The sequence below is a fragment of the Oryctolagus cuniculus genome, chromosome 16 (genome assembly GCF_051225735.1).
Source record: "Oryctolagus cuniculus isolate XC-2025 breed Fujian yellow rabbit chromosome 16, ASM5122573v1, whole genome shotgun sequence".
Classification (NCBI taxonomy): Eukaryota; Metazoa; Chordata; class Mammalia; order Lagomorpha; family Leporidae; genus Oryctolagus; species Oryctolagus cuniculus.
The window spans coordinates 22,471,346-22,536,553 of record NC_142882.1 but is presented as its reverse complement, the minus strand read 5'-3'; the positions used below and the strand labels follow the sequence as shown (position 1 = coordinate 22,536,553).

Genomic DNA, 65,208 nt, shown 5'->3' with positions numbered 1-65,208 from the left:
GACCTATTGCACTTAGCAACATGCCCCCTCCTCTGTGAGGCACGCCCAGCTTTTTCAGGGCTGAATAGTATTCCTTTGTGTTGGGGGCCTTGTGCGGCTGGAAACTTGAGCGGCTTCCAGCTTCGGGCGGTTGCGAGCGGCGGGAACACAGATCGCTCTTTGAAACGCGGCTTTCAGCTCTTGCCCGAGGCGCCCAGAAGTGGCATTGCTGGGCGCCATAGTCATCTCCATCTTTGTTTTCCAGAGGTTCTCTCGGGCTCTTTTCCCCTGGTGCCTGCCCCATTAAATCACCCTCCTCCCGCCGCCTCTCTCTCTCCCTCTCTCTCCTCCCCTCCCTCTCTCACATTCTCACCATTTGTCATTTTGTGTTTTCTCGATAGTCGCCGTGGCGATGGATGTGTGGTTTTGAAACATTGCGTTCACTTTGGGGTCTGAGACGCAGAGGAAACCAGGCCAAGATAGGCCGAGGGACCCCCCCCCAGCATCCGCTGGTTCTCCCCTCCCTCCCCAAATGCCCACAACGGCCAGGGCTGGGCCAGGCTGAAGCCTGGAGCCAGGAGCTCCATCCGGGTCTCCCACGCAGGTGCAGGGGCCTAGGGACCTGCGCTGGCACCTGCTGCCTCCCAGGGTGTGCACATGCGCAGGGGGCTAGCCCAAGAAGGGGAGCTGGGATAGGGGCGCGGGTGTCCCAGGAAGCCAAACGTCCCCCTTGCCTGCCCCCGCACCGGGCCGTGTCACTCTTTGAGGAAGCTCCCGGCTGTTTCCCACAGGGAGACCGCGGTCCCTTGGGGAGGTGGCTTTATTCCTCCAACGCCCCTTGGCCTCCCCGTGCATGGAGAGGGCAGGTTCTGGCTTCTGGAACCTTCTCTCCCCCAGAGTCCAGGTCCCGCCCCCTGCCCCAGAAGCCCTTGCAGAATGGGGAAGAGGCTCAGGGCTGCAGAAAGGGGACAGCAATGCCACCCAGTGTCACACGTTTCCCAGCTGGGGCCTGCAAGGCTTCCGGTGGCGGCTGCCAGCCCCTGCCCCGCCCCCACCCCCTCAACCAGGCTGCCAGCCCCTGCCCCGCCCCCACCCCCTCGCTCGGGCCTCCCCCCCACTTCCTCCAAACCGGGGCGCTTTGCAACTATTGCAAATATTTTCTCATAGGCCTTGTTCTGTTTTCTTTTGTTAAGAGTTGAGAGCGAGTGAGCGAGAGGGAGGGGTCTCCCCTCTCTGGTTCAGTCCCCAGATGCCTGGGCTAAACCGGATCAAACTTGGGAGCCAGGAGCTCGCTCGGGGTCTCCCACTTGGGCGGCAGCGACCTCACTGCTGCCCCCCACCCCAGACTGCACATGAAAAGCGAAGCTGGAGCCGGGATTCGAACCCAGGCCCTCCCATCAGTACTAGGCGGGTGATACTAACCTGAGAGTCATCAGAAAGGTGTGTTGTTGAGAAGGAAGATGGGAACGAATGAATGAATGAATGAATGAGACAGAAGCAGCACCCATGAGCCTCCATGAGCCAGAACTAGGGCTTGACCTTTGCCCCTTCTACCCCACCCCCACCCCTACCCGGGATTTCTGGCTCCTTATTTCTCGGCTCTTTTTTTTCTACTGAAGTTTGTGGCAGGAAGCTAATCTCCTGTCATGTTTTTGATCTGAGCTTTTCCTGTGACGTTGGGGACTCCACCCCCCCACCGGGGGTGGGGGCGGGCGCGGAGGAGGCTCAAGATTCGGCTGGGAAATGTGTTCTCGGAGTCCTTTTTCCCGGCTGTGTAATATTCCCAAGCAGGATGGCCTGGCCGTGTTGGGGTGATGCCTTGGAGAATCTCTGATGTGGCCTCCGAGTCTTCCCAATCCCTGGAGTGGGGAGTGAAGCTGGGGGTAGGGGGAGTTCCTTCTGGGGGGGTCCTTCCTCCCTGGGGGTGGTCACGCGTCCCTGTCTCACCACTCCGCCCCACGCCTGCCCACTCCTCCCGGGCTGGGTTATATAGGATCTATTTATATAGTGACAGCCCCGCCCCCGCTGGGGGCAGCCCGGTGAGCGGGGAAGGGGAAGCTGACGTTGCTAGGTGCTGAGGTTTGTTTGGGGCAGGGGTGGAGTCAGTGGCCTGCGGCTTCCTGGATGGTTTCATTTCCTAGAAGAAGCTGAGGACCCGGATCAACCCCCTTGGAGGGGCTCCGGGCAGAGGGGGACCCCCGAAGCAGAAGCTGGGGCCCTGGTCCTCATCCCTGGGTCTGCCTGGGGCCCCCACCCCGAGCCTCCTGTTCCCTGGGCCCTGCTGCCTCGCTCTCTCTCCTCCTGAACCCCTACTCTGCCCTGGAGACCCCCACCGCAGTCCCAGCCCCAGGAGGCTGTGGGACGCGGCCCCTACCCCCACCCTGCCAAGGCTCCAAATAGCCGTACTGCTATATTTAGCAGCTTGCGCAACCCCCTCGGAAAGCTCTAAATACAAGGACGCAGAGTGGCCCCAGGCTAGGTGGCCGCCTGGAGGAGCCCAGGTGTCCAGCCCGGAGGAGGAAACCCAGGGCTGGTGGTGGGGTGGGCAGGCGGGCGCGGTGGGTGTGGGGGCGGCCGGGACTGGCCGCGGCTTCCCGCCCTCTTCCCTCGCTCTCTCTGGGGCTTCCTGGCGTGGGGACAGCTGTCTGCGCTCACAATAGCTGCCTCGCCCTCCTGGAGCCAGAAGCTGGGCTCATCGGCGTGGGGGCTGGCCAGCCCCTTCCTCTGCCATTGTCTCCCAGCCGGGGGGCATCCTGTCAGCCCCCCCTCTGCCCGGGGACCCCATCTGACCCCCCAACCCCTGCCTCTGCCCCCCGGGTTTGTGCGGGCTGCTGGTGCCAGAATCCCATGGTAGGCAGGATACTGGGGGCCCCTGGTCTCTCCCCCAAGTCCCACAGAGAGGGAGCCCCCACCCCAGCTCTGAGCGATCATCTGACAGCAGCCAAAGCCCCTGCCGTGGGCCCACGCCTTCTCCTTGCTCTTGGGGCGTGCAGGAAAGTTCTGCCCATTTCACAGACGGACAGACTGAGACGCTGCCAGAGCCCACCTGGCCCAGCAAGGGGAGGATCTTCCCTGGGCCTCTGACAGAGAAGGGGGCCAGCGGGGAGGGCGGCTCTGTGGCCCCCGAGTCGGTCGTCTCGCCAGGCCGTGCCTCAGTGTACCCACCCATCACACAGAAGTCCCACAGCAGAGCCACTGATTGGTGGGGTAAGAGGAGGGTGCGGGCGCCGTGGTGCGGCAGGCGCAGCTGCCTATCGGAGCCCAGGTTCAAGTCCCTGGCTGCTCTCCCTCCTAAGGCATCCTGGGAAGGCAGCAGGTGCTCTCATTATTGTGGGTTTAGGATAAGCCTGGATCTCCGCCAGGGCCATGGCTCAACCCCCCACCCCCAACAGACACAGGGTTGGGGGACGTGGTCCAGATGGCGGCAGGGGTTACATTTTGGGGGTGAGGACACAGGTGCAGGGATGTCAGAGCCACAGCCTGCAGGGGAGGGAGGGGACCGGGAGGTTACCTGGGGATCTGAGTGTTTCAGGCAGAGGCAGCCTCCGTGCAAAGGCCCTGGGGTCTGTCTTGTGTCTGGTCACTTTGACAAGGAGACCTGGAGCTCTGAGCGGGGGTGGGGAGGGCTGTGGGGCGGACTCGGGGGATTTTGCTCTGAAGAGTGGGAGCCATGGAGGGTTCTTGAGCTGCGTGCACAGTGGCACAGGGAGTGGGGGAGTGGAAGTGGGGGCACCAGGGCAGGTTTGTGGTGATCGACAGGGCGGGAGTTAATGAGGTCTGGGTCTGGAGGGAGAGCTGGCCAGGAGATAGAGGGGAGGTGGGTGGGGGAGGAGAGGGGAGGAGGGGGGACGGCCTACCTCCTGCTCTCCCCAAGCCCACAGAAGTTTCTGGAAGCCTCCTACCCTACAGCACCCTGTTCCCTCCCCGCCTCTTTCCTCACTGAGCTCGGTACCCCAAGTGTTTCAGTCCCCACCCAACAGGAAGGCCCAGATGGCTGAGTCTGCTCCGAGGGCCGGGGACGGGGTCGGGGGAGGAGGCAGGAGAGCTAATGATGGCAGAACGCGCCTGCCTGGGGTCTGGGGTCCGCCCCCTGCGGGGTGGCCACAGAGCCCTGGGCTCTCTAGCTCCACTGTTGGCCTGGCCTGACTCCTTCTCCCCCCAGCCTCTCCCCTGCAGGCGCTGGGGGCTCCACAGTGGGGAGGGGGCTTCTCAGCCACCCCCCCTCACCCCCAGCCAATGCTCTGGGATTTCAGACACGGGTATCCTTTGCCCACCCTTGTCACCTTGAACTACATTTGCAAACTATTGCTTCTGCACCATGGATAAAGACTTAATATCCAATTCCTCCTTGCAAAACCCCAGGCTCCTGACCCCAGAGAGCAGGGAAACTGAAGACTAACTGTGGCCGGCGCCGCGGCTCCATAGGCTAATCCTCCACCTAGCGGTGCTGGCACACTGGGTTCTAGTCCCCGTCGGGGCGCTGGATTCTGTCCCGGTTGCCCCTCTTCCAGGCCAGCGCTCTGCTGTGGCCCGGGAGTGCAGTGGAGGATGGCCCAAGTGCTTGGGCCCTGCACCCCATGGGAGGCCAGGAGAAGCACCTGGCTCCTGCCTTCGGATCCGCGCGGTGCACCGGCCGCAGTGTGCCGGCCGCAGAGGCCATTGGAGGGTGAACCAACGGCAACGGAAGACCTTTCTCTCTGTCTCTCTCTCTCTCACTATCCGCTCTGCCTGTCAAAAAAAAAAAAAAAAAAAAAGACTGTGCATAGAGGGAGCACAGAGACAGGTCTGAGGGGTGGGGTGGGGGGCGCAGGGCGTGGAGCCTGCGTCCCACCTCTCAAATATACACGCTGAAAAGCAAGCTGTTGAATGCAGCTGGCTAAAGTCACCCACTCTGCCTCCATAGATACCAGCAGGGGCCGGTGCTGTGGCGCAGTGGGTAAAGCCACCACCTGCAGTGCCAGCACCCCATATGGGGCGCTGGTTTGAGTCCAGGCTGCTCCACTTCTGATCCAGCTCTCTGCTATGGCCTGGGATAGCAGTAGAAGATGGCCCATATCGTTGGGAGACTTGGAGGAAGCTCCTGGCTCCGGATCAGGGCAGCTCAAGCTGTTGCAGCCGTATGGGGAGTGAACCAGCGAATAGATCTCTCTTTGTCTCTCCCCTCTCTAAGGAACTCTGCAATAAATAAATGCTAAAAAGATACAATAGTATCCAAGAGAGACTTTGGGACTTCAGGCCCCTGGTGGCTTCAGTTTTCTGCATCGGAAAGCCTAGAGGGCGGGCACTGGCTGGGAACCCACCGAGTTTTATTTCTCCTGGGGTCACCACCATTCCCTACCATCTATGGGCCAGCAGTTACATTGTAGCAACTACTCCAGGGCCGACTCCAAAGGATCAGGCAAGCACTGTGCCTGTTCCTAGAAGGGACTTGAGGCCTTGTGGGTTTCTGGTGCCCTTGGCAGGGAAGGAGAGGGTCCTGGAACCTTAGAGGATGGGGAGTCGGGGCGGGAGGGCCAGTGCACTGCCTTACAAAAAAGAAAAAAGCCCAGAGCTTTGAAAACCTGATTAGATGGCTGGAGAGACAAGGCAGTCACAGGACCGCTCTGAGAAAACACTGCTCCCTCGTGATCTGATTCTCCCCTGGGTGACACAGTGCTCAGGAGCCCCTTAAAAAAAAAAAAAACAAAAACAAAAAAAAAAAACAAAAAACACTGGTCCCAGCACGAGGGGGTGGGGGTAGGGGTGGGGTGTAGGAGCATGGTCTCCGGCCCAAAGAAGCCAGGACTGTGGCTGCCCCAGGTCTGGGCTCCTTCGTTGCCCCCCCCGCCCCGGCTCCCTGTTTCCACGTTGCTACTCTGGGCCTCAGTGGTTGCATCCGGCCAATGGGTGTGTGCAAGGTCACCCAGTGCTCTCAGGTGTCCTGGCTCAGGGGCCAGAGCTCTGAGCCCTGTTCAGCCTCAGGCCCAACCCCTGCCCCTCGTCTCAGAGGATGAGAACCCAGCATACTGTGGCCCGCCCTCTTCCACTGCCCCACACTGCTGACTTCCCCGCCCCCGCCTCCTCTGCCCCCGTGGTGTGTGCGGGAGCCAGAGAAGGCACCAGAGGCTCCCATGGTGGCCCAGCTGGCAGAAGCCTGGGAGGCAGGTGGCGGGGGGAGGGGTGCGGGGGGGAGCTATGGGCACGCGCATGTGTGTGTGTGTGTGTGTGTGTGTGTGTAGCACTCCTGGTCTGTTTTTATTGCATTTTCCTGTTGCCTCTTCCAGCTGCTCAGCCAGTTCCGGGGAGGGCCCTGGGCCAGCGGCTGTCCCATCCCCGCCCCTCTCATAAAAGCCAAGCCAGGCCTCGGGACACCCAGTACTGCTGCCCAGCCCCGGGGCAGACACAGGGACCAGCCAGCCCTGTGCCACCTCCAGCCTCTCCCCCATCCTGCCTGGGACCATGGGCGTCCCCCGCCGCGGCGCCTTCCTCGGTGAGTTCTGTGGGCTCCCACCCACTGCAGCCCAGCCCAGCCCGCAGGGAAGGGTGAGGGAGCCCCGGCGCCCTCTCTGGTGGCCGCGGACGGCTGGGAGGTGCCACTGGGGCCCGGCTGAGGAAGCCACATGGCCGACAGAGGCTGGCGCCTGGAGACACAGGGGACCCGTGTCCCGCACCCCCGCCACAGCCAGGCAGTGAAATTGGGGGTCCTCTAGGAACCTGCCTCCTGCCCAGAGCTGGACGGGAGCAGGTGGCTTTAGATTCTCTAGAGCAGCCAATTTGGGCAAACTGAGGCAATGGGGGAGCAGAGACCCCCCAGAGCCGGGGCGGGTGCAGGCAGCTGTGGGGTGGGGGAGGGGGAGGGGCCCCAGGCGGGACGGTGCTGGGCAGCCAGGGCCCTTCCACTGTGGGGTACCCCAGATTTGTCCCCCTCCGGAGCTGTCTCAGGGCCAGGGGCAGCCCCAGAATTCCCCTCGAAGACCTCAGCGGGAGTGTGTGTGTTTGAACTTGACTTTGGTTGTGATTTTCCCCACCCCCGCCCTCCCACGGTTGGGGGGGGCCTCCCTTCCCGCCGCACCCAGGGTGCTCTAACGGTTATCTACCAGGGCGGGCAGTTTGTGGCCTGAGCAACCGGGGCAAGGGGTAACAAAGAGAGGGCAGGAATGAGACATTTAGGGTGAAAACAGGAGATCACAGGGTGTCCCCAGGGCGGCAGGTGGCAGCAGCCCCTGTGTGTGTGTGGGGGGGATAGGCGGGGGTCCGAGGCCTCCTTGGCTGCCACCCGAACCCCTTCAGCCTCACTTTTTCCCCATCCACGAAGGATCAGGAGGATCCTCCCCTTCCAAGTGGATCAACAGGTCCGTGGAAAACGCCTGTTAGATTTAAAAAAAATCATCGATATATTGCAAGGCTTTAAGCCGATTTTTTTGGCACACAAATAACCCCACGCCCCCCCCCCCCCCCAGGGTGGCCGTGTGAATGAGCCCAGAGCAAGCCCTGATTGGCAGGAAATTGTCTTTATTGTTTTCATTTCTTTCTGGGGAGGGAGGGGAACGCTGGGGGGGGGTCCTCAGCTGGAGACACAAGGCTGGGGGGGGAGGGCGGCCTCACCCCCGCCCCAGGGGCTGCTAGGGGGAGAGGGGTGTGTGTGGGGGGAGGGGATGCATGAGCACCAGATGGGCCTGGCGCTGACGAACAGCGGCGGCTTCTCTCCGGCTGCCGTTTGGTCCACGTCCAAGGCTCCAGACGGAGGCCAGGTCCATGTCCAAGGCTCCAGACGGAGGCCAGGCAGCCAGGGGGGACTTCTTGGCCCCTCGCCGTCCCAAGTTGGCGGTGGCTGAGGCCAAAGGACCTCAGAAGCCTCCACCCCACCTTCCCCCACTGGCACCCCCACCCCGGCCCCTTCTTGCCCTGGGTTCCAAGTCTCAGCTCCTCCATCCACAGCCCTTGGCTCCTCCTGGGGCCATCTTGTTTGGGTTTTGCTTTTTTTTTTTTTTAACTTGAAAGGGGGGCGTGGTTGTTCGGGGGCGGGGAGGGCGTCTGGGAGCTGGGACTGAGCCAGCTTGGCCCCCAGGAGAGGGTCCTTGTGTGATTCTGTCTTCTGCCCCACCCCGGGGCAAGAGGAACTGGGTCCCGGCTCCCGGGGTGTGGGGGGAGGCAGGGAAGTAGCCGAGAGAGAGGAGGAAGAGCCAAACTGGGGTCCCCCCACCCCGAGGGGCAGCGGGCTGGGGAAGCTGGGCTGGGGACAGTGGTGGGGGAGTCAGGGGGTCCAGGACCTCTCCCCACAGGCTGGCGCATGACTGGCCTGGTTAGGGAACCCTAGTCCACTCCCCACCCCCACCCACCCCCCGGGGACCCCTCCCAGCCACAAGCTGGGAACCCCAGTATTTCGCTGGGAGCCCCCTCCGGAGTGGACGACGCAGTGGTGGTGCGTCACTGCTTCCTCAGGGCCCAGGAAGTGAGTGACTCACGCCCGCCCTCCCTGTGCCCACTGGATCTCGCTAGATTTGGGGGGTCCCCCCTGGAAACTCCCAAATGGGCAGGGTCGCAGGAGGAGGAGGCCACCCAGCTGGAGGCCACGGCGTCTTCCAGTGCCTGGGTGGGGAGTCCTGGGGCCCCGGGGCCCAAGGCGCTGGTGCTGGGGTAGGCGTGGAGGCTGTGCACCTGCGTCCCTGGGTGAGGGGGGGAGCGTGGACCTGAGGGCATGCGTGCCCAAGCCCTTGGGTTTGCACTCAAATGACAGTGGCAGTGACGTCGGGTGGCGTTGTCGAGGCTGAGTTTCCACCGCACAGCAGGGAAGCTGAGGCTGAGTGGTCCAGGGCCCCGCCTACACGGCGGTCTGAGCTCCTGGGGGGCGGATCTGTGTTCTGAGCAGCTGCCCCACCCGCACCCCCAAGTCTCCGAAACATGACGGCGCCCCCCCCCCCGCCGCTAGCTTCCTGCTTGTTCTCTGGGCCACACAAGGGGTCCTGGCCCCCTGCTGAAGATCCCCTCCCCCTGTCTCCCTGCAGTGCTGGGGGTCCTGCTGACTCTGTCGGGAGCTGCAGCCCAGAAATCCAAGCGTGAGTGCGTTGGGAGCGGCCAGAGGCTGGGGCAGGGGCTCGGGAACCACCCCCCCCCCCGCCCTGCGCGCGCCCCTCTCAGCCCTCCCCCCCCATCCCGGGCGGGCCGGGGGCGGGGCGCGGAGGAAGCCCCTTCCCCAGGCTCAGCCCTGAGTGTCCGCCCCGCAGCCTGCGCCCCGTGGTGCCCTGCAAGGTCTACGTGCGTCAACGGCACGGCTTGTCGCTGCGAAGCGGGGTTCACGTCCACGTCAGGGGAGATCTTCACGGAGCGCACGGACATGTGCGAGGGTACGTGGGGTCACACACAGCTGGAGGCCTTGCCCTGGGGCCCCAGAGACCTGGCTCAGTGTGTGTGTGTGTGTGTGTGTGTGTGCGTGTGTGTGCAGAGGCTCTTTCCAGAAGGAACCTAATTACACTCGGGGTGTGTGTGGGGGGGGCACTGACACCGCTGGGAGGTGACCTCGGCACTGTCACCGTCGCAGACATCAACGAGTGTGCCCCGCCCCGGTCCCTGTCCTGCGGGAAATTCGCCGATTGTCAGAACGTGGACGGCAGCTACTACTGCACCTGCAGCCCGGGATACGGGCTCCTCTCTGGGGAGAAGGTGTTCAAGGATGAGAGCCAGAACACGTGTCAAGGTAAGCCCCCATCTCCATGCCCGTGAGGTTTGGGGGGTAGAGAGGTGGGGGGGTCCCTGAGCCCTTCCTGATGTACCCAAGGGCGCAGGGCCATGGCCCCCTGGAGCCTCCTAGCCGAGGCTCAGCCGTGAGGCAGTAGTCAGCACTGCCTGGCAGCTGCGGCGGGGTTAAGATAGGATCAGAAATGTGGATTTGCGTAAAGAAGACAGCGAGGGAGAGGAGAGGAAGGGAAGAAGAAGAAGAAGAAAGAGTCTCTGTTTGAAAGAATAATCGTGGAAGTGGCTCTGTCTCTCGTTCCCGGCCAGCCTGCGTCTCTCTGTGCCTCAGTTTACTGATATGCAAAATGGAGGCGCGACAGCATTACTGACTTTATAGAACCTTGGAGAGGCAAATGAGCTCAGTAGAGGCATTCCCCGGGGGTCAGAGGTCAGCTGGGAGTGGGCAGGCGGGAGCCGTGACTCACCCAGGGGGAGGGCAGGGGACTGGGATCCAAGGCTCCAGGCCCAGCCCTGCCTGCAGGACAGGAAGGAACAGAGCAGACACGCGTGTACTGGGACCACGCGCCTGTGCACCGCCGCGGTGCCGGCCGCGGCTTGGCCAGAGGGCGCTCTTCGTGGGCGCTGGAACAAGGGCCCCGCCCTCTCCAGGAAGACACAGCCGCCTTTGGAGAACCCAGAGTGGACCCTCAACCTGGTGCAGTGAGCAACCTGCTCAGCTGTCCACGGTGATCCTGGATCCTTCTCGGAGTGCCTCAGCTGGAGGACGCCCCCCGGGGCGGTGACTGTTGACTACAGAAGAGCTGTGTCAGAAGCAGGCCTGGAGCCGAGAGGGTTCCCCCACAGACCTCAAGGAGACAGGGCTCTCAGCCTGCTGATCTGCTGCCCCCCGGGCACCGCTCCCCTCCCCTCTCACAAGAGAAAATTCCAGAAGCCCTGAAGATCGCCGGCCTGTGGGCATCTTTATTTGTCGGAAGGAGAGGGGGTATTCAGACATCTCACAATCTCTTGTCCTCCTGGGAGCCCGAGCTGCCCGCACACACGCCTGCCCCACACCGGAGAGCCACACCTGGGAGCCATCTCCCACCTCCTCCTCCTCCTTGGCCAAGAAGGACCTGGAGACCCCCACCTGTGACCCCAGAGGATCCAAAGGAAGACTCGCGCAGAGTTTCTGCCTGAACAGGACAGAAGCTGGAAGCTTTGCTTCCAGAGGCTGGGGTGACAGAGACACCTCTGGCCACGGAGCCCTCGCCCATGGCTGGATTCCTGCTGCTGCTGCCCCATCCACAGGGGATGCCTCTGTGGCAATCAGAGAGACACCTTTGCAGGCCCGGGACTGCCTGGCACCCACTGTCCAGGGACTGTGAACCTGCTGCCCGGGGTGGGAAGGAGGGAGGAACTGGCCCAGGGCCAGGTCCTGGGCCACCGCCGTGGAGCTGAGCTCTCAGCCTGGACAGGAGGGGCTGTCCCACCTGCTAGGGTCACCAGGAGTGTGAAAACCTGGCCGCCGGGGTGGGGATCTGGCCACAGGCCTCGCCCTGCTGGTCCCTGCCCTGGCTGGGAGCCCAAGGGCAAGACCTGGCATCGCTTCCTCCAGGCAGGAGCCTGGATTCTACCCAGGGCTTCCATGCCGGGAATCCAGGCCAGCCCCAGCCCTGGAGGAGGGCAAGATGGGAGGGGGACTCCAAGACCAGGGTGTGGGGGGGTAGGCGGGCATCGTGGGTCACGTGCGTACGATGCCCACCACACAGACCACGCCCACCTCTGCCTGGGACGTCACTTCCCAGGGTGGCCCGACCACAGGACAGCACAGCCACGGGGACCCTCCGGGCCTGGAGTGCCCCCGACCTTGCCCCTTCCCCCTCTGTGGCCTGCAGGTGGGAGGCAGTACTTCCGGGTCTGAGAAGGGGACCTCGTAACTTAGTTTCCCTCCCATACACTGGGCCCATGATCCCTGCTGTGCCCATCTTTTTCAAAAAAAGATTTTTTTTTTTTTGGACAGGCAGAGTGGACAGTGAGAGAGAGAGACAGAGAGAAAGGGCTTCCTTTGCCGTTGGTTCACCCTCCAATGGCCGCCATGGCCGGCGCGCTCGGCCAGCGCACCGCGCTGATCCAATGGCAGGAGCCAGGTACTTATCCTGGTCTCCCATGGGGTGCAGGGCCCAAGCACTTGGGCCATCCTCCACTGCACTCCCGGGCCACAGCAGAGAGCTGGCCTGGAAGAGGGGCAACCAGGACAGAATCTGGCACCTGGACCGGGACTAGAACCTGGTGTGCCGGCGCTGCTAGGTGGAGGATTAGCCTAGTGAGCCGTGGCGCCGGCCAAAAACAGATTTTTTTAAAAGATTTATGTATTTGTCTAAAAGGCAGAGTGATGGAGCCAGGGGAGAGAGAGAGAGAGGTTTTCCACCTGCTGGTTCACTCTGCAGATGGCCACGACACCCAGGGCTGGGCCAGGCAGGAGCCAGGAGCTCCATCCGGGTCTCCCACGCGGGTGCAGGGGCCCAAGCACTTGGGCCATCTTCTGCTGCTTTCCCAGGCCACAGCAGAGAGCTGGATGGGAAGTGGAGCAGCTGGAACTCTAACTGGCGCCCATACGGGATGCCAGCGATGCAGAAGAGGGCGGAGCCTGACCCTTTGGCTTTGTCCTCAGACGTGAACGAATGCACCTCGGGACAAAATCCCTGCCACAGCTCCACCCACTGCATGAACAAAGCCGGCGGCTACCAGTGCCTCTGCCGCCCCGGCTGGAGGCCGATTCCCGGAGCCCCCAATGGCCCAAACAGCACCGTCTGCGAAGGTTTCGCCTCAGGCGCGGGCAGGACTCGGGGTCCCTGAGTGCAGGGGGCGCCCTGCCGGGCCGGGCACCAAGGCCACTGAGTCTGGACGTGAAAAGACCTGGGTGGGGGTGGGGTGACAGGGTCGGAGCCGGGGGAACCAGCGGAGGCTGCCCTGTAACTCATCGCCCACCCAGGCCACAGCCACGGGCACTGCACGCCGCCACTAGGTGGCAGCACCTGCAGCCACAGGGGTTCTGATGAAGCAGGGCGGGGGCGCTGGGCAGGCGGCGGGGGCTGGGGCCCGGCCTGAGCCCTCCTTTCTGTCCCCAGACGTGGACGAGTGCAGCTCCGGGCAGCATCAGTGTCACAACTCCACCGTGTGCGTCAACACCCAGGGGTCATATAAGTGCCGCTGCCGCCAAGGCTGGAAACCGATTGCCGGATCCCTCAACGGCCCCATCAACACCACCTGCGAAGGTACCTGAGCCTAGAACCCCACCCGCGCCCCAAACACGCACACACACACACACAGATGCACACACACACACAGCCGGACGCATGCCTGATGCCCCCTGTCCTGCCCCCTGCAGAGATTCACCTGCCCACCTGGACTCCACCCCACGGCGTCCACAGTCAGGTGAGTGTCCCCAGCCGGCACCACCAAGCAGGAAGTCCCCTGGCACTGGGGTCCCCACCCCCCACCATGGCGCAGGCTGACCCCTGCTCTCTCTGCCTCCAGAGTCTCTCCGGATTCCTTGACAAAGTCCAGGCTCTGAGCAGAGACTTCAAGCCAGCCTTGGCCAATGTCACCATCCAGGTAAGGGCCAGAGCTGGGGGAGCCAGGGCATGGCTCCGAGACGCAAGCACGTTCCCCTGCGGACTGGGTGGGTGCTGGGGGCCGTGGGGAAGGTGCCTCTTGGGACGCCTGCAGCCCACGTCGTATGCTTGGGTTCGGAACCAGCTGCACAGTCTCTGACAGCTTCCTGCTGATGGGGACCTGGGAGGCAGCAGGTGATGGCCCAAGTCCTTGGGGGATGGGGGTCCTTGCCACCCCAAGGGAGACCCAGATGGAGTTTCTCAGTTGGCTCCTGGCTTCAGCCTGGCTGAATGGGGGAATCTCTCTCTGTCTCTCTCTGTAGCACAATGTCAGCCCTTGGATTTCTCTCCTAATTCCATTTTCCATGCATTTTTTGGGGGGAAGGGGGCGGGGAGGTGCCCTTGCACATATGCACACACACACAGGGCTTCCTGGCGACTTTATGGCCGTCATGAGCCCCTGGCGCCCCCTGCTGCCTCCAAGGGTGGAGTAACCCCTGTGGGTCCAAGAAGCCCACAGCTGATCCGTCTCCCCGCCCCCACCCCCAGCGCCTCATCCAGTCCGTGGATGACCTGCTCAAGGCGCCAGGGGACTTGGAGAGACTGGCTCTGAGTGACCAGCACCTCGTGGCCACCCAGCTGCTCTCTGACCTGGAACAGTCCATGAGGACCCTGGCCCGGACCTTACCCACAGGTCCCTTCACCTACCGCTCTCCTTCGGGCACAGGTGAGGTGCCCCCCACCCTGCACCTGCCCGCGCCCCGCCTTCTCCCTCCCCACTCACTCCTTGCCTTTGCCCTCAGAACTGAGCTTGATGGTGCAGGAGAAGGGGACGGGCAACGTCACCATGGGCCAGAGCCACGCGCGGATGCTTCTGGACTGGGCGGTGGCGAGTGAAGACGGGGACTTGGGTAATGCTCGGCCCGGGCAGCGGGGGCAGGAGGAGCTGGGGCAGGGAACGGGACGGGGGTGCGTGCTGTGGTGCAGCGGCTAAGGCGCGCCCTTGGGGAGTGAGTGAGGACGCAGTGTGTCCACCCCGCAGGCCACCCCGTGGCGGGCATTCTGTCCAGTCCCAACATGCAGCAGCTGCTGGCCAACGCCTCCCTGGAGCTGACGCCCGAGAAGCAAGCCGACCTGGAAGACACGTACGAGGGCCCCGTGCGTGGCGCCCGGCTCAGGCTCCTTTCTGCCGTCAGCTCCGTCTTCCTGAGCAACACGAGAACGCACGAGCTCGGCTCGCCTGTCACGTTTGCCTTCTCCCACCCGGTGAGTCCTCGCGCCGGGTGGGGCTGGGCCCTACTGGCCGCCACCCATTCACTCACTCCAAACGCTCCCGGGGGGTGGGGGAGCATGCCATGGAGCATCTATTGTAGGTTTCAGATTTTTAGCTTATTTTTTTTTTTTTTGCACCAAAATAAGCTTTGGCCCATCACCTTTCCCAAGTCCTGACTTAACCTGTCCTGCTGTCACTCCTGGCGCCCCATAAATGCGGCAGCCCCGCTGACCACCCGCATCTGCCCACAGTCGGAGACGCCCCGCGGGCCCCGGCAGGAGGTGGTCTGCGCCTTTTGGAAGAGCGAAAGCAGGGGGACCGGGCGGTGGGCCACTGAGGGCTGCCGGAAGCTGGGCAGCCAGAACGGCAGCACCACCTGCCAGTGCACCCACCTGAGCAGCTTCGCCGTGCTCATGGCGCACTACGACGTGCAGGTGAGCGTCGCCGGGGGCGGGGCCGTATGATGGACAGCCCCCTCCCCCCCCCCCGCAGCGGCACCGGGGGCGTAGCCTGTGATGGACACCGCTCCGTGCTCCCACTCCTAGGACCCGCAGCTGACCTTCATCACCAAGGTGGGGCTGGCGCTGTCGCTGGTCTGCCTGCTGCTTTGCATCCTCACCTTCCTGCTGGTGCGGCCCATCCAGGGCTCGCGCACCACCGTGCACCTGCACCTCTGCGTCTGCCTCTTCGTGGGCTCCGCCGTCTTCCTGGCCGGCATCGAGAACGAAGGCGGCCAGGTGAGGCCCCGCCCCCGGCCTCGTGAGCTCCGGGACTGTCCGCTGCGCGGCTGGGTGGAAGCCCCGCCCCCCAGGCCGTGCAGCATGAGGGTAGGTGGAAGCCCCGCCCCGTCCCCACTCACCGCCCAGCGAGCGCCGGGGCTGTATAGTGTGAAGGTGTGTGGAAGCCCCGCCCCGTCTCCGCAGCCCGTGAGCGCCCGGACTGTGCAGTAGGAGGTTGGTTGGAAGCCCCGCCCCGTCCCCACCCACCGCCCGGCGAGGGCCGGGACTGTGCAGTGTGAGGGTGTGTGGAAGCCCCGCCTCGGCCCCGCCCCGCAGCCCGTCAGTGCCGGGACTGTGCTGTATGAGGTGGGTGAAGCCCCGCCCCGCGCTGACACCGCCCCGCCCCACCCCGCAGGTGGGCCTGCGCTGCCGCCTGGTGGCCGCGCTGCTGCACTACTGCTTCCTGGCCGCCTTCTGCTGGATGAGCCTGGAGGGCCTGGAGCTCTACTTTCTGGTGGTGCGCGTGTTCCAGGGCCAGGGCCTGCGCGCGCGCTGGCTCTGCCTGCTGGGCTACGGCGTGCCCCTGGCCATCGTGGGCATCTCGGCGGCCGTGCGCAGCCAGGGCTACGGCCGCGCCGCCTAGTGAGTGCGCGCCGCGGGGCGGGGCGGGGGTGCCCACCCTGGGTCCCCTATGGCCCGCGCCTGCGTCACGGATTCCCCTCCCGCTCCCCTGCCCGCAGCTGCTGGCTGGACCCGGCGGGCGGATTCCTCTGGAGCTTCCTGGGTCCCGTGACCGTCATCGTCCTGGTGAGTGCGCAGGTGCAGACCCAGGCCCGCGGCGCGAGCCCCCAGCCCTCACCCAGCCCTGACCCGGCTCTGCACGCCCCACACAGTGCAACGCCATCATCTTCGTGACCACCGTGTGGAGGCTCGCGCAGAAGTTCTCGGACATCAACCCCGACATGAAGAAGCTGCGGAAGGCCAGGTGCGGGGTGGTGCAGGGGCGGACAAGTGCACGTGCGGAGCAGGGGCGGGGGCAGGGCCGGCACGGGAGTGGGTGCGGAGGCAGGGTCAGTGGTGGGTGCAGGGGCAGGGCCGGTGTTGACGCTGGCACAACTGACGCTGGGACACGTGCACGTGTGGGAGTAGTTGCGGGAGAGAGTGTGGGAGCAGGTGCACGTACACGCACGGGTACAGGTGTGGGGCACTGGTGTGGATGCAGGTGCACGTGTGGGGGCGGGAGCAGGGGCGGGAGCGGGTGCACATGTGGGGGCGGGGGCAGTGGTGCACGTACACGCACGGGTACAGGTGTGGGGAGCTGGTGCGGATGCAGGTGCACATGTGGGGGCGGGGGCAGGGGCGGGAGCGGGTGCACGCACAGGCGCAGGTGTGCGCGCGGGCTAGGTGCTCTCAGCAGGGAGCGCTCTCAGCAGCCGGCCCATCGGGCCTGCCCGCAGGGTGCTGACCGTCACGGCCGTGGCGCAGCTCGTCGTGCTGGGCTGCACCTGGGTCTTCGGCCTCTTCCTCTTCGACCCGCGGAGCTGGCTGCTGTCCTACGTCTTCACGGTGCTCAACTGCCTGCAGGGCGCCTTCCTCTACGTGCTGCACTGCCTGCTCAACAAGAAGGTGGGTGGGGCCGGGCCAGGGGCGGGGCCGCCAGAATCCCGCCCCACTGACGCCCCGCCCCCCGCAGGTGCGTGAGGAGTACCGGAAGTGGGCTTGCCTGGTGGCAGGGAACCGGTACTCGGAGTTCGTGTCGTCCAGCACAGGCTCCAGCCACCAGCCGAGCACGCGGGTAAGGCGCGTGCCTGGGGTGGGGTGTGGCCTCAGGAGTGGGGTGGGCCCTCACGGGGTGTGGCATGTCTGGGGCAGGGGCGAGGCCTCACGAGCTCCTCCTGCGCAGGTGCTCAGGCCCTCGGAGTCTGGCATGTGAAGAAGTGGACAAGGCGCCGGCGCCAGCGCCTGCCCTCCCGGGCCCCAGAGCCCCCGCAGGGTGAGGACGGGACCGCCGTCCCGCCCACTCTCTCGATACGGTACAGAGGCCCGGCCGCCTACCTACCCTCCCTCGGCGCACACGGGAAGGGAGCTGGCATCCAGAGGAATAAACGTTTATTTTCGCCAGAGTGTCCGGCGGCGGAGGCCGCCCATCCGGCGTCCATAAGGGACCAGGCCGTGCGCGGCAGCGCCGCCCAGGCGCCAGGCTACCGGCTCTGCTTGACTGTGGGCAGGGGGCGGGGAGAGGGGGAGGCTGCAGGTGCGGCTGCAGGGCGGCCCCACGGCCCCGCCCTGCCCATGGCCCTCCGGAGCTCCGCCCCCGCCCCGCCCCCGCCCCGCACGCACTTTACGTGGAGATGGCCACGTTCACTTCGAAGCGGTCTTGGACATCGTTCAGGATCCGGGCGTCGTCCTCCTCAGACACGAAAGTAATGGCCAGGCCCTTGGTGCCGAAGCGGCGGGGCGGGCCACCTGCAGGAGAGGCGGGCGGAGCCAGAGCGTCGGGGGCGGGGCCGGGCTGGACGGCAGAGGCGGGGTCGCTCACCTGTCGGAGTCCTCGGGCATGTCGTAGTTGAAGAGGATGTTGACGCGTTCGATGTCCATGCCGCGCCCGAACAGATTGATGGCCGCCAGGACCCGCCGCTGGAAGTCCTTGAACTGCTGGTAGCGGGAGAGGCTGCGCGGGGGGCCGGGGCGGGGCCGTGAGAGATGTGCTGGGTTCTGGGGGCGGGGCCGTGAGGGGCGGGACTCGGGCGCTCTGGGAGCCAGGCGGGGCGGGAGGTGTGGGCGGGGCTCCGGGGCGGGGCAAGGCAGCGCCGGGCGTGGCCGTGATAGGCGGGCGGGGCGGCGGCCCTCCGCACTCACCGCTCCTCCTGGGCCATGCCGCGGTCGATGGCGATGGCTGGGAAGTTCTGCTCCTGCAGGAGCTGGGCCAGGGCCATGCCGCGCTGCACTGACTTGACGCAGATCTCCACCTGTGCGGGTGGGGCCCAGGGCGCGGTGGGGGCGGTCAGAGGGTCAGACCCGGGGCCGCAGCTCCCCGCAGTCCCTGCGGCCGCACCTGGTTGAACTTCCTGCACACGGGCCACACGCCCTGGCCCAGCGTGGCCCTCAACATTATGCACTGCTTCTCGTGTGGCTCGAGGGCCAGGGGCTGGGGGCCAGGGGGCTGAGGGCGGAGCTGCAGGCCAGGCGGCAGCCTAGGGCAGGGAGGCCGCCGGGGAGCGCCCCCCGCCCCCAGTCCCCGCCACTGCGCACCCAGCTGCTCCAGCATCTTGTCGCACAAAGTGTCTCACGCCGCGCAGGCTCAGGCTGCGGCCTGGCGTGCCCACCAGCACGTGCGGACGCTTCTTCTTCAGCACCTCCTCGTCCTTCTTGATGGACAGGCCCCCGAAAAACACGGACACCTTCGGGCACACAACGGCGCTGGCCTCCCCAGCCCCCCTCCCCCCCGCCCGCCGCGGTCCAGGAGCCAACCTTGACGCCGGGCATGTACTTGGAGAAGCTCTCGTACTCCTTGCTGATGTGGAAGGCCAGCTCCCACGTGTGGCACATGACCAAGACGGTCACCTGGGAGCAGGACAGCGCGGCTCAAGGCCCCGCCCCCGGCCCCAATCCCCGGGACCAGCGCAATCTGCTGCAGCGTGGCCAGCACGAACACCGCCCTCTTGCCCATGCTGGACTTGGCCTGGCACAGGACGTCCACACCCAGGATGCCCTGGGGGATGCGCTCGTGCTGGACTGCGGGTGGGAGGGCGGGCCAGTGCGCGGCGCCTGGTGGCCCTGCAGGCAGCGAGCTCGGGTGGGTGCGGGCGCGGGCAGCCTACCCTCGGACGGGTGCTCGAAGCCCCAGGGCTCGTCCAGTGGGTGTGGGCATGCCCTCCTCCAGCCACTGAGGGCTGAGGCGGGGCCTCTTTCATCGGGCAGCACCACCCCGCCCAAACTGGTGCCCGTCTTGGCGACCACACCCCAGCTCCAGACCCCGATAGCTGCCTGCCCACAAATCCCAGCGCAAAAGTATCTTCTCCCCGTCAGCTCCTATGCGGCCCCCACCGCCCAGTCTTTAAACAAGACTTTGAGAAGCCACAGGCTCAGAGCGCTGCCCCCCCCATGCCTGCAATGGCTGAGCTGAACCCGGGAGCTGCGGCCTCCATTGTCTCCCCCACGGGCAGCAGAGACCCGAGGACTGGAGCCATCGCACGATCTGAACACCAAGCCTTCCTTCGCGGAAATTTAACAAAAAACACGGGGCCTCCGATGGGGCGCAGTGGATCCCCCCCCCCCCGCCTGGAACGCCAGTATCCCACGGGGGCGCGGGTTCGAGTCCCGGCTGCTCCACGTCCGATCCAGCTCCTTGCTAACCCACCTGGGAAAGCAATGGAGGATGACCCGAGTCCCTGGGCCCCTGCACCCGCGTGGAAGACCCGGAGGGAGCTCCTGGCTTCAGCCTGGCCCAGCGTTGGCTGCTGGGGCCCTCTGAAGAGTGAACCAGCAGACGGGAGCACTCAGATTTTCAAAATAAATCTTTTTATTAGAAAAAGAACGTGACTTCCGCGGTGTCCCTCCACGCCGTGGCTTCCAGTGTGCGGCGTCCGCCCTGCAGCACGGCCCACCTGGCGGCAGCTGGTGGTCCCACGGTGGGTCTCGCCGTCCCCCCACCGCCACTCCTCACGCAGCCAGCGGGAGCCCTAGCCACAGCTGGACGCGACCGGCAGGCGCGCGGCACGGCGGCCCCCACCGCATCCCATGGATCCCCGTCTCCTCCGGGCTTTGGCCCTTGGCAGCAGCATCCAGGAGGGTCGGCAGGCTGAGAAGACCCTCCGCAGCTCCCACGGCGCTCAGAAGTCCCCAGCAACCCCCGCAACTCCCGCCCGGCCCGCCTGCAGCCGTGACACCCCAGCTCCCGGAAGCGGCCGTGCGCGCTAACTACCGGCCCGCCCCCCGGCGCATGCGCCCCAGCGCGCAACGGCCACCTGCCCCGCCCCGCGAGTGCGGCGCCGCGACCCGCGCTCTCTCCTCGTGTTCGCCGTCACCACTCCCCTAAGCGTCTCCCCTCGCCCGTTTGCCCGACGTTCCTGCACAGGGGCCCCACGCCCAGGAAGCGCCACTCACCTGGTTCCTCGTTCGTCTCCGCGCGCTCTGAAGAAAGACGCCCGACTCCGATTACCCGCCGCGCGCCGGCTCACGAGCGGCCGCACTTCCGGCCGACCGCGGCCCTCCGCTCACTGGACAGTCAGCACGTCACTCAAAAGGATGGGAAGCGGTGATTGGGTCGTGCGGGAGGAGTCTGGAAGCTATTGGTAGAGCAAAGAACAGGGCGTGCCTTACGGCTCGCTTTCATTGGTCAATGTAAAAGGCGCGCCCTAGGGAGCATAGTGAGCCGGGCCCCGGCGCGTGCGCTGTCACTTGACCTGGGTTTGGGCCAAGTTGGAAGCCGCCATTTTTGGTACTGGCAATCGAAGACTTGCCGCACCCTCTCTGAGTGTGGCTTCTTATTGAACCCGGGGCTGCGAAGTTGGCACCAGCCTGCGGCCTCGGCGTCTTCCGTGGCGGGGGATTGGGGGCCGGGAGTGACTACTGTAGAGGAATTTAGCCTGTTCTCTGGATTTCGCGTGAATGGCATCCAGTTACTACCTGAGCTTTTGTCTCCCGACACCTTTGCTCAACAAAATGTTTTTGGGTGTTGCACCATTGGAGCTCAGTCCATCGGGGGGTTTGGGCTGTGAGCTGGGGGGCGGGGGGTTTGTCCCACAGGGAGCCTGGGCCAGCGCTGAGTCTCCCTGAAACCCCTGGGTCCCACCTCCCACGAGGTTTTGAGAAAATTCTAGAAGTTGTCAGTTTCTGCCCAGCGCTTCCTCCAGGTCTCCCACTGGCTGGCAGGGAGCCAAGTCCTTGAGCCACGTGGGGAGCAGCCTTGAACCGCAGCTCCCGTGTGTTGGGGGTCCTGGGAGCCCCCAAACCATTTCCTGCTGAAGCCTCACTCAGCCCTGTGGACATCGACAGGCCATCTGCACGTGGGGCCGCTGACACGAGGGTCATTAGCAGATCGGTGGCCAGAGAGGTTCATGGTCACGCAGCTGCCCGGGGTCGAAGCAGCTCAGTTAGGCTGCATGGAGCGGGGGCGCGGGGTGGGCTGTTAGGCACAGTGGTCAGGGTAGCACCGGGATTGGAGTCCTGGCTCCACCTCCTGCCAGCGGGCACCCTGGGAGGGCAGCGGCTGCCTGTTCAAGTTCGCTGATGGACCCGGGAGGCCAAGGTTAGGCACCTTGGAACCGGGGTGGGGGGTGGGATGGAGGGAGGAGCCACAGGGTAGCAGGTGGGCGCTGAGCTTGGGGGAATCGGGTCCCCTGGGGGAGAGGAGGCCTCGGACAACCGCGGGAGCAGACTTCTGCTTAACATGAACCAGCAGGGGTGGCGCTGTGGCGTAGTGGGTAAAGCCACCGCCTTGCAGTGCTGGCCTCCCATAAGGGTGCTGGTTCAAACCCTGGCTGCTCCACTTCCATTTCAGCTCCCTGCTGTGGCCTGGGAAAGCAGTGGAAGATGATCCAAGTCCTTGGGCCCCTGCACCTGCGTGGAGACCTGGAGGAAGCTCCTGGCTCTTGGCTTCAGCCTGGTGCTGTCCCAATCGTGGCAGCTATTTGGGGAGGAAACCAGCAGATGGACAATCTCTCACTCCTTTTTTTTTCTACCCTCCCTCTCTGTCACTCTGCCTTTCAAATAAATTTTTAAAAAGACATCTTTGGAAGCAGATTTTTTAAAACCAAAAATCCCCCCAAATCAAAATTTGAACTAAAGAAAAAAAATTAGAGCTTCTTAAAGTACACCCACAACCGAAGACGAACAAATGTTAACATTTGTCGTATTGGCTTGGTTCATTTCAGAATGTTTTAAGATAGAAAAGATCTTAAACACACCCCCGCAATGGCTAAAAGGAAAAAAAGATTGACAGTACCAAAAGCGGTAGAGAGAGGCTGCGGAACTCTGGAACGCTGGGACCCTGGGACCCCGGAACGCGGTCCCTGCAGGTGGCGTGCAGGTGACCTGGACAGAGTCCAGGTCATGGCGGAGTGTGAGGAAGTTCTCCGGGGGTCTCAGCCTGGGCACTCCTGACTCTCTTATTTTTTTTATTTTTTATTTTTATTTTATTTTTTATTTTATTTTTTTTGACAGGCAGAGTGGACAGTGAGAGAGAGAGACAGAGAGAAAGGTCTTCCTTTGCCGTTGGTTCACCCTCCAATGGCCGCCGCGGCCGGCGCGCTGCGGCCGGCGCACTGCGCTGATCCGATGGCAGGAGCCAGGTGCTTCTCCTGATCTCCCACGGGGTGCAGGGCCCAAGCACCTGGGCCATCCTCCACTGCACTCCCTGGCCACAGCAGAGAGCTGGCCTGGAAGAGGGGCAACCGGGACAGAATCCGGCACCCCGACCGGGACTAGAACCCGGTGTGCCGGCGCCGCTAGGCGGAGGATTAGCCCAGTGAGCTGCGGCGCCGGCCCTGACTCTCTTATGTAATTGAAAGGCAGGTGGGGGGGGGGAGGAGAGAGAGAGAGAGAGAGAGAGAGAGAGAGAGAGAGAGAGAGAGAGAGAGAGAGGTTTTCCATCCGCTGGTTCACTCCCCAGATGGCCACAATGGCCAGAGCTGCGCCAATCTGAAGCCAGGAGCCAGGAGCTTCCTCCAGGTGTCCAACATGAGTGCAAGGGCCCAAGGACTTGGGCCATCTTTTACTGCTTCCCCAGGCCATAGCAGAGAGCTGGATCGGAAGTGGAGCAGCTGGGACTTGAACTGGCACCCCTATGGGATGCCGGCACTGCAGGCTGGGGCTTTACCCGCTTTGCCACAGCACCAGCCCCCCGCTCCCCCCCTCCCCCCGTTCACCCTTAAATGCCTTTCTCAGGCCTCTGACAGCCAGGGCTGGTTGCAACCAAGCCAGGAGCCAGAAAATCAGTCCAGGTCTCCCATAGGGTGGCAGGAACCAAATGACTTGGGTCATCACCGCTGCCTCCCAGGATCTGCACTGGTGTTGGTGGGAAGCCAGATGTGGAACCCAGGTGCTCCAGGGTGGGGTGTGGCTTTGTAACCATGAGGCTGAATGCATGCCACAGAAGGTGACATTCCGATATTGAAGTCTAAACAGGCAGCAAGGGACCAGCTGGGCGCGTGGGTGAGGGGTGGGATGGGAGAGGGCTTGCAGACTCGGTAACGGGCAGTGCAAAGGCCCTGTGGTTGGGAGTAAAGCCCAGAGGCATGACAAAGATAATCCTGTCTGCTGGGAGACAGGATACCTAGCAAGAGAAGGCAGGCGGTGGCCATGGCATCAGCCCCAGAGTGGAAGGCAGAGGGGCCGGAGAGGCCAGGGGGTGCACAGGGGCAGCCATCCGACCCTGTGGAGACTGCGCCAGAGGCGTCTTTGTCCCCAGGTGCCTCCAAAGTCCCTCCACAAACGAATCCCTAAAGCTTGGAGCGAGAACTTGGCAAGTCTCCCCGGCTGGCTCCGGGCAAGGAAGGCAGCTTGGGGACTGGCAGACGGGAGACAGGGGCCTGACCCTGCTGGGAAACCTCACTCTGCCTTGTTCTCCCCATCTGTGAAATGGGTAGAGCTGAAAGGCTTGGGGAGAGACGCCAAATCCCCCCAAGGGCAAGGGCCAGAAGACAAAAGCGGCCTGGGGCGAGGGACTTTTCAAGTTTTCCTAGTTTCAGGAAAAGGAGCTCGCAGACTTTCTCCATTCAATCCACAAACTTTCAGAGGACAGGGGAGGGGAGGAGGGGCAGGCCCCTGTCTTGACGGCTTCCAGGGACATTTGCTCTGAGTCAGGTGGTCCAGGGACAGCAGGGTCCTGCCTTGACTCGGCTGTGTTCCCGGGCTCCTTGGGGGCTGCACCTGTTCAGGTGAGCCGTGGCTGGGATGCGGGATTTGGTGGTGAAGCTGAGAAAAACGCACCGACTCCGCACCAGCCTCCTTTATAACCCCCCCCCCAACCCCTCCAGAGAGTTGGCTGGAAATGAGAGAGAGCAAACACCGCGGCCCGGTCCCTTGGGATGACGGGACCCCATGCGGGACCAAGGCACCTGCACCCAAAGCGGATCTCTGGGTGGGGGCGGGAGGGGGGAGCCCACCCCCTGCCTGCAAGCCCCCAGGGGCCCCATCCAGATCCGGCTCCTTTCTTTCCTGCAAGATCCCGACGGCGAGTGAGGGTTATCCCACGGCGGCCACGAACCCAGTTTGCACGCTCCGCTGCCCGCCCCTGGCACCCTCTGCTCGGGTACCGCTCCGCACGCAGCGACTCTGAAAAAAAAAAAAAAGAGTCCGATGCCCCATTATACAGAGGGGGAAAACTGAGGCTCGCTGCCCCAGGGGCCGCCGAGGCCGCCGGAGAATTCAAAGCCTTTTAACAGAACAATAAAGACCGTGACATTTCGAGGGAGGCCAGCTACTTAGTGTCTTCTCAGCACTTGGCACACACGGCCGCATTTAATTTACCCACACCCGAGAGGTGAGTAAATCTTCCTCCCATAACAGGAGCAGGCGCCCTGAAGGGGTTTGAGGGAGCCCCGCGGCACGGGGTGCTGGGATTTGAACCCACATCTGTCCAGGCAGCAGTGGAGATGGGGGTGGGGGCTGCACCCTTGCATGGAGAACCCCGGGTCCAGGCGGCCTGAGCTTGCAAATTACACGAGGCGCTCAAGTCTTTGCTTTTTCTTTTTTGAGGAGGGGGTCCCAGCAGGCCCCCCAAGACCTCCGCCGCTCCCCCCGGCCCTTAGGATTCCCGCGCGCTCCGCTGTGCTGCGGGGAGCGCGCGGGACTCAGGCACAAGAAGCGAGCGGTAGCGGGTGGAGGAGGCGCTCCCGGCTGGCGGTGGGGTGGGGGCCGCAGCCCCGGGGGCCGCCGGGAGCCCCGCCCCCGGCCCCGCCCCCTCCCCGGGCGCCGACCTCGGCGGTCACGTGACCGAGCCGGCCGCTGGGGCCGGAGGGCGCGGCGCGCGCGGACGCGGCGGCGGCCTGGCCAGGCGGGGCCGGAGCCGAGCAGGCCGGAGCGGGCCGCGCGCCGGGGCAGGGTCGCGCCGCTCCCGCCCCCTGCCCGCCCCGCCCGTGGCGCACGCGCGCTCCGCTCGCCGCCCCTCCCTCCGCGCGGGGACCCCTGGCGGGCGGCAGGAGGACATGGCCAGCGACGCCGTGCAGGTAGGCGCACCTGCGTCCGCAGGCGCGGGGCGAGCGGACGGCGCCGCCGGGGACCCCCGGCCGCACGCTGCCGGGCACGCCGGGAGCCGGGCGGCGAGGGCGGGGGCCTCCCGAGCGCCCGGCGCCCCCTCCCCGGGCTGGGACCGTGGAGCCAGCACGGCCCCCTTCTCTGCAGGTGAAGGTACGGACTGGGCGGCCGGGGACGGGTGGGCTGGGGTACGGTCTGGAGGCCCTCGCAGCATCCCCAAACTCAGCGCCTCCCCGGGAATCTGAGGGAGCGCGTTCGAGGTGGTCCTTGGGGCGGGGGCGTCTCTGGCTGGATGTGTGACCCCCTTCTTTTCGACTCCATCCTCCTTACTCACCCCCCACCCCCGCCTCCCCAGCGTTCGGTTTCTGGCAGGTGCCGCTCGCTCCACCTGGGACAGGTGCCTGGCCCGGTGCCCCGGGAGGGGGGTGGAGGCCGCCCGGCCCGTGCCCCTCCCCCGCGCTGCCACCTCCGCCTCGGGACGGAGCTAATTTACCGTGGTCCGGACGCCACCCAGATTGGCACCTGTTGGCGGAAGTGTCCGAGTCACCTCATTAGGTCCGGGGTGGGAGGAGACCGGGGTGGGGGGCGCGGCTGGGGACCCCCTCGCACACCGCTTGGATTGCCAGGTAGACCTTAGGTCGGACAGGGCGCGGGAGTTTGGGGGAGTGTCCAAGTGGACCATTCCGGGATGTTCCTGTGGTCCCTTAGGGAACCCCTGCCCCCCCCAAACCTCCACGGAGACACATGGTTGGCCTCAGCTGGCCACTCAGCCCTCCCTATTCTCCTTGTGCCCCTTAGGGGGGCCATATTGCTCCCAGACTCACCTGTAACCAGGGGGACCTGGGCCATCGCGGAGTTCAGTGACCCAAATCTGATCCGTGGCTGTGTCTCACCTTGCAGTCCGCCGCCCTGTGTGTGTGTCGTGTGTGTAACCAGGTTCTCTCCTCTGCACCTGCTCCCCACCCCCACCCCCTCCGTGTCTCCCCTGTGCCCAGCACCCTCAGTCCTGTTGATGGCCTGCCAGCCTTGCCAAGGAGCTGGGCGTATCTGGTGTTGCCGTGCACACAAGGTCAGACCTCGGGCGCCGGGATGGGCCGGGGTCCCTGCCTGCCCCCCAGGCCCGGGGAGGAGACCCCTGGCGCCTGCATGCGCTTTGCCGAGCACCACGTAGGACCCACACGGAGGCTGTGGTTCCGGAATGAGGCTGGACCCGTGCCCTGGTTCCCCCTTCTCCCTTCCCTCCCTGCCTCCCTCCCTCCTGGTCCATCGCTTTCTCGTGGCTGCCGGGATGGGGGGATGGGGGGGCGCTGCTGCCCTGTCCCTCTGTCCCCAGCGCCGACGTGTGCCTGTCTGTTCTGTGTCCGGCCGACGGATGTCCTGTCTAGATTCCGGAAACACCCAAGGCATTGAAATCTCCGGACAAGGGGGGCGGGGGGGGGCGCGGCATGGGGGTCTAGGTCCCTGGCTGCTTTGGGAAGAGGGGCATTCTGGGAGGTGGGCCGTCTGGGTCTGGGGTCTTCCTGCTCCGTGGTGGGAGGTTGGAGGAGCAGGGACTCTCCAACACCAGGCGGGGCCCCTGATGGCTGGGTTTGCTTGGCTGGCTCTCTGGTCACCTCTCACCCCCGGGTAAAAGTGAGTCACCCCCAGCAGGGAGGCCCCGGGAGGCCGGCAGCCCTCGCCCTGGATCTCAGCTCTCAGCTGTTGGAGGAGGAGCTGCCCCACCCCTCTGCCTGGGCGGTCCTGCTCCTGGCTGTGTCTGCTCATGCCTGCTGGGGACTGGTGGGGCTTGGCGGTGGGAGGGGTGGGCGGGGCCTGGTTGAGCCCGGGGTGGCCCTAGGTAAGCCTAGATTTAAATTCCAGTGCGTTTGTGGGGAAGCCGCCTGGCTGTGAAATCCTGGTGGGTTCATGACCTTTGAACCCCGGAGCTTCTTGGAAGGAGAGGGGTTGGAAGGGGCCCAAGCATTTAGCATGCTGATGTTTGGGGCTGGGTGGTTCTTGGTGGGTGCTGTCCCGTGCCAGATGGGACATCGGGGTGGGGGTGGGGGCATGGGTAGGAAATGCCCCCTCCACTGAGGACCACCCTGTGGAGTGAGTAGAATAAGGGCCCTGCTCAGGGTCAAGATTATTTGAAATGAGAGACAGAGATCTTCCATCTGCTGGTTCACTCCCCAAATGCCTGCAACGGCCGGGACGGGGTCAGACCAAAGCCAGGAGCCTGGAGCTCCATCCGGGTCTCCCACATGGGTGGCAGGGACTCAAGGACTTGAGCCACCACCTGCTGCCTCCCAGACACCATAGCGGGGAGCTGGCTTGGCAGCACAGAGCGACTGGGACTCCTCTATATGGGATGCAGATGCTGCACCTTATAACACCTACCCCTGGAGAATTCTTGCTTTAAATCCTGGCCCTGCCTCCTGCTGGCGGTAGGACCTTGGTGGGGGCCTAATGTCACTACTTTGGGCCTCAGTTATGCGCTCTTGTAAATGGGCTGATAATGGCACCCAGCTCATGCACTTGTGTTAGCTGCCCTTGGTGAGGTTTGCAGCAACTGCTGGTCCTCGTAGCTGAACTCGAGTGTTAATGTGTGCTCAGGGTGTGGTTTGTGGGCTGCTGGCCTGGGGACGTTCGTGTCCCAGCCCCACCCCCCCCCCCCATGCTGTTTCATGAGGTCAGGCTCAGGGAGCCGCTTCTGGGCCCACCCAGCGCCCTAAGCCTCTAAGCTGTGGTCAGCAGCCGCTGGCCGGCCAGCCAGAGAGGAAGCAGGAAGCTGGGCGGTCTCTGTGGAGGAAGAGGCGGGGTGGGGGGACTGCCTAGCAGACGCGCTGTCCTGACCCTGAAGGGGAAGTTGGGGACAGGGGGTGCGTGGGAGGGTCCGGCCACAGGGACATGTTCAGGTCACAAAGGTTGGAGGCCTTGGAGTTGTGCCATGGAGACCTGCAGGGGCGCCTGCGTGTGGGAGCATGTGGGTTGTGTGCACTTGGGCACGGGGTGTATGTGTGCGTGCGTGTGTGTGTGTGTGTGTGTGTGCACTGGGTCGGTTCTGGAATGACCCGAGCAGCACTCACCGGTGTATGCATGTCCGCAGGCAGGCAGGCAGGCCTGGGGGTGTGCACAGCCCAGGAGCCTCTGCAGATGTGGGAGTGTGCACCCCTAGGAGCCCGTGTCCAGGCACACCTCTGCAGGTGTGGGAGTGAGCACCCCTAGGAGCCCGTGTCCCAGGCACACCTCTGCAGGTGTGGGAGTGTGTGCGCACCCCTAGGAGCCTGTGTCCAGGCACACCTCTGCAGGTGTGGGAGTGAGCACCCCTAGGAGCCCTGTCCCAGGCACACCTCTGCAGGTGTGGGAGTGTGTGCACCCCTAGGAGCCCGTGTCCCAGGTACACCTCTGCAGGTGTGGGAGTGAGCACCCCTAGGAGCCCGTGTCCAGGCACACCTCTGCAGGTGTGGGAGTGTGCACCCCTAGGAGCCCGTGTCCAGGCACACCTCTGCAGGTGTGGGAGTGAGCACCCCTAGGAGCCCTGTCCCAGGCACACCTCTGCAGGTGTGGGAGTGCGCACCCCTAGGAGCCCGTGTCCCAGGCACACCTCTGCAGGTGTGGGAGTGTGCACCCCTAGGAGCCTGTGTCCAGGCACACCTCTGCAGGTGTGGGAGTGTGCACCCCTAGGAGCCCGTGTCCCAGGCACACCTCTGCAGGTGTGGGAGTGTGCACCCCTAGGAGCCCGTGTCCCAGGCACACCTCTGCAGGTGTGGGAGTGTGTCTAGGCACACCTCTGCAGGTGTGGGAGTGAGCACCCCTAGGAGCCCGTGTCCCAGGCACACCTCTGCAGGTGTGGGAGTGTGTGTGCACCCCTAGGAGCCCGTGTCCCAGGCACACCTCTGCAGGTGTGGGAGTGTGTGTGCACCCCTAGGAGCCCGTGTCCCAGGCACATCTCTGCAGGTGTGGGAGTGTGCACCCCTAGGAGCCCGTGTCCCAGGCACACCTCTGCAGGTGTGGGAGTGTGCACCCCTAGGAGCCCGTGTCCCAGGCACACCTCTGCAGGTGTGGGAGTGTGCACCCCTAGGAGCCCGTGTCCAGGCACACCTCTGCAGGTGTGGGAGTGTGCACCCCTAGGAGCCCTGTCCCAGGTACACCTCTGCAGGTGTGGGAGTGAGCACCCCTAGGAGCCCTGTCCCAGGCACACCTCTGCAGGTGTGGGAGTGCGCACCCCTAGGAGCCCGTGTCCCAGGCACACCTCTGCAGGTGTGGGAGTGTGCACCCCTAGGAGCCTGTGTCCAGGCACACCTCTGCAGGTGTGGGAGTGTGCACCCCTAGGAGCCCGTGTCCAGGCACACCTCTGCAGGTGTGGGAGTGTGCACCCCTAGGAGCCCGTGTCCCAGGTACACCTCTGCAGGTGTGGGAGTGTGCACCCCTAGGAGCCCGTGTCCCAGGTACACCTCTGCAGGTGTGGGAGTGTGCACCCCTAGGAGCCCGTGTCCAGGCACACCTCTGCAGATGTGGGAGTGTGCACCCCTAGGAGCCCGTGTCCCAGGTACACCTCTGCAGATGTGGGAGTGTGCACCCCTAGGAGCCCGTGTCCCAGGCACACCTCTGCAGGTGTGGGAGTGAGCACCCCTAGGAGCCCTGTCCCAGGCACACCTCTGCAGGTGTGGGTGTGTGTGCACCCCTAGGAGCCCGTGTCCCAGGCACACCTCTGCAGGTGTGGGAGTGTGTGTGCACCCCTAGGAGCCCGTGTCCCAGGTACACCTCTGCAGGTGTGGGAGTGTGTGCGCACCCCTAGGAGCCCGTGTCCAGGCACACCTCTGCAGGTGTGGGAGTGTGCACCCCTAGGAGCCCGTGTCCCAGGCACACCTCTGCAGGTGTGGGAGTGCGCACCCCTAGGAGCCCGTGTCCCAGGCACACCTCTGCAGGTGTGGGAGTGTGCACCCCTAGGAGCCCGTGTCCCAGGCACACCTCTGCAGGTGTGGGAGTGAGCACCCCTAGGAGCCCGTGTCCCAGGCACACCTCTGCAGGTGTGGGAGTGTGTGCGCACCCCTAGGAGCCCGTGTCCCAGGCACACCTCTGCAGGTGTGGGAGTGCGCACCCCTAGGAGCCCGTGTCCCAGGCACACCTCTGCAGATGTGGGAGTGTGCACCCCTAGGAGCCCGTGTCCCAGGCACACCTCTGCAGGTGTGGGTGTGTGTGCACCCCTAGGAGCCTGTGTCCCAGGTACACCTCCGCAGGTGTGGGAGTGTGCACATACTTGTGTATCTGCATCCCATGCCCATGCACGCACATGTGTGAATGCGTGTGCACACCCAAGTCATCCCCTGAAGCCTGTGTCCCCCATGGGTGCCTGTTAGGGTGTGCACGCTGTGTACCCCTTGCACAAACTCTCAACACATTGAGGCCCGTCCGCCCTGGGGGAACCTAGGGCAGTTGCCCACAATGCCCCCGAGCTGGCCGGGCGCGGAGGGTGCTGGGAGCTCACAGGAAAGAGGAAGTGGTGGGGCCGAGAGGCCCTGGCAGAGCTGAGGTTCAGGAAGAGGGCGGGGCCCTCAGCCCGGACCCAGGATGGCGGAGGCTGATGTCCCTTCGGAGCCAGAGGTGGAGGCTGGGGTCCCCGGAGCTGGGTGGCAGGTGGAAGGGGGGTACCCCAAGCTGCGTGGTTAGGGGGCCGCTGCCTGGGTTCCTGTGGGCCCGACCCGGATGAGAGGAGAGGCGAGGCGAGGCGAGGCGCGGAGCGGGGCCGCTGATCTGAGTTGTGTGTTCTCAGAGGAGGGAGAAGTCTGGGGCCTCCAGGGCTCCCAGCGGGGAGGCAGTAGGGGCCGTAGGACGCAGAGCTGTGCCTTTTGGTGGTCCCAGTTGGAGAGGAGAGGGGGAGGGGACACAGCCCGTCCTGGGGCCTCTCGGGTTTGGGGTGCAGACTTGTCCTTGGGATGTGGTGGGGGCCGGCGGGACCTGCCCCCAGTCATCCCGCTGAGTACTGGGCTATTTCTGCGGGGTCCCCTCATCTGAAGGGAAACAGGGCAGGAAGCAGGCCCTGCCCTTTGACCTCCCAGGTGGGAGGGGTCAGAGGTCCGTCGCCCTTGCTGACCCTGCCCCCCCCCCCCCCCCCCCCCCCCCGCAGAGCGAGCCCCGTAGCTGGTCCCTGCTGGAGCAGCTGGGCCTGGCGGGGGCGGACCTGGCGGCGCCCGGCGTGCAGCAGCAGCTGGAGCTGGAGCGCGAGCGGCTGCGGCGGGAGATCCGCAAGGAGCTGAAGCTCAAGGAGGGCGCCGAGAACCTGCGGCGGGCCACCACCGACCTGGGCCGCAGCCTGGGCCCCGTGGAGCTCCTGCTGCGGGGCTCCGCCCGCCGCCTCGACCTGCTGCACCAGCAGCTGCAGGAGCTGCACGCGCACGTGGTGCTGCCGGACCCTGCGGCCCGAGGTGACCGGCGGGGGCGGGGTCTGGGCTGGGCTGGGCTTAGGCAGAGGTAGGGGGCGTGGCAGGGGCGGGGGGGGGCGGGGCGGGTAGGGGATCTAGTCAGGGCGGGGTTGCATGGTGGGGGGCTGGGGCGGGGCCTGGGTGGGGCGGGGCGTTACAGTGGCAATCCCTGCCCACCTGTCGCCACACTGGAGCCCACCGCCACCAACCCCAGGGAGACACCCAGCCTCCACAGAGAGCCAGAGCAGATGCCACAGCCCACACAGACACACACAGCCATGCCCAGAGAGGTCCACTCCAATACCTGGACCCACAGTCAGAACAACACTGTGTGCACCTGCTCACATGGACAGAGACATCCAGACACAGCCACACCTGCACCCACAACACCCAGACAATCCACACCTGTACCTGGATAATATCCAGAGGCGCATTATTTATTCCTTTGTTTTTAAATTTTAATTACTTGGCACAGAGTGAGTGAGATAACCAGCACAGCGACAGCTCTCCCATCTGCTAATTGACTCCTTAAATGCCTGCGATAGCCAGGGCTGGCTGGGTCCCTGTCAGGAGCCAGGAGCTCCATCCGGGGTCTCCCACGTGGGCGGCAGGGACCCAAGGACTTGAGCCCCCACCTGCTGTGCGCATGCGCAGGGAGCTGGCCTTGGGACGAGGCTTCACTGGGAGACTGAATGCTTACACTCACTCTTGGTATTAAAGTTTGGGGGCCGTTGCTATGGCGTAGTGGGGGTTAAGTGGTCGCCTGTGATGCTGGCGTCCTGGCTCCTCTGCCTGGGAACCAGCTCCCTGTTAATGCTCTTGGGAAACAGCAGATGATGGCGCAGGCCCTTGGAGGGTGGATTTCCTGGGGAACCCCTCTGGGCCCTGGTGTCCCCTCCCCCGCAGCTCAGGTGGGACAACACCTCTTCGGGGGTGGGGGGGGCGGCAGGCAGATGGCGGTGCCAGCCTTGGGGACTCTCCCGCCGCCTCCTCTTGTGCAGATGCCCCTGAATCCCCGGGCGCGGGGGGCCCCGCCTGCTCGGCCACCACCAACCTGAGCCGCGTGGCGGTGCTGGAGAAGCAGCTGGCCATCGAGCTGAAAGTGAAGCAAGGGGCGGAAAACATGATCCAAACGTACAGCAACGGCAGTAGCAAGGTGGGCCGGCGCGCACTCGCCAGCTGCACGCACACGCACGCCTGCGTGAGAGCCCCCGCGTGTGCACCCGCCTGGATGCACCCGCCTGCATGCCACACCCCCAGGAGCAAGTCCCAAGCTGGGGCGGTGGGGACGGGGCGCCCTCTAGTGGTGCCTGCGGGTCGGGCTTGCAGGGGATCCTGCTGATGTGTGGCGGCAGGGCTGGGCACAGGCAGCTCCCCGGAGCAGCAGAGGCCGTGGCCCCCTCCCCTGTCACTGGGGTACGCCACGGGCTGTGCGCGGCAACACGCAGCCCCCACGGCGGGCACTGCCTCCTGCCCCCCAAGGACACCTGGAGACCCTTGCCCGGCCTGACACCCACCCGCACCGCCATAAATGTTTGTCATGTCTATTTCTTGGGGACCTCTGAACTTCTCTCTTCTAGTTCTTTCTTTTTTATTTTTTTAAGATTTCTTTATTTATTTGAAAGAGTCACACACAGACAGAAGTAGAGGCAGAGAGAGAGAGAGAGAGAGGTGAGAGAGGTCTTCCAACCGCTGGTTCACTCTCCAAATGGCTGCAATGGCCGGAGCGAAGCCAGGAGCCAGGAGCTTCCTCCCGGTCTCCCACGCAAGTGCAGGGGCCCAAGGACTTGGGCCATCTCTCACTGCTTTCCCAAGCCACAGCAGAGAGCTGGATTGGAAGTGGAGCAGCCAGGACTTGAACCGGCATCCATATGGGATGCTGATGCTGTAGACCGGGGCTTTAAACCCCTATGCCACAGCGCTGGCCTTGAATTTTTTTCTTATGGTAGTAAAATACCCATAACATAAAATCTACCATTTTTAGCCATTTTAAAATATATAATTCAGGGACCTGTACAGTGGGACAGCGGGTTAAACCCCTGCCTGCAGTGCCGGAGTCCAGTGCTGGTTCAAGTCCCGGCTGCTCTGCTTCTGATCCAGCTCCTTGCTGAGAGCAAGCAGGTGACGACCTGAGGATTTGGGTCCCAGGACCCTCGTGGGAGGCCTGGATGGAGCTTCAGGCTCCTGGCTTTGGCCTGGAGTAGCTGTGGCCATTGTGGCCATTTAGGGGGTGAACCAGTGCATGGAAGATTCTCTCTCTCTCTCTCTCTCTCTCTCTCTGTCTGTCTCTCTGTCTCTCTGCCTTTCAAATAACTAGATACATTTTACTATTATATAACCCAGTGGTGTTAGATCCATTCGCAGTATTGTAGAACCATTACCTGTGAATAGTTCTAGAACATTCTGCCCCCACCCCCGCTTGGGAGAAGCCCTGCCCCCTCATCCATCACTCCAGGCGCTCCTTTCCCAGCCCCAGGCCACCACCAGTGCCCATTCTGCACATTTCCCGTGGACACCACGTGGGGGCGTTTCGGGGCGCGGCTGTGGGGGCCCCCCCACGTGCACTGTCCCGGAGTTACTGCAAACGCAGACCCTCCCGGTGCCAGCCCTGGTTCTGAGCAAATAGGTCCTGGCTCCCAGCGAGGGTGGAAGGTCCCGTCCGCAGTCGCACAGCTCTTAAAGTGGCAGAGCCACGACCCAGATCCCTCGAAACCCCTTGGCTTCACTGCGCGTGCCCTGTGCCGCCCCTGCTGGGAACGCGCGCGGACGTGGGTGCTGTCTTGCCCTCATGGCCCTCTAGGGCGCTGCATCTTACACTAGGTACACCCTGCTCAGAGCACCCAGCCCTGCCCCCCACCCCAGCTACCCAGCTACCTCCTCTCCTGTCTCCAGGACCGGAAGCTGCTGCTGACGGCCCAGCAGGTGCTACAAGACAGCAAGACCAAGATTGACATCATTCGTATGCAGCTCCACCGAGCCCTACAGGCGGACCAGCTGGGGAGCCAGGCGGCCGCGGATGAGGCCCACGGTGAGCGCCTCGCCGGCAGCCCACTCGAGAACCTGTACCGGGAGCTCCATCCGGGTCTCCCATGCGGGTGTAGGGGCCCAAGCACTTGGGCTGTCTTGCACTGCTTTCCCAGGCCATAGCAGGGAGCTGGATGGGAAGTGGAGCAGCCGGGACTCGAACTGGCGCCCATATGGGATGCTGGCCTTGCAGGCAGCGGCTTTACCCGCTGTGCCACAGCTGATTTTCAAGCTGCTCATTTTGCATGGTCCAGCAAACGATGTTGTAAATACCTCATACGGCCACCAGGGGGCGGAAAAAGGCTCCCCAGGCCTGCAAGCTGTCATCAGCATGGCTCCTGTGTGAAGCCATGAGGGCTTTGTAGACCGCCCCACCGGGAACCGGGCTCCCGCGTGTGGACTGGGGCAGGGTCTGACAGTGCGGTCAGGGGTGTCCCTGGCTGTGGGGTGACTGCCTGGTGGTGATAGCTCAGTGTGGGCCCCTCCCCGCCCCATTTCCCTTCTGCAGGGGGTCCGGACCTGGGGGCCGCGGAGCTGCGCATCGAGGAACTGCGCCACCACTTCCGCGTGGAGCACGCGGTGGCCGAGGGCGCCAAGAACGTGCTGCGCCTGCTCAGTGCAGCCAAGACGCCCGACCGCAAGGCCGTCAGCGAGGTGAGGGGCGGGGCTGCGGCGTGGGGCAGGGCCTCGGCTGAAGAGGGCCAATGGGAACCGTGAGGCTGGGGAAACGGGCGGGGCCCAGAGGCGGAGCCTCTGCATTGATAGGCACCAGAGGGGCGGGCTTCAGTAAGGGGCGGGGCCTCAGGCAGGAAGGGAGCCCAATAGGTCAGTCCCTCATCAAGGGGTGGAGCTTCAGTGGGGGTGGGTGGGGCTTAGTCCCGAGTCGACCTCCGCACTGGAAGCGAGGAGGCTAGAGGAGGGGGGCGTAACCAAGGGGCGGGGCCCAAGTGGCTGTTTAGGCCAATAGGGAGAAGGAAGTCCAGAAGGGGGCGGGGCAAGCCTGGCTCCACCCCAGCCTCTTCCTTCCCACCACTCAGGCCCAGGAAAAGCTGACGGAGTCCAATCAGAAGCTGGGGCTGCTGCGGGAGGCCCTGGAGCGGAGGCTGGCGGAGCTGCCCGCTGACCACCCCAAGGGGCGGCTGGTGCGGGAGGAGCTTGCCGCGGCCTCGTCCGCCGCCTTCAGCGCGCTCCTGGCCGGACCTTTCCCCGCCACGCACTACAGTACCCTGTGCAAGCCCGCGCCGCTCACAGGTGCGCCCCGCAGCCCCCGCGCCCCCACCCGCCTGACTTACCCTGTTCCCAGGTGGCCCCCAACCGCGCTTCCCCTAGTCCCCCAGGCCAGCCTCTCCTCTGACTCCCCACACCCCCTTCCACCTCTGATCTCACGTCAGCCCCCGCCCCCACCCCGAGTGGGACCCTGCACTCCCCCGTCCTAACCTGTCGGAGCTCACCGGGGCCTGGGCCTTGCACCTCGTTTCTGTGGTCCATCCCAGCCTGGCCCCTGATCCCCAGCACATGTCCCATATCTTACATCCGGGCACTGCCATCCCTGGCTTAAGCCCTGCACGCCATCTGCTCGCCCTGGCACGCTGGTAACCTCTAGGTGTGCCCGCCCCAACCTGCCCCACCTGCGCCACCCCCCCCCCCCCCACTGAGCCTGCTCCTCCTACAGGAACCCTAGAGGTACGAGTGGTGGGCTGCAGGGACCTCCCAGAAACCATCCCCTGGAACTCGCCTCCCTCAACCGGAGGGCCCGGGACCCCTGACAGCCGCCCTCCCTTCCTGAGCCGCCCGGCCCGGGGCCTGTACAGCCGCAGCGGGAGCCTCAGTGGCCGGAGCAGCCTCAGATCAGAAGCTGAGAGCAGCAGTAAGTGGGTGGGGTTTTCCCTGCAGGAGGAGGTGCCGTAAGGGGTGCCTGGCTTTTGTAACTTTGAAGAAGGGACGCATTGCACCTGCTAGGATGACTACTGGCCAAAAAAAAAAAAAAAAAAAAAAAAAAAGAGGCGGGCATTTAATGCGTCAGTTATGGTGGCGCTTGGGACACCCGCATCTCACATCCCAGTGCCTGGGTTCAAGCCCCAGCTCCGCTTCCCCACTCCTGCTATCGGGCACCCAGGGAGGTGGCAGGTGAGGGCTCACGTCTGCCCCCTGCCGCCCAGGTGGGAGACTTGGCTGGAGTTCCTGGCTCCTGGCTGCAGCCTGACCCAGTCCTGCTGTTGTGGGCAGTTGGGGAGTGACCCAGCAGATGGAAGACCTCTCTTTTAGAGAGGGATTGAGAGAGAGAGAGAGAGGGAGGTCTTCCATCTACTCGTTCACTCCCCAATTGGCCACAATGGGCTGAGCTGAGCCAATCTGAAGCCAGGAGCTTCCTCCAGGTCTCCCACATGGGTGCAGGGGCCCAAGGACTTGGGCCATTTTCTACTGCTTTCCCAGGCCACAGCAGAGAGCTGGATCGGAAGTAGAACAGCCGGGACTCAAACTGGCGCCCTTATAGAATGCTGGCATCACAGAAGACCCCAAAAGAATTGAAAGCAGAGGCTCAGAGAGCCGTTTGCATACCCACGTTGCTATATTGCTAGCAGCGTGACACACGGTAGCTAAGAGGTGGAAGCCACAGCCGGCCGTGCAGGGATGAACAGATAAACTGTGCCATCCGTGGACAATGGAGCGTGGCTGAGCCTCAGAAAGGGAGGAAATCCGGTCACGTGCTGCCGCGTCCGGGGTTGCTGGAGGGGCTTAGGAGGGCGCAGGCAGCTGAGCCTGGAAGGCTGTCCCTGTGTGATCCCGCTGGCAGGAGATTCCTATCATGGCCCACTTTAGGCAGGCAGGAAGGAGAGTGGGAGTTGCCAAGGGCTCATCCTGGGCTGGGGAACAGGAAGTGAGTATCAAATGGGAACAATGTTTCAGTTTGGCGAGATTAGATACTTCCGGAGGTGGTGTCTGGTGCAGCCGGGAACATACCACACCACGGGGGAGCCCCGTCAGAGTCCCTGGGTTTGAGGAGGAAGGGCTCTGCTTCTGGTTAATGTGCCTGGGAGGCGGCTGGGGATGGCCCAAGTCCCTGGGTCCCTGCACCCACGTGGGAGACCTGGATGGAGCTCCTGGCTCCTGGCTTTGGCCCGACCCAGCCCCACCTGTTGTAGGCATTTGGGGAGTGAGCTGGTAGCTGGAGAATTTCCTTTTCAATTAAATAAATAAACATTTTCAAAAAAATTTTTAAAGATTTTATTTATTTGAGAGGCAGAGTTACAAAGAGAGAGAGGTCCTCCATCCGCTGGTTCACTCCCCATATGACTGGAGCTGAGCTGATCCGAAGCCAGGAGCCAGGAGCTTCTTCCAGGTCTCCCATGCAGGTACAGGGCCCAAGGACTTGGGCCATCTTCCCCTGCTTTCCCAGGCCACAGCAGAGAGCTGGATTGGAAGTGGAGCAGCTGGGATTCAAACCAGCACCCATATGGGATGCCCGCACTGCAGGGTGCAGCTTTACCCACTACGCCACAGCGCCGGCCCTCACTTTTATTTCATATGCACTTTAGCTTACACATAGCCTGAAAATAATTTTATATAACAGTTTATTGTTTTTTGAAAGATTTATTTGAAAGGCTGAATGCCAGATAGAGAGATGGAACGAGAAAGGGAGAGAGAGCTTCCGTCCACTGGGTCACTCCCCAGATGGCTGCAATGGGCAGGGCTGGGCCAGGCCAAAGCCAGGAGCCAAGAGCTCCGTCTGGGTCTCCCACATGCCCTCCTTGCCACCTCTCCAGTTGCACTGGCGGGGAGCCGGATTGGACCAGAAGCCCTGGAGCTGGAATTTGAGCCAGTGCTGTGACGTGGGCTCCTGGCATCCCAGGCAGCGGCTTAACCCCCCTGTACCCTATGCCAGCCCCTCTACAATATTTCAAGTAATTCTGCATAGGACACAGCATTTTCTGGTGTGGAGTTTCCCACATTGTGTCCACGCTCTGAACGTTTCAGATGTTGGTCCATTTCCGGTTTCTGTGTGCACCTGCTAACTTTCCTGCTAATACCACAAGGGCTGTTTCTACTTTGTAGCCACTGTGTAAGTCTTAGATTATACTACTGCTGTTTACCTGTGTACATTTTCCTAGGGTAAATACTTCAGAGTGAATTGTTGAGACTTCTGTATAGTTAGAAAGTGAATTTAGCCACGGGGAGGGGGGAGGTGGGGAGAGGCAGCGGTGGCAGGGCTGTGCTGCAGTGAGTGAAGCTGCTGCCTGTGGTATGGGCATCCCACACGGGCGCGGGTTCGAGTCCTAGCAGCTCTAGTTCCAATCCAGCTCCCTGGTAATGTGCCTGGAAGAGCAGCCAAACATGGCCCAAGTGCTTAGGCCCCTGCCATTCACATGGGGGAGCAATGGAGCGCCTGGCTCCTGGCTTCAGCCTGGCCCAGCCCTGGCCCTTGCAACCGTTTGAATGAGCAGGTGGAAACTCTCTCTGAAAGTCAAAGTTATGGAGTGAGAGAGGAAAGACAGAGAGGAAGGGAGGAAGAGATGGAGGGAGGGAGAGAGAGAGAGGTCTTCTATCTACTGGTTCAATTCCCAAGTGGGCCAGACTGAAGCCAGGATCGAGGAGCTCCATCCGGGTCTCCCACGTGGGTGCAGGGACCCAAGGACTTAGGCCATCTTCTGCTTTCCCAGGCCATAGCAGAGAGCTGGATAGGAAGTGGAGCAGCCGGGACTTGAACCGGTGACTGTATGGGATGCCGGTGCTGCAGGCGGTGGCTTTACCTGCTATGCCACAGGGCTGGTCTCAATAGATCTTTAAAAAAAAAAAAAAAAAAGAATTTGGATCCCTACCTCACACCATGTCACAAAAGCCAATCGCATCCTGGACCTTAGCATAGCCTGGTGGGGGTGGGGGCAGTGCTCCAAGCAGTGCCAGCCCCTCCCAATGGACTCGTTCTGCCTGCTCCCCCCACACCGTCTCAGGTGACGTCAGTGCTGTTCTCAAACTGGACAACACGGTGGTCGGTCGGACGTCCTGGAAGCCGTGCGGCCCCAGCGCCTGGGACCAGAGCTTCACGCTGGAGCTGGAGCGGGTGCGCCCCTGCTGGGGGCTGGCAGGGCCCAGAGGGAGGGCTGGGGCGGGGGGGGGGCGCGGCCTGGACCCGGGGGCACCCCCAGCTCTGTCCCTTGTCCTTTGCCCCAGGCTCGCGAGCTGGAGCTGGCTGTGTTCTGGAGGGACCAGCGGGGCCTGTGTGCCCTGAAGTTCCTGAAGTTGGAGGACTTCCTGGACAACGAGAGACACGAGGTGCAGCTGGACATGGAGCCCCAGGGCTGCCTGCTGGCCGAGGTACAGCCCAACCCCTGAAAGCGCTTCCTGCTTGCCCACGGGGGCCCCCCCCCCGGGGGGGGGTGACCTGTGATTCTGATGCAAAGTATATTTAAATTAAAAAAAATAGAAACAGTTTCATTGAGACAGAAGAGAAGAACAAACCCTGGGCAGGCGGCAAGGTGTGGTTGAGGTTGTGACCCTTGACGCTGGGGCTTGGGTCATTCTTTGCAGTGGGGCCATGCTGTGCACCGTGGGGGTGTTTATCCGAGTCTCTGGTCCGGATGCCAGTAGCACCCCCACCTCCTGTCCCCACTGTGACAGTCCTGTGTTTTGGTCTTTTAAATTTATTTATTTGAAGGCAGAGTTACAGAGAGAGAGAGAGAGAGAGAGAGAGGTCTTCCATCCTCTGGTTCACTCCCCAGATGGCTGCAATGGCTGGAGCTGCACTGATGCAAAGCTGGGAGCCAGGAGCTCCATCCGGGTCTCCCCAGCAGGTGCAGGGGCCCAAGCATTTGTGCCATCTCCCGCTGCTTTCCCAGGCGCCTGAGCAGGGGCCTGGGTCGGAAGCCGGGCAGCTTCCTTGTGGGATGCCGGCCTCCCGGGTCTCGGCTTAGCCGGCTACACCACAGCACCAGCCCCTGCAACCTGACCTTAACCCAGCACGGAGAACTGGTCCACCTCCTGCCCGCAGGCTGCCCGGCTGTGTAAGGCAAACCCAGAGCCCACACACGCATATACCACCTGCCCAGATGGAGATCCGAGCTCCCAAAAAGTCCTGTTAGGTTTTTTTTTTTTTTTGTACTGAGTGCGCATTGCTTTTGCGCCACTGTGTAGCCCTTTCCTCCGCCCCCTAAAGAAATTATGAAGTCAGATCTTTGTAAGCGTGGGACCACGTGTATACGTGCACACCCCTCCCTGTGCACAAATCCCTCCCCATCAGTTATCTAAGCCCCATGGAGAGGGAGAAGGGCTGGGGGCGGGGGTTGGGGAGGGGGTTTCTGTCAGGACTTCCAGACAGTTCCATGGCATGCGTTTCTAGAAAAGTCTAGGACATACGTTTCCAGAAAATTCTGTGACGTGCATTTCCAGTGGGTTCCACCATATGCATGCCCAGAAAAATGCCGTAGCATGCATTTCTGGAAAGTTCCATCACTTGTGTGTCCAGAGGGGTCACAGATGATACCGCTGGTTGTAGACCAGGCTTAGGGCAGTCAGGGCTGTGTGTGACGGGGGGACCCCGGCAATGTATTTGAAAGGCAGAGTGACAGAGACAGAGAGCTCTTCCACCTGCTGGTTCATTCCCCAAATGGCCACATAGCCCAGGCTGGGCCAGGCCAAAGCCAAGAGCCAGGAGCTCCATCCGGGTCTCCCGCGTGGGTACAGGGGCCCCAGCCCTTGGGCCATCTTCCGCTGCTTTCCCAGGCACATTAGCAGGGAGCCGGCTGGGAAACGGAGCAGCCGGGACTCGAACCTTAGGTGTGGGCAAGGGATGCAGGCGTCAGAGGCTGTGGATTAACCCCTGCGCCACCATCCCGCGATCTTGATCTAGAAAGTCCGAGATGGGCTTGGGTTTGTGGCCGGAGCTCATTCCCAGACCCGGGGACCAGCCATCCTTTCCTGGGGCAGCGCCCCCTCCGGCCGCAGCTGCACTGGGGCCTGAGCCTCCAACACAGGGAGGGGTGGGCATCCATCCGCCCTGCAAAGGGGCTTCCCCGCCGCGCGGGGGGAGGGACAGGGGCGGGGTCTTCAGCTTCCGGCCCCTCCCCCAGGTCACCTTCCGCAACCCGGTCATTGAGCGGATCCCTCGGCTCCGAAGGCAGAAGAAGATCTTCTCCAAGCAGCAAGGTGAGCAGCCGGGCTGGGGCTGGGCGGGGCGGGGCTGGGGAGGGGGCCCGGGAGTGACACCTGCCCCGCCCCGCCCCAGGAAAGGCGTTCCAGCGCGCCAGGCAGCTGAACATAGACGTGGCTACGTGGGTGCGGCTCCTGCGCAGGCTCATCCCCAACGCAGCCTCGGCCACCGGCACCTTCAGCCCCGGGGCTCCCCCAGGATCCGAGGCTCGGCCTGCAGGGTAAGGGCAGGGAGGGCGGCCCCGGGGCTCCCGCCGCCCCCTTGTATCCCGGGGCGCTGAGCTCTCCCTGTGACACCTGCGCAGGGACGTGTCCCTGGAGAAGCTGAACCTGAGCGCCGATGTGGACGGCTCCCCCCAGAAGAGCCCGCCGGGGCCTCCTTCCAGCCCGAGTGGCCTGGTGAGCCGCCCTTGCCCCGGCCCCGTCCCTAGCACCTGGGCCATCAGCGGCCGCTTCCCCACGGCATCAGCAGGGAGCGGCCGGGCTTCGAACCGGCAGGTGCATTGGGGCTGCAGGCGTCACAGGTGGTGGCTGAGCGCCCCCCCCCCCCCCGGCCTGGGTCATTGGTCAAAGTAGGTGAGTTTCTTTGGCTCTGGGGAATCCAGGAGCCTCCTGAGGGCTGTGTTGTCACATGGCCAGGGCTTCCCAGCTGTGGCCTCATGTTCAGGACAACTGCGTCCCACATCGGAGGGCCTGGGTTCAAGTCCTGGCTCCGGCTCCGGACTCCAGCACCCTGCGCATGCGCACCCTGGGAGGCAGCAGGGGGCCCCACAGTGGGAGACCCGGATGGAGCTCCCAGCTCCCGCTGTTGTGGGCATTTGGGGAGAAATATATGTGGCGTGTGAAATGTTCCCGAGAGGAAGGCAGAGAAGGGGGTGGGCCGTGCTGAGGGGTCCTGTCATTCCCTGTGGTGCTCAGCCGACCCCTGCACAGGTGACTACAGGAGGGGGGGGCAGCCGTGCAAAGGGCCTGGGGCAGGAAAGTGCCTGGTGTGTTCAGAGTGTGGGACAGGGTGGGGGAGCACTGTGGCTGGAGGGGCGTGAGCAAGGAGGTGAGGGAGAGGACAGAGAGGGAAGTGGCCCCTCTGTGTAGGGGGGCAGCCCACCTGCCTTCAGCCGGACCTCTCTCCACAGAGTCCCCCCAGCCAGGAAACCTCGAGCACTCCCGAGCTGCCTCTGGAGACCCAGGAGACCCCAGGCCCCGCCCTGTGCAGGTGCCAGCCCCGCCCCTGCACCCGGGACACGCCCCAGCCCGCTGCCCCGCCCCCAGCACCCGCGCCCTCTCTCCGCAGCCCCCTGAGGAAGGCGCCCCTGAGCCTCGAGGACTTCAAGTTCCTGGCGGTGCTGGGCCGGGGTCACTTTGGAAAGGTGAGGCAGGCCGTGGGCAGCGGGGCCCCCAGCGCGTCCAGGTCCCACCCCCACCCCCACCCCCGGGTCCCCCGGGTCAGCCACCCGGTACCGCTGTGGTTACAGGTGCTGCTGTCCGAATTCCGGTCCAGCGGGGAGCTGTTCGCCATCAAAGCTTTGAAGAAAGGGGACATCGTGGCCCGGGACGAGGTGGAGAGGTGGGGACCTGCCCTGGCCCTCTGGGGGCATCTGCGTTCTGGGTGACAGCAGGGACAGTGACCCCGTGACAGTCCTCAGCCCCCAGGCAGCCACCGTACATGGTGTCCCCGCGTGGCTCTGCTTCGGGGTCAGGGGCCTGTGTTCAGATCCCACCTCTGCCCGTTGTGCTTGGGGCATCCCCGGGGGTGAGGTAGGGGAAGCCACTTGTCCTGCCTCACCAGGGGTCCCAGAACGACTCTGCCCAGGGCAGAGGCACGCGAGACTTGTCCCAGCCCCCCCCCCCCCCCAATGATGGCGAACCCAAGTCAGAAAGGCTTAAAATAAAGGAGTTTATTGGCCCGGATAGGAGAAGGCTTGGAAGGGCGGCCTTCAGGCCTGGCTGCATCCAGGTGCTGGGCAGGGGGCGTTTTTCAGCCCCACCTGCCCTCCAGTGCGTCGGGCCCTCTCTGTCTCACAAGTCCAGTGGACCTCCGGGGCTCGACCCCCGGGGATCTTGAGTCGCCACTGTGCCTGAGCCCAGAGCCCACGGGGGCTTCCCGCACGCCCCCCGCAGCAGCCCCAAGGCTCAGAGGCGTCAAGGCACCTGCCCGAAACTGCACAGCGGAGTGTGTGTGGGGGGTTCGCCCAGCGCCGGGAGGGGCAGCGGGCACTGACGTCCGTCCCCGCCCCCAGCCTCATGTGCGAGAAGCGGATCCTGGCGGCCGTGACCAGCGCCGGCCACCCCTTCCTGGTCAACCTGTTCGGCTGCTTCCAGACGCCCGAGCACGTGTGCTTCGTGCTCGAGTACTCCCCGGGCGGGGACCTCATGCTGCACATCCACAGCGACGTGTTCTCCGAGCCGCGCGCCGCGTGAGCCGAGCCCCGCCCCCGCCCCGCGTCCTCACAGCCGCCTGCGCCCCCCGCCCCGCCCCCGGGCATCCTCACAGCCACTTGCGCCCCTCCACCCCTCCGCCCCCTCGTCCTCACAGCCGCCTGCGCCCCCCGCCCCCGGGCGTCCTCACAGCCGCCTGCGCCCCCCCCCCCCCCCCCGCCCCAGCATCCTCACAGCCGCCCCTCTCTCCCCCGCCCCGCCCCGCCCGCAGCTTTTACTCGGCCTGCGTGGTGCTTGGCCTGCAGTTCCTGCACGAACACAAGATCGTCTACAGGTGAGCGCATGCGCGGCCATGCCCGCCGGGCAGGGTCTGCGTGCACGTGTGTGCTCAGGCCCCTGAGGTTGCCCTCAGTCCCACCGCCGCCCCTGCCCTCCTCACGCCCCGCCCCTCTGCCCCGCCCATCCTCACGCCCCGCCCCCGCAGGGACCTGAAGTTGGACAATTTGCTCCTGGACACCGAGGGCTACGTCAAGATCGCAGACTTTGGGCTCTGCAAGGAGGGTGAGGGGCTGCAGCCGGGGTTTGGGGGCTTTGGGGTCGGTGGGGAGGGGTGGAGTCTGCAGCCCAGCGCCCCTCCCCCATCGCCTCCCCCAGGGATGGGCTACGGGGACCGGACCAGCACTTTCTGTGGGACCCCCGAGTTCCTGGCGCCGGAGGTGCTGACGGACACGTCATACACGCGGGCCGTGGACTGGTGGGGGCTAGGGGTGCTGCTCTACGAGATGCTGGTTGGTGAGGTGAGGACCCCTCCCCTCCCCCACGAAGCTGCTCCCCGGCCCCCGCCAGCCGGGAGCTGGGGGGTCGGGGTCGGGGGTGGGGTAGCTCGGCCTCCCCGGCCTCAGTTTGTGCACCTGACAAATGGGATACTTACCCTGGCGCGCCAGCCGGCACCTCCTCCCCCAGCCCCAGCCACCCAGCGCAGGTGCAGCAGGTGCAGCCGGGGAGGGGGAGGGGTGGTCTGCGCACGCATGCGCGGCTCAGCCCCGCCCGCCGCTGTCCTCCGCCCCCCCCCCCCCGCCCCAGTCCCCATTCCCAGGGGACGACGAAGAAGAGGTGTTCGACAGCATCGTCAACGATGAAGTCCGCTATCCCCGCTTCCTGTCGGCCGAAGCCATCGGCATCATGCGGAGGGTGAGCGGCCCCGGCCCCCGCCCCTGCCGCCGCCCCGGGAGGGCAGACCCTGACCCAGCGCCCCTTCCTCCCCCCCCAGCTGTTGCGGAGGAACCCGGAGCGCCGGCTGGGGTCCAGCGAGCGCGACGCGGAGGATGTCAAAAAGCAGCCGTTTTTCAGGGTGAGGGGCCGCTCTTCCCCCAGACCCCCCCCAGCCTTCGTCATCCTGTCCCCATACCCTCATCTCCCTCCCCTGCAGCCCCCGGACCCTCATGTCCACCCCCTCCTCCCGCCCCCATGCACCTGCGTCTTGCAGCCCCCGGGACCCCCTCACGTCCACCCCCTCCTCCCGCCCCCGTGCACCTGCGCCTTTGTGGTCCTCGCCAGCCCCCCCCCTTCGTGCCCACCCTCTCCTCCCGCCCCCATGCACCTGCGTCTTGCAGCCCCCGGGACCCCCTCACGTCCACCCTCTCCTCCCGCCCCCATGCACCTGCGCCTTGGTGGTCCTGGCCAGGCCACACCCCTGGACCCCTCACGTCCACCCCCTCCTCCCGCCCCCGTGCACCTGTGCCTTGGTGGTCCTCGCCAGCCCCCCCTCCCCGACCCCTTCATGCCCACCCACTCTCTCCCTCCCCGCAGACGCTGGGCTGGGACGCCCTGCTGGCCCGGCGCCTGCCGCCACCCTTCGTGCCCACGCTGGCCGGCCGCACCGACGTCAGCAACTTCGACGAGGAGTTCACGGGCGAGGCCCCCACACTGAGCCCCCCCCGCGACGCGCGGCCCCTCACCGCCGCCGAGCAGGCGGCCTTCCGGGACTTCGACTTTGTGGCTGGGGGCTGCTAGCCGCCCCCCTCTCCTGCCCGCCCCCTGACCCAGGGATCCTAGTTTTTAAAAAGGCCCTTGGGGTTCGCCCCATCCACGCATTGTGCGAGTGTTCTTGTGCGCGCTATTGGGGAGGGAAGCAGGCACGGGTGAGGGGGCGGTGGTCCCCTGGGCTAGCATGGGAGGGGACGGGGCGGTGGGTGGTGGGTTCAAGGCCGTGATGGGGTGGGGTAGGGGCTTGGGGGCTGTGCCAGGGGCTCTCAGGGCCCTAGTGAACAGCATGGTTGCGAGAGTCTTCCACGGAGCCCCCGGAGCCCCCGGAGCCCCAGCCCCAGGGCCGCGGCGGTGCTGTTGTGCACATGCACCTGCGGCTCTGGCTCCCCACCCTGGGGACCCTCCCCCTCGACTGAGGAGCGTCCGGTGTCTCTCCGCCCTCGCGTGGCAAGTCCGGGAACTGCACTCGTCCAATCGGCGCTCGCGGTGCCTCTGCCGCCCCTAGCGGCCAACAGTAGATGCTGCGGCTCCGATGGGACGCTTCATTTACACCCCCGGTAGCTTCATTTACCCTCGCAAAGGTTGGGCGCTTTGCACGTGCCACCCGGCCCAGGGTGGCCTCACTTAACCGATTGGGCCTCTGGGCGCGCTCAGAAGTGGCTGAGGCCACTGTGGCGGGAGCTGCGCAGTGAGCTGACCTCCCAGGCGCTCCGGGTGAGGCCCAGCTCTGCGCGGCCGCCTTTGGCGCCCGCCCTTGGGGGCAGGAGGCGAAGCAGTTGGCGCAGTACAGCCTGGCGCAGCAGGATGTACACCCAAGGGTCCAGGATCTGGTTCCACGAGGCCAAGCGCACGGCCAAGAACAGCGGCCTTTGTAGGGAACTGGGGCTCCAGCCACCCACGGCCAGCACCACCAACACCTGCAGGGGGCGGGGGGAGGGGAGAATGCGGTGTGAGCGCAGCGCCGGTCAGAGGAGGGGGTGGGGCTGGGGGAGGGGCTAGGGAAAGGCGTGGACGGAGTGGAGGAGGGTCCCAGCCAGAGAGGGAAGAATCCCGAAGCACCAGGTACCCAGGGACGGGGAAGGCAGTGTGGCTCGAGGGGCGCCTGCGCCCCTCACCAGCAGTGGGCTCCAGCAGATGCACGAGACCACCATGATGCCCACCAGCTGGCCCATCATCTCCACGTCGTGCGCGCGGGCCCTGCGCGCCGAGCCGCCGCTCCGGGAGCCGCGGAAGGCGGCGGAGGCAGACGTGATGGACGAGGCGGACGAGGCGGAGGCCGAGCGCGTTCCACGTGCGCCCCAGCGCCGGCGGCTGTCGGGGCCCGCGGCCTGGGGGAGCCGTCGGGAACTGAGGCGGCGGCGCCAGCGGGCGCGCAGCAGGGCTAAGCCGCTGAGCGTGTTGCACACGAGGGCGGCGAGCAGCGCGGCCAAGCCGAGGCCGGCGAAGAGGCCGGCGAGCAGCGCCTGGCGCCAGCCGCCGGGAGGCCCCAGGCCGATGAAGCACCAGGTGCCTGGGTACTGCAGCTCGTAGCGGCCCACGCGCGCCAACGGCAGCAGCGCCACGGCCAAGGCCACGGCGGCCAGGGCGGCCAGCGCCAGGCGCGCGCGGGCCACCGAGACGCGCGCCGCGTGCAGCAGCGGCCGCGTGACGCCCACGCAGCGCTCCACGGCCATCCCGCAGCCCAGCAGCAGCGGGCAGAGGCCGAAGAAAACCATACAGCCACCCAGGAAGTGGCAGGCGCCGCCGGCTGGCGCTCGGCCCGCCGCGTAGAGGCGCAGCACCAGCGCGCCCGGGATCACATGGCCGGCCAGGTCGGTGGCCAGCAGGCTGGCGGCGAAGAGCAGGAAGGTGGCGGCCGAGCGGCGGCGCCGCAGGCGGCCCGCGGCCTGCGCCAGCAGCGCCAGCGCCAGCACGTTGGACGCCGCGCCCAGCGTCATGGAGAAGATGGGCAGCGCCGGGGAAGCGCCCGAACCCCCCGACGGCGGCGCGGCCGACGCGTTGGGGACCCCGGGCGCCGTGCACGTGGTCGCCTCGCCGGCCAGGCTCAGGTTGAGGGGCCCGCAGGGGCTCATGTCGGCTGCCGGGGGCGCTGGGGAGGGAGGAAGCAGATGACAAAGTGGGGCCGGGCAAGGGGCCCTCTGCCTCGGGCAACTCCACAGGACCCTGGCCGCTGAGCATTGCGCGCCGCGCGCTCTCTCTCTCTATCCTAGGCACTTAGGGGCTCTCACCTCTCATTTTTACTTTACAGCATACCCCTGGCTCATGGCCTCACCCCCCCCCCCAGCCACCCACGTCGGATATACCTCCAACTCCACCTGCCTCGCTGCCCCAGCGTCATCCCTGTCGCCCACAAGCCCCATCTCTGTCTCCTACAGACCGGCCTCTGGCCTTGGGCACTGTCTGGCTCCATCTGAGTGCCCCCCACCCGTGGGCAGGCCCCTGTGCCCCACTGTCTCTTGGGCCCCTGAGCACCTCCTGGTCCCCTGTTCCACTGCTGCCCACCTCACGGCTCTGTCCTCTCTCCCTCTCTTCCCAGGGGCTTTGGGCAGACCCAGGACCCCGACCCCCATTCGGGGATACCCTGGTGCTGAGGGCCGCCCAGCCCCTCCCTAGGCCAGGTGGGAAGGGTGGGGTGGGGCAGGGGGACAGACAAGACCAGAGAGGGCTTGGACGCGTGGAGGGGACCTCTGCCCCAGCCTTCCGTGCCCTCGCCGCGTCCCCACCAGAACCCCTGGGCGCGCGCAAGCCTCTTACCCGGCGCTGCCTGGGACGCCGGGTCCCCATCGCCCACAGCTCAGCCCTGCCGCGCCCGCTGCTCCCTGGCTAGCTCTCCGGCAACCCGCTCCTCCCTCCCTCTCTTCCTGGGGCGGCTCCTCCCGTCGCCCCGCCGGCCTCCCGGGGCCGCACTCCACCGCGCGCGGGCGCGCGCCTGCTGGGGGCCCGCAGGGGCAGAGACCCCCTTCTCTGTGCTCCCAGGGTGGGGCACGGCCCTCCACGAGAGGGGTGGGTCCTTGGGAGTTGGCCTGGCCCCACTACCACCCCAGCTCACCCCGGTGACCCCTTCCCCTCCCTCCTACAGAGGGCGGGAGCAGCCCCCTCCCCTTCCTGCCCCCCCACCCCGTTCCAGCTTCTTGCCTGCCTCATTAATAAAGCGGATAAAATCTAAACATTGGAAACTGTGAGAGTCGCCCAAGGCAGGCGGAGGCGGCTGCGGGGGGTGTCGCTGCCCCTCCTACCGGCCCCCCCTACGCCAGGGGGGAGGGCTTCAGGGTGGAAGGAGTGCTGAACCCCTGCGCCTGCGCCGGGCAGCAGTGCCTACCCCCCCCCCACACACCGTGCCTGGCTAGAGCCCTCGTGGGTGCCCGGGTGGGTGGCAGTGGGCAGAGCCTTGGGAGGACCGGCTTGGGTGAGGTCCAGCCTGGGCAGGGGCTCCACCCACTATTTAGACAGGGGCTTAAGCCCTAGCCAGGGCCGCTGCCGGACGGGCGAGTCATACCCTTGGAAGGAGGGGGGGAAGAAGTTCAAGGGCGCTGGGCCGAGGAGGGGGGAGGATCTTCACCCGGCGTCTGGGCTCCGTGTTAGGATGACTTGGGGTGACACCTGGGCCACGCGTCCCGAACCAAACCCCTGACCCTAGCGAGCAGCGGTGGCTTCACCTGTTGCTTTGAGCAGGGTCACGGGTGCGCGCGCGCACACACCGAGTCTGTCCTGTCACATGCACGCGGCTGTCACATCCCTTCATGTCCCAGCCACAGTCACATCCTGTCCCCGGCTCTGCAGCCACCAGATGCCAGCAGCACACCCCCGGAGATGCAATTACACCCCCAGCACCCGGAGGTGCGCCCACTGCCCCCAGCCTGCCTTCCTCCAGCTCCCTGGGATGCAGCCCCAAGGGAGGGACGTTGGCACACTCCTTCACGCGGGGGAGACACCCCGGGCAGTGCCCAGCCATTCCCGGAGCCACTGCTTGTACCCTCGTAGACCAGTGTCACCCACCATCCAGACACCTGTCCCAGCCCAGCCCAGCCTTCCCTGCACGGGAGGTGAGAGCGGGCTACCAACACTCAGAGGGCAGCCCAGGGGGCCACCCGACACCCCCATGATCACCACCCCATGCCTGCCTGCACGCACGCCCAGCCCCTGTCTTTGGTACACAGGGTGGTGGTGGTGGGGGGAGCGGGCTGTGGGCTGCGGCTCAGGTTTCACCGTGGCCGCTGGGCTGCACCCCAAACATTCCTGTGGGAACCTCTTGGCCTGACTCCCCTCACACTTCAATCCTCTCTCTCTCAGCCCCACTAGGTTCCTCCAGGTCTGGCCATGGTCCCCCTCCATCCCCCCTGCCCCCCCACCACCTCTGATGGCCTCAATCTCCCAGGATGAAGTGGTTGTCAAAACAAGCATGTCAGGTTTATGTCCCACGGGCGCTGGGGAGGGGGGAACCCTGCACATCCAGCCTCGAGTGGGGGGGAAGGCCCTCCCCCTCTTACTTGCCCCCCCCCCCCCAGCCAGGACAGCCTGAGGTCCATCCTGGGGCTCCCCAGGAGACAACAGTCCCAGCCCCACGGTTCACTGGCCTTGACCGAGAGAGACAGGGGGCAGGAGCTGAACCGTGGGCCACGCCGGGAAGCTCCTGCCTTGCCTGGAAGACTGGTGGCCGGCAGCCACAGGCAGGAGGGAGGGTGGGAGGGGGGCGGCACCCCCGGCCAGCTCCTAATTCAATTTGGCGCCCTAGGGAGATGGATTTCAGCTGTCTCTTCCAGGCAGTCCTTCCCAGCCCTGCCCAGCCCCTCTCCCACCCCCAGAGAGAGACACAGACACCCAGGTCCAGCGCCAGATCGATTTTTTTATGTTCCAGACAGCAAGTTCAGATATAAAAAGCCCACCGCCTCGGGCTGTGCCCCCCCTATGGGGGCTGGGCCAGGAGGGAGACCAGGCGTGCGGGGGCAAGGGGGCTGGGGGTTCACAGCAGACTCCAGGGTGGGGGGAGGGGCGGGCATTATTGCATCTGAAGGGGGATGCCCCCTGCTCTGTATCCCCTTCCTCAGGAAACCCGTGACCCCCTGCTCCAAGCAGAACCCGAAGCCCCCAGGGAGAGGAGAGTGACCAGTTTGGCAGCAGATGGTGGAAAGTGTTGGGGGCGGGGTGGCCGCCCAGTTTGGCCCCGCCCTCCCTGTTGGCCTGACCCGGCTGAGGTAGGTAGGGAACCGGGCAGGAGAGGCGGGGGTGGGGCCAGGGGCCCCCCCACAGGCTGGGGAGCAGGGAAGGGGGTGGTACCGGCTGCAGTGGGGGCAGAGCCCTTCCCCCCCAACTCCCCAGCCCTCCCCGGGTCCACCGTCCACTGCATCGTCGTTTCCCGGATGCTGGGGTGGGGGGCATGGTGTCCCCAGAGAGGGCCCAGCCCCCCCCACCCCCCGCGCGCGCCAGGCCGGGCCCCAGTCCTCCCGCTGGGACCTCTAGTAGCGGCCGACTTTGGCGTCCCCGATGGCGCCCCAGACGTCAAAGACGAACTCATCCGGGAAGGCGAAGTCGCCGAGCCGCTCGTCCAGGGCCTCGGCCAGCTCGTCCGGGTTCCTTTTGTCTTTGCCCAGCTCCACCATGGTGGCCGCTGTGGGCAGAGGCCCCGATGCAGGTGTCGGCCTCCGCGTCCCCGCCCTGCCCTGGAAGACACCCGCCCCAGGAACCCGCCACTCACCCAGCTCCGTGTCTCGGATGCCCATGTAGCTCTCCAGCAGGTCGTCCACCTTCTCGATCGCTTTCTCCTCGAAGGCCGAGGGCTGGCGGGGCGGGGCACCGCCTCCACGTGAACGCGCGCCCTTTCCTCCCCCTCTACCCGGTGCCAGCCTCGCGGTCACCCCAGCATCGCTCCCATTGGACAGCTTGGGAAACTGAGGCCCAGCCGTGCGCCCCCCCCCCGCTCCCCCAAGGCTGCATCCAGGGAAAAGCCCCGCTCACCAGGTCCTCCACCGTGGCGGGGCCCCGGGATCGGAGCCTCAGGGTCCCTCTGCCAGTGCCCAGCTGGGGGCCGGAGCCCGGGCGGCCGCCACTCGAGCGCTGGCCGATCATGTCTGTTGGGGCCGTAGCAGGAGAGGGCGGCTTGAGGACCCCCAGCCAGCCTGGTCTTAGGACACGCCCACCCCCAGCCGCAGAAGCGCAGGACCCCTGAGTTGGGCTTGGCATGGATAGGAGGTGACAACCAGGGATCAGGTGTGGCTAAACGCTGGAGCAGACTGGAGGGGCCCCTGACTGCTAGCCATAGCCCCCCTCCCCCACCCCGGAAGTGCTTTAGAGTCCCCCACCCCCACCACAGGGGCCTCAGGCCCATTCCTGAGAGGCAGTGAAGCCAGATGGAAAAGTCAGGGCCAGGGCAGGCCAGGGTTGGGGGCGCTTGGCTGGGCTAATGGCTCCTGGAAGCCGGGCGTGGGGGCAACTTCCTCCTGGCGCCTGCCCTTCTCCCAGGCTGGGCTGGGAGCCAGCACCCCCTCCTGGGACCAGGCGGGGTGGGGCAGGGCGTGCGTGGGGGGGCGGCCCCCTCTTTTCCCACCGTGGCAGGCTGGGCTTCGGGCGCCACCTGCTGGTGGCTCCTGGTCCTACAGGCCTAGGTCGTCTGTGTGCGTGGTGTGCGTGTTGGGTGCGTGTGTGTGCGTGGGGGGGGGGGCGGACGCTGGCTCACCGAAGGCCTTGCGGGGCTCTGTGAGCTTCAGCGTGAAGGTGCGGCCTCGGGGCAGCTCCTTGAGCAGCCGGGCCACCTCGTAATGCCGGCAGCCCAGCAGGCTCTGCCCGTTGATGGCTTCGATCATGTCGCCGACGCTGATGAGTTGCATGTGGTCGATCACGCTGCCCTCCTTGATGCGCTGCGGGGGCGGGGCGGGACGTGTTTAGGGGAGTGGTCAGGGGCGTGACAGGCCCGCGGCCCCGCCCCCGGGCTGCGGAGGCCCCGCCCACCTTGATGAAGGCGTAGCCGGCGCCATTGTCAGTGATGGTGAGCCCCAGCGCGTCCTCGGATTTGAACACCTCCACCTCCTTGCGCTGCCCCTTCACGTGGGCGAAGATGAAGTCCTCCAGGCCGATCTGGCCCCCCAGGAGCTTGTCCATGTCCACTTTGTGGGTGTTGAGTGTGCAGAACATCACCTGCGGGCAAACAGCCTGGACCCGGATCCTCCCTCCCCCGGGGCCTCGGCCTACTTCCGGCTCAGCCCCGCGCCCTCCCTGCTGGGAGACCCACTGCACTGCGCATTCGTCTTCTGCCCCCAGAATGCACTGGGCGGCAGATTTCCCAGCTGGCCAGCGGCCCCCACAACCTACTGGGGCTAGGGCCTCATGGGAACTTGGTGAGACCTGTGGTCACCAGTTTCCGCGCAATCCATCGGGCCACAGGCCTCCCAGTGCCTGGTGGGAAGTCAGCTTCCAACCGTGGCCCTCATCTCCCACAATCCACTGGGGCCCAGGCCTCCTAATGCCTGATGGGGGCTCAGTATTCAGCTGTGCCTATTAGCACCTCTCCCTGCCCCCCATAACCCACTAGGACAAAGGCCCCCTCCCAAGGCCTTATGGGAACTCAGTTTCCAGCCCGGGGGCCATCAGACCCCACACCCCACAATCAACTGGGGCCCATGCCTCACAATGCCTGATGGGAAGTCAGCTTCCCGCCGTGGCTCGCTCTCGTTTCCCACAATCCACTGGGGCCAGGTCTCCCAGTGCCAACTGGAACTCAGTATTCAGCTGGAATCATGTCTCCCTTCCCCCACCACTCCACAACCCACTAGGACAAAGGCCCCCTCCCAAGGCCTTATGGGAACTCAGCTTCCAGCCCGGGGGGCGGGCAGCCCCCACAATCCACCGGGGACCGCGCCTCGCAATGCCTGACAGGAAGTCAGCCCCAAGCCGCAGCCCTCACCTCCCACAAGCCTCTGGGCCCAGGCCTCCCTGTGCCCCATGGGAAGCCAGAATTCATATGGAGCCTGCGGCTCCCCACAATCCACTGGGCCCAGGCCTCGCAATGCCTGATGGGAAGGCAGCCCGAAGCCCCAGCCCTCATCTCCCACAAAACCCTGGGGCCCCGCCCTCCAGTGCCGGCTGCGCGCAGGTGCACCTGCCGCTGCGGCGCCCAGCAGTGCGTACCTCGGCGGCCGGCAGGCGGAAGGCCTCGGCGATCTTGCCATAGAGTTCCTTGACGTTGGTGAAGCCCTCGATGCGGCCCGTGGGGCTGCCGTGCGCCAGCTGGGTGTGGAACACGAGGCGGGGCCGCAGGGCCGGTGGCGGCGGGGGCAGGCCCAGCTGAGGTCCGCCCGCGCCGCCGCCGCCCAGGGGCCCCGGCTCGCCCACGCCCAGCCCGCCGCGGCCCGGCTCAGCTTCCTCATTCTCCACCAGAGGCGGCGCCTTTTTCCGCCGCCCCAGTCCTAGCGGCATGAGCGAGGGGAGATCCGCCCCGGGGAGACCTGCGCGGGGCGCGGGAAGGGGAGTCAGGGCCAGAGCCCCCGGTATCCGCGGGCACCCACGGCTGCGGTGTTCGCCCGATGACAGTCCTTGCACCTACCAAGGACGGCCAGAGTTTTACTACTTTTTTGAAACTTTTTCAGTGTGCTCTGAGTCCGTGGCTCAGCGCTCCCGGCCAGGTCAGCCCCGTGCCCATTTACCAGATGGGAAGACGGAGGCTCATGGCTGATAGCGCGACTAAGCTCTGGCCAAGGAGCCAGGAGGGCGGGCGAGGAACCACACCCTGAGCGGAAGCCCCGAATGGCTGCAGTGAGAACCACCAGGGCTGTGTCTCTTCCCCCACCACGTGTGCCACACGGTGGCCGCGCCCTGAGTGGCGCCTCCAGCCAGGCGGCAGAGGGTATATGGCAGCCACAGGCGCTGTGGTGCAGCAGGTAAAGCCACCGCCTGCAGTGCCGGCATCCCATAGGGGCACCAGTTGGTGTCCCGGCTGCTCCACTTCCGATCCAGCTCTCTGCTGTGACCTGGGAAAGCAGTAGAGGATGGCCCAAGTGCTTGGGCCCCTGCACGTGCATGGGAGACCCAGAGGACACTCCTGGCTCCTGGCTTTGGTCTGGTCCAGCCATAGCCATTGCGGTCATTTGGAGGGCAAACCAGTGGATGGAGAACCTCTCTCTCTCTCTCTCTCTCTCTCTCTGACTCTGCCATTTCAAATTAAAAATAAATAAATCCTTAAAAAATAAATAAAATGTTACCTTCAATATGAGAAGCAAGGTCCCTGACTATAGCCTGCATGTACTGTCGCACAGGTTGTTGACCGTGCACAAGCCAGGTGTCACGTGGGACTGGGGTTCGGCCTACGCTCTGCCTGCCAAGCCGCATTCCTTGGTGTGATGAGGTGTGGGCAGCAGCCTGCCCAGAGGAGGGGCTGGGGTTTGGTCTTTTTTTTTCTTTTTTAAAAAAGAGCTTTATTTCTTTCTGTATCTGTTTGAAAGGCAGAGTGATGGGAGGCTGGGGGGGGGGAGAGGGGAAGAGGGGGAGAGAGAGAGAGAGAGAGAGAGAGAGGTCTTCCATCTGTGGGTTCAGCCTACAGGTGGGGCTGGCCCATCCCTGGCTTTTGTGGGCATTTGGGGAGTGAACCAGCAGGTGGAAGACCTCTCTCTCTCTCTCTTTCTCACTCTGCCTTTCAACTAAGTAAATACATCTTTTTCTTTAAAAAAAAAAAAAAGCTCAACTTTATTTTGGTACAAAACTTTTTTGGAGGCCACACTGGGGCTCAGGTCAGATTTCATTTTGCCGATTCCCTTGTGTAGAGTTATTTCTATGTAAAAGGCAGAGAGAGAGAGACATCGGCCACCCGCTGGTCCACTCCCCGCATGCCGACAGCAGCCGGGGCTGGGCCAGGCTGAAGCCCGGAGCCAGGAGCTCCATCTGGGTCCCTCACGTGGGTGTGCAGGAGCCCAGGCACTGGGGCCGCCAATGCTACTGCCCAGAGTGCAGGTGCACCCCCAGGGCCAAGTTCATGACCGGGGTGCTGTGCCCTAAGCAGAGGCTTGGTCAGCCACGCCCCTTCCTGAGGGGAGGGGCCGGCGAGTAGCCGCCTGATTCTAGTTCCCTGTGTCCAAGGGACTTTGGGCTGCTTCGTGTACGCATGCGTCCGCTCATTCATTCATTCACTCATTCATTCATTGGTCTGTCTCACCGAGACCAGCGCGGTCGCCTCTTCAGGGTCTCCTGGCTTCCGCCTTCACTCCCCTGGCTCGTAGGAGACAGCAGCCAGAATGATCCTGTAAGACGTGAGCAGGTCGCGGGAGTCCCGGGGCTCCCCGCTGGCCCACAGGGCCCCCTGAAGCCCCACCCACCCGCTGCCCACATGCCCAGCCACGAGGGCCACAGTCAGGCCTCAGGGCCTTTGAACAGGCTGCTCCCTCTGATTCTGCCTCCCACCCCATCCCCCACACCCGCCTCTGAGGGGGCGTGGCATCTTCTCAGCCCTCCATCCATAGAACAGACATCAGTAGACGCTGGCTGAGTCCATGAGTGGACGAATGAGTGGGCCCAGTGCTGGCTAGCCAGCCGGTTGCAGTGCCCGGCTCCGGGGAAGACCAGGCGGTGGCCTCCCGGCCTTGTCACATCAGCAAAGCACAGGCCGTCCCCTTCCACTCTGTGGTCTCTGCACACTTCACCTCTCAGCGCGGAGCCTGGCGCACAGTAGGTGCTTATGTTGTCAGACACAAGGAAAGCGTCCCCCTCACCTGTTTCAGTCTATGCAGCTTTCAACTGCTTGCCTTGGCCTTTTTGTGAGCGGCGGCTCAGCAGTGAGGACCCGGCTCAGGACCCCCGCATCCCACATCCAAGGGCCAGGGTCAGTTCCCAGCTCTGCCTCTGACCTGGCTTCCTGCTAATGTGCGCCGGGGGGGTGGGGGGGGAGCGGGCAGCAGGCAAGGGCTCAAGGAGCTGGGTCCCTGCCACCCACAGGGGAGACCTGGATGGAGCTCCTGGCTCCTGGCTTTGGCCTGGCCCAGCCCTGACTGTTGTAGGCATTTGGGAGGCAAACCAAAGAATGAAAGCTTGCTCTCTCTTTCTCTCTCTCTCTCTCCCTTCTAAATAAAGAGAAGATGAGTAAATGCATTTAAACATGTGGCTTTTTTCTTATTCATTTGGGAGAACTCTTTATATGATGGATACAAGCCTTTCACCGGTTCTCCAGCCTTCCTACCCATAGCAGTCATCGTGGTCTAGCACATGGTAGGCACTCGCTGAGTATTTGACAAAGCAGCCTACTCCCTCAAGTTATCCCACCAAGCTCATGACGCTAAAACAACAAACAAGAACCCAACTCTCGCCATCTCTCAGCACTCATGGGAGGCAGGGGGCTGTGTGGCTCAGAGCAGGGGTCTTAACCTCTCTGAGCTCCCAGGAGCCTGGAACATTCCAGCTCCCAGCGCAGGCTGTATTGAGTGCTAGTGACTATTATTTGCAACAATAGTTGATCAGGCCCCCCGAGGCCTCACTGCCCAGGACCCTGTCTTCCTCGAGTGCTGATCCGTCCTTTCTCCACCCATAGCCGGCAGCCACCTTGCTGTGGGCCAGCTTCCGGGTCCTCACTAGTGCCAGGAGAGTAATGGTGGTGAGGAGATGGGAGTGTGGGGGGGACTCATTAGCTGCCTCCCGGGCCGTGGGTTCAAATCCCACCGCTGCCACTTACCAGCTGCGTGGCTGCGGGGCTGAGCTCACTTTGTTTCCTGGGGCCTCAGTTTCTCCATCTGAAAAGGAAAGAAAAAGAAATGGGCAGGAGAATTCCTGTCTCCTGGGGGTGGGGTTGGGGGAGGGATTGATGGGAATCCAGCAGACAAGATGGAGGAGTTTGAAGACGCTACAGCGGATCCCGACACTTCCTCCTCTCCCCGGCCCAGTGGGCTCTCTGCCTGTCCACACCTCATGCCAGGCCACCTCCTCCAGGCAGCATCCCGAGTTTGCCTCCCCAGCCTGTTGGAACCACACTGTGGCCCAGAAGGCTCAGGCCCATGAAGTTAATGACAGGCTGCCCTGCAGAAGCCTTGTAGCCACAAGGCTGTAGGGAACTTTTTTTTTTTTTTTTAACTGTGTCTCTATTTTACAATGCAACCCAGGTCATACCTCTCCCCTCACTGTCCTGGGGCAGATTCTGGGGCTTCTCCTTCCTGGGACCCACAGACCCCTACAGAAGTCACCACAGCTCTGGCTTCTGCCCAGGCCACACGACTCGTGACTCCCAGGTTCAGTCTGGCCTCAAGCCCTGCACCACCCCATCTGCCATGCCCCCTGCCATGATGTTGGCTGAGCTGGGTGCTCTGTGCCATACAGGCCTCAGCTGCTGCCCCCCCCCCCCCGAGCAGTCCCTGGCCCGGGCCCCTGTCCACCAGGCCACACCTCCCCACCCTCCCTGCCCCCACTGAGTGCCAGCCGCTCTGATCTTGCTGGGTGGCTGCCTCTCCCTCCCATAATTTGTCCTCCCCCAAGAGGAATAGGGATTTTTGTCTCGGTGGTCCCTGTACCGAGGGCGGCGCCTGGCATGCGCTAGGCACTCGGGAAAGGTTTGTACAGGTGGGTGCTATGGTGCTATGGGCTGAGTCAAGGCATGGGACACCCACATCAAGTCCCAGCCGCTCCACTTCCGATCCAGCTCCCTGCTAATGCACCTGGGAAAGCAGTGGAAGATGGCCCAAGTGCTTGGGCCCCTGCACCCACGTGGGAGACCTGGAAGAAGCTCCTGGCTCCTGGCTTTGGATTGGCTTGGCTCTGGCTGTTGCATGCATTTGGGGAGCGAACCGGCAGATGGAAGACCCCCCCCCACACACCCAGCTCTGCCTTTCACACAGATGAAAAAATTCACATGAAACAGAAGCTTTGTGGACTGAATGGCTGTCTCTGAGATCTTCAGTCTGCCTGCCCGCCCGCAGTGCGTGCACATACACACGCCCGCCCGTGTGCACCTGCTAACGGCCTCTGCCTCTCCATTCTCTGTTTCCTGTCCAACCTGAGCAAAGGAGGCAGGGGAGGCGCGACCTTCATTCCCGAGAGGGGTCTCAGGTCAGAGGCACGGGGAGGGGTGGGGTCCCAGGAGCAGAGGGAGGGGGCACCCCTCGTGCAGGCTGCCCCCTCTTCAGCAGGGCCATGTTCTGGCCAGGAGGAGGTGGGGGGAAGCCTCTGATTCACTCCAGAAAAACCGGCTCCTAAGTGTATCTAGGGAGAACGCCCACTTGCCTCACCCCAGCCCCCGACGGCCTGTGGGTGCAGGTGGGGGTGCGCCGCAGGCCCCCAGCTCCTCCCCCCTTTCCTGGCCCTCTGCCCGCCCCCCCCCCCCACTGCCGCCCTGCAGAAGTCAACTTGTTCTCAGGACCCCAGCCTTCAGCTTGAGGGACAGAGGGGCGGCTTCCTGTTTGAGCAGCTGCCGCTGAGATGACCTCTGGGTGGGGGTGGGGGCGGAGGAAGCTCTGCCCAGCAGGTGCTGCCCAGATGACCAATACAGACTGTGTGGGGGGTGCGACCGGCAGGGGCCCAGGTGCTGGAACTCCCGGCTGCATGGTGGAGACTTGGCGTTCTGGCCTCAGGGTGGGGCCGTGGGTTCGAGTCCCGCACCCCGTCGTCACCCAGGGGCTGTGTGGCCTGGGGCCGGTCACGACACCCACCCCTCTGGCCTCTCTGACCTCTGCCACCCCTCGCCCCTCGAGGAAGTTTGTTTGGATCCGCAAGGCGAGCGCTCAGCGAAGTCCCCCCCACTCCCCGCGGTGACTTTCCAAATTATTCGGGTTCTGGTCCACACCCCGGTCCTCCCGGAGACCCCCGTCTGTCGCTCCCTCCCCCCAGTCCACATCAGGCACTGCGAGGATTCGGGGAGACCTTTCCCCTCCCCAACTCGGGGTGGGGAGGAGGCAGAGGTCGCAAATCCTGACTCCCGCGCGGGACTGTCCAGAGAGGTGGTGGTTGGGGGGAGCCGGGGACCCCAGCCCCAGTGGGAAGGGGGTTGGGCATCTCCGCCCCCAGACTAGACCCCCACCCCCACCCCCACGGGCCCACCTCCCCCCGCACGATCGGCAGGATCCTCGCGAGCCCGCGACCCCCTCCCCAGGCCTGCGCCCGGCACCGCTGCCCACCCGGCCCGGAGGGGCCGCACCCACGCGCGGGGGAAGAACTCACCTGAGCCGCCGCCCGCGCGCGCGCCCGCCTCGGCTGTCGGCAAACTCCGGCCCGGGGCCCCTCCCGCAGCGGCGGCCGGGGGCGGGGCCGAATCCGGGGAGGGCCAATCAGCGGCGGCCTCCCCGCTGCTCGCGGCCAATCGGCGCCGCCCCGCCCTGATGGCGCCGACGGAAACATTCCAGAGGGCTCCTTCCCCACTCCACCTCCCCCCGCGCCCGGCGCAATGGGCCCTTCCACCCCGCCTGAGCCGCGACAGGCTGTACCACCGCAGCGCAGCGGTAGGGGGAGCCGGGTCTGGGCCGCGGCCAATCACGAGGGAGAAAGGAGGCGAACGGCCAATGGGAGGCTGGGACTCCCGGACCACGTGCTGTTGGGGGAGCGTCCGCCTTGGGGGTGATCCGAGTGTCCAGAGGCTGGGGCTGGCCGTGGGAGTCAGGTGACGGGGCCCAGTGTCGGGGGGAGGGCGGGGAGGGTGCCAGCTTCCAACGCCCAGAAAAACGGAGACTTCAAGAGATCTGAGTAAGGGCCGGGGGTCTCGGCCCCCTGTGCCCCAGGCCGGTCATCCCGGGAGCGAATGAAAAGACGCATTCATCACAGGCTGTAACAGGCGGGGGGGGGGGGGGGGGCGACGTGAATAGGGAGGGTCCCGATTGTCCCCGCTTCCCCTGGGAGGACAATGCACAAAGGCATTCATTCATTCATTCCATCAATCATTCATTCATTCACTCATCAAACATTGACTGTGGCCCCTTGGGTGCGTACCAGCCGTGGTCCAGCCTCTGCGGACGGAACAAGGCGCCTGGTGGGGCGAACGGCGGCCGGGCAGGCAGAGAACCTTAGGATGGGGGTGATGTCGTCGCCGCCGGAGCGACCGACGCAGTGGGGATGAGAGGCGGGGGGAGGTAACCCGCTCACTTGTTGGGGCTGTGCACCTGCACTTGGGGTCCCCAGCCAACTCAGGGAGCTCAAGGTTTCGTGACTTCTAAACATCGATCGATGGATTGATTTGAATTTCCATCTGTTGGTTCAAACTCCTACAACAGCCCAGGCTCGGCCAGGCTGTAGCCAGGAGCCTGGAGCTCCATCCGGGTCTCCCACTTGGGGTGAGGGGCAGAGGCCCAAGCAGTTGTCCCAGGCCGCGTGCGAGCAGGGAGCTGGAATGGGAAGTGGAGCAGCTGCACCCCAACACTGACCCGCCCGGCACCTCCTCCGTCTGACTGGGTTTGGGGGGGAAGCCACGTCTCTCTGGTTAGCCACACACACACACACACACACACACACACACACACACACACACAGCCGGGGCCAGCACGGTTGAGGTGCACAGCAAAGCTGTGGTGCACAGGTGTGGGCGGAGGGCTGATGCGGAGATAATCGCGCCCAGATGGCTTGTGGCTTCTAAGATTTCTCAGGCAGGCACGCGTGCAGGAAAACAGAGACGCAAATGCACCTTGCAGCTGGCCTGGGACACTCAGTTCCACGGGATGAGTTCAAGTTCAAGGTCAGCCGTTGGAGAGACCGGAAGGTTTGCTGTCTGTTCTGCAAGTGCTTCTTGCGAGGGGGGTGGAATTATCGCCTTGTGCACCCCCCACCCCACACCCCCCCCCAGGCTCGCTGGGACCACCCTGCTCTTTGCAGTCCCCGAGGAGGGAGGGAGAGGGTTGGGGGAGAGCGGCTGCCCGGCTCTGAGCTTCCCTGCTGCGGGCTGCCTGGCTGGCCAGCCCCACCCAGCTGGCAAACACCGATATCGGCAGCTATTGTCCCTCTCTTCCTGTTCTGCCAGCACAGCCGAGCGATCAGTTGCCTTGGCTGGGCCCGCGTGCTCCGCTGGGACTGCTGCCCCTGCTTTGCGTGAGCCCCGCAGACCCCAGATGCACCTGCAGAGCGCACGGTGCGGGGCTGCCCAGGGCAGGATGGCCTGGGGCTGTGAGGTCCAGAGCTGGAATCTACCTGCCTCCTGTTGACGGATGAGGAGGCGCCTGAAGAACAGGGGACAGGATTGCAAGGTGTCCCCACTCTGCTTTTTTTCTTTAAAAAAATTATTTCAAAGCCAGGGTGGCAGAGAGAGAGAGAGTCTTCCATTTTCTGGTTCATTCCCCAAATTCCCACAACAGCCAGAAGTGGACCAGGTTGAAGCCAGGAGCCAGGAGCTTCTTCCAGGTCTCCCACATGAGTGCAGGGGCCCAAGCACTTGGGCCATCTTCTACTGCTTTCCCAGGCCATAGCAGAGAGCTGGATTGGAAGTGGAGCAGCTGGGACTCGAACCAGTGCCCCTATGGGATGCCAGCACTGCAGGCGGCCTCTCCGCCCAAACTTCCAATTCCAACTTCGTGTGGATGTTTTTGGAGTACCTCGTCCCCAGTGTTTGATAGTCCCACTGCCAAGTGCACAGGCTTTGCTCAGTGGAAAGCCACGGGCAACCATGTGAGCCTAGTGCCGGCACCTTAGCTGGGTGATCCAAGAGCCCTCCCTCACCCCGTGCCCCCTGGGTGCTGAGAAGGACACACACACACACGCACATGCACACGCGCGTGAACATACACATGCTCTCGTCCTGAGGACTGAACCCAACCCTCATCCTGGGTGCCCATTCAGATGGGGCCAACATTCATTCTGTTGGCCTGGACCCTCCTTAAGCAGATGGAGGTCATACAACACAATGTCAATCAACAAATGTCAAAGTCAATGTCAATCAACACATCCCGCGGACAGATGAGTGACTGTGAAACCCTGAGCTGTGCTAGACTGGGGGACACAAGAAAACTGTCACTGAACTGCTGGGGCTTTGTCCCCTCTGGGACTCTCCCTGGGGCTTAATCCCCACAGTGAGGTATTAGGAGGGGGGATGCTTAATCGGACTAAGATGTTTACAGGTGGGGATGGCTGGGGTTACTTGAGGTCATAATCATGGGTGCTTGGCTGGGATGGAATCCTGCCAGCTCTACAGGATGGATGGAGGATACATAGCAGAGAGAGAGAGATCTTCCACCTGCTGGTTTGCTTCCCAAATGCACACAGCAGCCAGGGCTGGGGCAGGCTGAAGTCAGGAGCCAGGAGCTCCATCCGGGTCTCCCCCACATGGGTGGCAGGAACCCAAGCACTTGGGCCGTCTTCTGTTGCCTTCCCATGTGCCTCAGCAGGAAGCCGGATGGGAAGCAGAGGAAGAGTTACCTCGTCCAAGCGGCAGGAGTGTAGCCTACCTGTTGAGGGGCCAGCATCCCACGTTAGAGTGCCTCTTTTTCATTCCCAGCTCCGAATCCCAAGTCCAGCTCCCTGCGCATGCGCACACCCTGGGAAGCAGCAGGCAATGGCCCAAGTGCTTGGGCCCCTACCACCCACGTGGGAGACCCGGATGGACCTCCTGGCTCCTGGCTTTGTTGCAACCATTTGAGGAGTGAATCAGTGGATGAAAATGGCTCTCCCTCTGTCGGCCTCTCCTTCTCTCTCACTCTGCCTTTCAAATAAAATAAATTTTAAAAATGTAAAGACCGTACATCTTGGATCCTTTCCCGCAGTCTCTGACCCTACCCAGTCCCTGACTAAGCCTCTCCTGGACCAGTGCGGTGCCTTCCTCGGGCTGTTCCTCCAGCAGCCACCAGAGGGCGCGCGTGAGGGGCAGAGTGAGGTACACCCTGCTTCTTCTGCGGAAGACCCCACCACCACCGTGAGACCACGTGCCCTTAGGGAACCCGTCCCGGTCAGCCTGAGTGTTTCTTCTCGGGGTAGAGCCTGTCTCCATGGAGGGCCAGCATCATCTTCCCAAATAAAAGCGGGCTCCTGTTTTGGACAAACCACCCAGGTGCCTGCTCAGCCTTCCAGGAGAAAGCAAAATGCCTGGGACCCTCCTGGCTCAGGCCTGCCCCCGCAAGGCACTGCCACCCGTCCTCACCTCATCTCTGGAACTGTCTAGAAGGTTCCACCCCGCTCCCTCTGTTCCAGCCACACCAGGCCATAGTGGGGACCGTGCAGTCCCCAAGTCTGCCTGGCCAGATCTTCACCCCTTGTCGGCCTGGTGTGCGGCAGTGGGAGGGAAGCTGAGCTGGGGTCTCTCTGCACCAGTCCAGCCCTGTATCCCCACAAACTCCTGTTTCCCGGGCCCCTGTGGCTGGGGCCTGCCCCAGGCCTCCTCCCTCCAAGCTCTGCCCATAAGATCTCCCCTGGACTGGGGCAGTGAGCTGAGTGTTGACCCCTCTACGAGACCATCCATGTCCTGGAAGCTGGGATGCTGACCTTATTTGGAGTGGGGGCGGGGTGTTGGGGGAGAGGCCTTTGTGGATGAGCTCATCCTGGATTAGGGTGAGCTCGGGAATCCCATGATGAATATGCTTGGAAGAGACACAGAGCCTCATGGGGGGAGGGCCCCTTGACGACAGCCACCCAGGGCTCCAGATGGGTCGCAGGCTCCCCGCTGCCCGGCCCTGGCCGCCCCAGGCATCTGAGGAATGAACCAGCAGGTGGAAGATCCATCTCCCTCTCTCTTTCTCTCTGTTACTCTGCCTTTCAAATAAAATAATTAAAAAACAAAAAAATGCCTCCTGACTTGAAGCTGTCCGGTTGTGGGATTTGGGGTGAAGGCAGCCTCCGGGGAGTGAAAGCTCCGATCTGCATTGCCCAAGAGACTGAGGGCTGCAGGGGGCCGCGGCTGCTGTGGGACTGGGTGTGGGGAGAGCCCGGCCCTGGCTTGTCTGTCAGGCGCTGTGCCCAGTGAGTCATCCCTGAGCCATGTCGGCAGC

The 65,208-nt window shown here is 64.3% G+C and overlaps 4 protein-coding genes and 2 long non-coding RNA genes across 13 annotated transcripts; 3 read left to right on the top strand and 3 right to left on the bottom strand.

Annotated features, from left to right (window-relative positions):
- Positions 1-6,248: 6,248 nt before the first annotated feature.
- On the top strand, positions 6,249-17,359 carry ADGRE5 (adhesion G protein-coupled receptor E5). 3 transcript variants are annotated; one of them, XM_051835836.3, is made up of 19 exons: positions 6,249-6,448; positions 8,964-9,014; positions 9,183-9,302; positions 9,497-9,652; positions 12,302-12,448; positions 12,759-12,905; positions 13,019-13,065; positions 13,168-13,245; positions 13,794-13,971; positions 14,048-14,155; positions 14,287-14,510; positions 14,769-14,951; positions 15,063-15,254; positions 15,652-15,878; positions 15,977-16,043; positions 16,130-16,221; positions 16,694-16,862; positions 16,930-17,031; positions 17,140-17,359. In XM_051835836.3, the coding sequence occupies exons 1-19, from the start codon at positions 6,418-6,420 to the stop codon at positions 17,167-17,169; spliced, it is 2,349 nt and encodes a 782-aa protein (XP_051691796.3). In that variant the 5' UTR covers positions 6,249-6,417; the 3' UTR covers positions 17,170-17,359. The 3 variants fall into 3 exon arrangements, with proteins under 3 accessions (XP_051691796.3, XP_051691797.3, XP_051691798.2); XM_051835838.3 differs by having other exon boundaries at positions 6,378-6,448; positions 8,964-9,018; XM_051835837.3 differs by lacking the exon at positions 12,302-12,448.
- A 2,996-nt stretch (positions 17,360-20,355) lies between these two features.
- LOC138845650 (uncharacterized) lies at positions 20,356-21,966 on the top strand. Of its 2 annotated transcripts, none has more exons than XR_016223392.1 (2): positions 20,356-20,493; positions 21,739-21,966. It is a non-coding gene; the product is annotated as an uncharacterized LOC138845650 (long non-coding RNA). The 2 variants fall into 2 exon arrangements; XR_011382868.2 differs by lacking the exon at positions 20,356-20,493 and adding an exon at positions 21,352-21,486.
- Positions 21,967-24,171: 2,205 nt separating this feature from the next.
- Positions 24,172-26,785, bottom strand: LOC138845649 (uncharacterized). Its single transcript, XR_011382867.2, has 2 exons — positions 26,258-26,785; positions 24,172-24,512 (listed from the first exon to the last, which is right to left on the bottom strand). It is a non-coding gene; the product is annotated as an uncharacterized LOC138845649 (long non-coding RNA).
- On the top strand, positions 25,175-46,470 carry PKN1 (protein kinase N1). Of its 4 annotated transcripts, XM_051835832.3 has the most exons (23): positions 25,389-25,405; positions 26,429-26,502; positions 31,540-31,837; positions 32,836-32,990; positions 34,727-34,862; positions 35,367-35,512; positions 35,896-36,109; positions 36,531-36,725; positions 39,808-39,917; positions 40,028-40,171; positions 41,923-41,998; positions 42,078-42,222; positions 42,307-42,400; positions 43,135-43,214; positions 43,293-43,368; positions 43,474-43,565; positions 44,239-44,415; positions 44,649-44,711; positions 44,862-44,938; positions 45,032-45,174; positions 45,461-45,568; positions 45,648-45,728; positions 46,187-46,470. In XM_051835832.3, the coding sequence occupies exons 2-23, from the start codon at positions 26,446-26,448 to the stop codon at positions 46,388-46,390; spliced, it is 2,871 nt and encodes a 956-aa protein (XP_051691792.1). In that variant the 5' UTR covers positions 25,389-25,405; positions 26,429-26,445; the 3' UTR covers positions 46,391-46,470. The 4 variants fall into 4 exon arrangements, with proteins under 4 accessions (XP_051691794.1, XP_089172672.1, XP_051691792.1 ...); XM_051835834.3 differs by lacking the exon at positions 26,429-26,502 and having other exon boundaries at positions 25,175-25,405; XM_089316546.1 differs by lacking the exon at positions 26,429-26,502 and having other exon boundaries at positions 25,184-25,586.
- A 421-nt stretch (positions 46,471-46,891) lies between these two features.
- On the bottom strand, positions 46,892-49,234 carry PTGER1 (prostaglandin E receptor 1). Of its 2 annotated transcripts, none has more exons than XM_051835839.3 (3): positions 49,118-49,234; positions 47,479-48,452; positions 46,892-47,280 (listed from the first exon to the last, which is right to left on the bottom strand). In XM_051835839.3, the coding sequence occupies exons 2-3, from the start codon at positions 48,433-48,435 to the stop codon at positions 47,014-47,016; spliced, it is 1,224 nt and encodes a 407-aa protein (XP_051691799.1). In that variant the 5' UTR covers positions 48,436-48,452; positions 49,118-49,234; the 3' UTR covers positions 46,892-47,013. The 2 variants fall into 2 exon arrangements, with proteins under 2 accessions (XP_051691799.1, XP_089172673.1); XM_089316547.1 differs by having other exon boundaries at positions 47,524-48,452.
- Positions 49,235-51,186: 1,952 nt separating this feature from the next.
- On the bottom strand, positions 51,187-60,570 carry GIPC1 (GIPC PDZ domain containing family member 1). Its single transcript, XM_051835827.2, has 9 exons — positions 60,476-60,570; positions 58,005-58,062; positions 56,499-56,583; positions 54,482-54,798; positions 53,306-53,491; positions 53,034-53,214; positions 52,316-52,428; positions 52,056-52,137; positions 51,187-51,968 (listed from the first exon to the last, which is right to left on the bottom strand). The coding sequence occupies exons 4-9, from the start codon at positions 54,767-54,769 to the stop codon at positions 51,817-51,819; spliced, it is 1,002 nt and encodes a 333-aa protein (XP_051691787.1). The 5' UTR covers positions 54,770-54,798; positions 56,499-56,583; positions 58,005-58,062; positions 60,476-60,570; the 3' UTR covers positions 51,187-51,816.
- Between the last annotated feature and the right edge of the window lie 4,638 nt (positions 60,571-65,208).

Excerpts from the sequence above, each read along its gene's own strand:
- ADGRE5 (XM_051835836.3), top strand. The coding sequence starts at position 6,418 with ATGGGCGTCCCCCGCCGCGGCGCCTTCCTCG. Across the intron at positions 9,653-12,301 it reads GAGCCAGAACACGTGTCAAG|ACGTGAACGAATGCACCTCG; the intron begins GTAAGCCCCCAT and ends CTTTGTCCTCAG. Across the intron at positions 15,255-15,651 it reads TCGAGAACGAAGGCGGCCAG|GTGGGCCTGCGCTGCCGCCT; the intron begins GTGAGGCCCCGC and ends CCCACCCCGCAG.
- PKN1 (XM_051835832.3), top strand. The coding sequence starts at position 26,446 with ATGGCCTGCCAGCCTTGCCAAGGAGCTGGGCGTATCTGGTGTTGCCGT. Across the intron at positions 32,991-34,726 it reads ACAGCAACGGCAGTAGCAAG|GACCGGAAGCTGCTGCTGAC; the intron begins GTGGGCCGGCGC and ends TCCTGTCTCCAG. Across the intron at positions 36,726-39,807 it reads ATCAGAAGCTGAGAGCAGCA|GTGACGTCAGTGCTGTTCTC; the intron begins GTAAGTGGGTGG and ends ACACCGTCTCAG.
- PTGER1 (XM_051835839.3), bottom strand. The coding sequence starts at position 48,435 with ATGAGCCCCTGCGGGCCCCTCAACCTGAGCCTGGCCGGCGAGGCGACC. Across the intron at positions 47,281-47,478 it reads TCTGCTGGAGCCCACTGCTG|GTGTTGGTGGTGCTGGCCGT; the intron begins GTGAGGGGCGCA and ends CGCCCCCTGCAG.
- GIPC1 (XM_051835827.2), bottom strand. The coding sequence starts at position 54,769 with ATGCCGCTAGGACTGGGGCGGCGGAAAAAGGCGCCGCCTCTGGTGGAG. Across the intron at positions 53,492-54,481 it reads TCCGCCTGCCGGCCGCCGAG|GTGATGTTCTGCACACTCAA; the intron begins GTACGCACTGCT and ends GTTTGCCCGCAG. Across the intron at positions 53,215-53,305 it reads CCGGCTACGCCTTCATCAAG|CGCATCAAGGAGGGCAGCGT; the intron begins GTGGGCGGGGCC and ends CCGCCCCCGCAG.